This window comes from Trachypithecus francoisi, unplaced genomic scaffold, assembly GCF_009764315.1.
Source record: "Trachypithecus francoisi isolate TF-2019V2 unplaced genomic scaffold, Tfra_2.0 Lachesis_group17, whole genome shotgun sequence".
NCBI classification, from domain to species: Eukaryota; Metazoa; Chordata; class Mammalia; order Primates; family Cercopithecidae; genus Trachypithecus; species Trachypithecus francoisi.
Window position 1 is genome coordinate 43,694,386 of NW_022681462.1, and position 60,948 is coordinate 43,755,333.

The 60,948-nt window shown below is 45.9% G+C and overlaps 1 long non-coding RNA gene across 1 annotated transcript; it reads left to right on the plus strand.

Moving 5' to 3' along the window:
- The first annotated feature begins 24,359 nt into the window (after positions 1-24,359).
- On the plus strand, positions 24,360-39,003 carry LOC117062230. The gene is made up of 3 exons (XR_004428266.1): positions 24,360-24,508; positions 34,430-34,595; positions 38,802-39,003. It is a non-coding gene; the product is annotated as an uncharacterized LOC117062230 (long non-coding RNA).
- The last annotated feature ends 21,945 nt before the right edge of the window (positions 39,004-60,948 follow it).

Genomic DNA, 60,948 nt, shown 5'->3' on the forward strand with positions numbered 1-60,948 from the left:
TGATTTTGTTAGAGAATTCTACCAAAACCAAAGTAAAGATGAATTAACACTAATTTTATACAACCTCTTGCAGAAAATAGAAGAGGAGGGAATACTTCTCGACTAGTAATTTTCTGTCACCTAAGCTAGAGTGCAGTCACACAATCTTGGCTCACTGTAGTCTCTGCCTCCTACGCTCAAGTGATCCTCCCTCCTCAGCCTCTCAAGTAGTCAGGACCACAAGCACATACTACCACACCCACCTATTTTTTTAATTTTTTGTAGAGATGGGGTCTCATTATGTATGTAGCCCAGGCTGGTCTCAGACTTGGGGCTCAAATGATCCTCCTACCCTGGCCTCCCAAAGTGCTGGGATTACAGGTGTGAGCCACTGCACCTGGCCCAGCTAATTTTTTGAGACAGGCATTAACCCAATACTCAGCACAATAAAGACAGGACAAAAACAGAAAACAATACACCTCTCTCTCATGAATTAGATGCAAAAATGATCAATAAAATATTAACAAAAAGAATACAGCAATGTATCAAATGCATTATATACCACAAGCAAGTGGTATTTATCCCAGGTATGGAAGGCTGGTTCAATGTTCAAACATTATTGTAATCTACCACATCAACATATTAAAGACAAATAATTACATATTTACATTAATTGACATACAAAAAGCATTTGACAAAATCCAACAAATTTTCAGTATAAACTCTCAGCCAATTAAGAATAGAGAGCAATTTATTCAACTTGATAAAGAGCATCTACAAAAATCCTACAGCTTACATCACAGTTAATGGTGAAATATTTCCCACAAACAGAATGCTTTCCCCCTAAGACTGGGAAAAAGCCATGCATGTCTGTTCTCCCCACTTGTATCTATTATAGTTCTGAGAGTTCTAGCCAGAGCAGTAAGGCACGAAAAAGAAATAAAAGGCAGAAGCCTAGAAAGGAAGAAATAAAACTGTCCTACCTGCAAATGACAGGATTGACTACATCGAAAATCCCAAGGAATACACAAAAAATAATTTTTAAAAAATGCTACATAACTGTTTTGTTAGATATGTAATTCTGTACCCTGAAAATTACAAAATCCTGATTTAAAAAATCAAAAAATGACCTAAGGAGAGACATGCTGTATTCAAGGATCAGAAGGCAAAACATAGCAAAGATGTCAATTCTCTTCTAATCCATGTAGCAGTGCAATGCAATTCCTACAGAAATCCCAGCAAAGGTTTTTACAAATACAGAAAAATGGATTCTAAATTTTATTTTTTATTTTATTTATTTTTTAGAGATGGGGTCTCTCTCTGTCACCCAGGCTGGAGTGCAGGACATGATCACAGCTCACTGTAGCCTTAAAGTCCCAGGTTCAAGTGATCCTCCCACCTCAACCTGCAGAGTAGCTGGGACTACAGGCATGCACCACCATGTCCAGCTAATTTTTTTTAAATTTTTTATAGAGACAGGATCTTGCTATGTTGCCCAGGCTGGTCTCAAGCTCCTGAGCTCAAGCGGTCCTCCTGCCTCTGCCTTCCAAAGTGCCATGATGACATGAGTGAGCCACTGTGCCCAGTCTATTCCAAAATTTAGAAGGAAACATGCAGGATGTAGAATAGCTAAAACAATTTTGAAAAAGAAAATAAAGTAGAAGGAATGAACCTGTCTGACATTAAGGCTTAATCTGTAGCTATGATAATGAAGACAATCTGACATTAATGTAGTGATAAATATATAGATCAATACAACAGAATAGAGAAGCCAGAAGTAGATGGGCACCCAAATATGCCCAAATAATTTTTTACAAAGGTAGAAATGCAATTCAAAGGGGGAAACAACTTTTTCGAATGCTGCTGGAGCAACTGGGCATCCATAGGCTACCCCCCCAAAAAAACTCATTCTAAAATTAACTCAAATGAATCACATACTTAAATGTAAAAGTGTAAAACTTCAAACAGTTTTGAGAAAAAGCATGGGAGAAAATCTTCAGAACCTAGGGTTAGGTGAAGTGTTCTTAAACCTGAACCCAAAATACGATTCATAAATGGAAAAATTGATAAATTAGATCTCATAAAAATTAAAAGTTTTACTCCATGTGATACTGTTATTTTGTTGTTGTTGTTCGTTTTTTTCTTTTTTGAGATGGAGTCTCACTCTGTCACCCAGGCTGGAGTGCAGTGGCTGGATCTCAGTTCACTGCAAGCTCCGCCTCCTGGGTTCACACCATTCTCCTGCCTCAGCCTCCCAAATAGCTGGGACTACAGGTGCCCGTCACCCCGCCAGGCTAATTTTTTTGTATTTTTAGTAGAGATGGGGTTTCACCGTGTTAGCCAGGATAGTCTCGATCTGCTGACGTCGTGATCTGCCCGCCTCAGCCTCCCAAAGTGCTGGGATTACCGGCGTGAGCCATGGTGCCCGGCCTCTCTGTTAAGAGGATAAAAAGACAAGCTGAGGAGAAAATATTTGCAAGCCACATATCCAACAAAGGAGTTGTATGTAGAATTATAGAATATATACATAACTCTAAAAACTCAACAATTTAAAAAATCCAACTAAAAAATGCCAAAGGACATGAAAGACACATCACCGTCAAGAATACACAGACACATGACATGAAAAGATGTTCAACATCATTAACCATGAGGGAAATCCAAACTCACAGCACAACCAGATACTGCTACACACCTATCAGAATGACTAATTTAATATATTAAATTTAAAAAATTATAATACTAAATGCTGGTGAGGATGTGGAGGACACTGGGTCACTCCTTGCTGGTGGTAATATAAATGGTACAGTCACTCTGGTTTAAAAAAGTATGGCAATTTCTTTAAAGCTAAGCATGTGTTTACCATATGACCCAGCAATCGCACACTTGGGCACTATCCCAGAGAAATGAAAACTTATGCTCACACAAACACTTGTACACAAATGTTCACAGCAGTTTTATGTGTAATAGTCAAAGACTGCAAACAGCTCAATGTCCTACAGTTGGTGAGTGGTTAAATAAACCATGGTACACCCATCCCATGGAACACTACTCAGCAAGAAGGAGAAAACAATGAACACACACAACCTGGACAGATAGATCTCAGGTACCACACTGGATGAGTGAGAGCCAGCCTCATAAGGTCACACACTGCATCATTCCACTTACTAAACATTCCTGAAATGACAAAATTATACAGGCAGAGAAGTGATTTATGGTTGCCAAGGGTTGAGGATGAGTGGGAGAGGAGCAGCAGTGAGTGTGTCTGTAAAGGAGTAGCACAAGAGATCTTGGCCAGGAAAATGTTCCATGTCCTGACTGTGTGGTGTCACAGGAATCTATATGTGTGATAAAATTGCAGAGAACTAAGCATACACAGACAAATGAATGCACGTAAAATTGGTGAAACTCGGCTGGGCGCAGTGACCCATGCCTGTAATCCCAGCACTTTGGGAGGCCAAGTAGAGTGGATCACCTGAGGTCAGGAGTTTGAGACCAGCCTGGCCAACATGGTGAAAACCTTCTACTAAACATACAAAAATTAGCTGGGTGTGGTGGTGCACACCTGTAATCCCAGCTACTTGGGAGGCTGAGGCAGGAGAATTGCTTGAACCTAGGAGGCAGAGGTTCCAGTGAGCCGAGATCATGCCGCTGCACTCCTGCCTGGGCAACAGAGTAAGGCTCCATCTCAAAAAAAAAAAGACAAAAACAAAAAGCAAAAAACTGGTAAAACTCTAATAAAGTCAATAGATTTTATCAATGTCAATGCCATGGTTGTGAAGATATTACCACTGGGGGAAACTGGGTGAGGGGCATATGAACTCTGTAGTATTTCTTACAACTACATGTAAATCCACAAATTATTCAAGGTAAAAAGTTAAAAAGAAAACAATTCATCATTGAAGTGTATTTGACTCTATAAAAATGAACTTTTTAAGCATAACTATAATTAAAAGTGGAGAGAAATAAATATTTGTAATCAAAGGTTAATAGCCTTAGTAATTACAGTTCTTGTATACTCTTAATTTATACATAAAAATCTAAAAATATGTGTAAAAGATATGATTAGAAAATAAAAATACGAGTCATTAATAAACACATCACCTGTTTTAATACATAGTCAACTTAACTACCAGATTGGCAAAAATATTTACAAATGCCAGAACTCACCATTGGCACAGGTGTAAGGAAAGTAGCCTCTTGGTGAAGGCTTTTTGGAAAGTAGACTGTGTGTGTGTGCACGCATATATAATTATATAGAGTTATATAATTACATCTGTTAATATTTAATGTATGTATCCATTTGATCCAATAATGCCACTGTTAGAAATTTCTCCTCTGGAAATATCCAAACAAGTGTCAAGGCCTGACGCTCAAGGCAGCACCGTTAATCCAGTAGTAAATGGGACCCAGCCTACATGTCCCCCAGTTGGGGTTAATTAGTTTGTCCATTCAATGAATTATCATGTGATCATTAAAAATGTCTTTGTCAGCATGGTGGCGCATGCCTGTAATCCCAGCTACTTGGGAGGCTGAGGCAGGAGAATCACTTGAACTCAGGAGATGGAGGTTGCAGTGAGCCAAGTTGCGCCACTGCACTCCAGCCTGGGTGACAGAGCAAGACTCTGTCTCGAAAAATAAAATAAAATAAAATAAAATAAAATAAAATAAAATAAAATAAAAATTGTCTATGTCGAACTGTATATACTGACATGAATAGAAAGAAGGTTATGTTGTTAAATATTATTTTATTTTATTTTATTTTTTTGAGAGGGAGTCTCACTCTGTCATCCAGGCTGGATTGCAGTGGTATGATCTCAGCTTACTACAACCTCCACCTCCCAGCAATTCTCCTGTCTCAGCCTCCTGAGTAGCTGGAACAACAGGTGCACACCACCACACCCAGCTAATTTCTTTATTTTTAGTAGAAATGGGGTTTCACCATGTTGACCAGGCTGGTCTTGAACTCCTGACCTCAGGTGATCCACCCACCTCAGCCTCCCAAAGTGCTGGGATTACAGGTGTGAGCCACCTGTAATTGTTAAATTTTAACAATTTAAAATTGTATTTTACAATTTTTTTACAAAAATTGTTTGCAAAACAGTATTGTTTACAAAAATTGTTTGCAAAACAGTATTGTTTACAAAAATTGTTTTTGTAACAAAAAATTTTTTTTTACAAAAATTGTTTACAAAACTGTAAAAAAAAAAAAATTGTGGAACATGACCCTGTCTCTGGATTTTTTTAAAAAAAATCTGTGTACATATGCAGAGAAAAAGCCTGGAAATCAGGACAACCAAACACCAGTAGCATTTTTGAGTGGCTGGGGAATAAGTGATTTTTTTATTTCTGTATTTTCTGAAATGTTTGCAGTGAACATAGATTATCTTTATTAAAATAAAGCCATAAAAGAAATAAATGATATTACAGTAAGTATTTGATTAAGGATACTTCCTTTTAAATATATGAGATGTATGTTTCCTAGAACTAATTATTTTTGTGATATATTATATACAATATTAATCAGTACCTTGATGAGGAGTATAGAAGTTACTTTGACTAAATTTAGTGTTACTGACTGAAATTTGGACGTAATCCACTGGCAGAAGGGGACATTCACAGAAATGCCTGATGAGTTTAGAGTGAATTTATTGGGAATACATTAAATCATATTTCTAACTATATCTTTTTTTCAATAGCACCCACATCCATGAATCTTAAAGCCCTTCACTGCCATAATAAATAAATCTCCACATTATTCCTTCAGAGAGAAGAAAAAGTAATGCTGTCACGATTTGGGGGGTGTTCAGTCTGAGAGGCAGGATGGCTAGACCTGGCTGGTTGGAGGGTCCTGGCCCATCTCCTCCATCATTGACACATCCAGGGTCTGCGGGCAAGATCCCTGAGCTTGGATTTTAATTCTTTGTTCATAAAATAATGGAAATAATCCTTCCCATTCCTTTCCTCACAAAAGTGTTGAAGGGGTCTTAGTGGCTTGAATGAAGGTGCCATTTCAACATATTCAATGCTGGGCTTTGTCATTAGAAGTACATCAAGGTTAGTACTGGCGATTGGCTCCAACTGTGGAACTCACAAAGTGGACCTTCTCCTTCACATCACTTCACCATTTTTGTCCCTGAATCCAATCATAATTCTACCTGAAACCTCAGCGCTGGATGAGGGGCTTTCCAAAATACACAGTGAACAACTCGAATCTCTGTATTCTTGCCTGCTTCTTGGAGACAGCCCTGATAATTACCTGATCTCTGTCTGAGGTGCTAAAAGACTTGAGCCTGAAACACACTTTTTTGTTTGTTTGTTTGTTTGTTTTTGAAACGGAGTCTTGCTCTGTCACCCAGGCTGGAGTGCAGTGGCGCCATCTCGGCTCACTGCAACCTCTGCTTCCCAGGTTCAAGTGATTATCCTGACTCAGCCTCCCAAGTAGCTGGGATTACAGGCACCCACTACCAAGCCCGGCTAATTTTTTGTATTTTTAGTAGAGATGGGGTTTCATCATGTTGGCCAGGCTGGTCTTGAACTCCTAACCTCAGGTGATCCACCCGCCTCCACCTCCCAAAGTGCAGGGATTACAGGCATGAGCCACCATGCCTGGCCACCTGAAACACACTTGGAACTTCTTGCTGAGAAATAACAATTTTTAATTTTGAATTATGACCAGAACATCCACAGTGAAAATACATGTTTCTTGGCAGTGAGCATATTGGAAGTGTAGATTAAGGAGAGAAGGGAGACACAGTAGCCAAGAGCAGGCCAATGGGAGGAGGAGGGGAGAAAGAAGGGTGAGGGGACAGAAGACAGGGAAAGGAGGGCTGTGTCACACTGAGCTGGGCTCCTTCTGCCAGAGCCTGCCACACTTTGTGCACACCTACTGCAGCCTGTGTCCTCCCTGCATTCTGTACAGGGCTTTGGTATCCATTTTGGTACCTAAAATGAAATAACAAAGAATTTTTTTTTTTTTTTTAGATGGGGTTTCCCTCTTGTTGCCCAGGCTGGAGTGCAATGGTGCGATCTCAGCTCACCGCAACCTCCGCCTCCCAGGTTCAAGTGATTCTCCTACATCAGCCTCCCGAGTAGCTGGGATTACAGGTGTCTGCCACCACGCCCAGCTGATTGTTTTGTATTTTTAATAGACACGGTATTTCTCCATGTTGGTCAGGCTGGTCTTGAACTCCCAACCTCAGATAATCCACCCGCCTCGGCCTCCCAAAGTGCTGGGATTACAGGCGTGAGCCACCGCACCCAGCCTCAAAAAGAATATTTTTAAAGAGTCGGCCCAATATATGTGCTGAAAGATAATTCAGAGAGTCTTTCTGTAACCAGGTTGGGGAACACTTCTCTCCCTCCTTTTCTGGGCTTCACCAGCAATGGGCCAAATAGCCCAAGAACAGAGAGGCTGCCCTGAATTTCTTTTTTTGAGATGGAGTCTTGCTCTGTCACCCAGGCTGGAGGGCAGTGACGTGATCTCGGCTCACCACAACCTCCATCTCCCAGGTTCAAGTGATTCTCCTGCCTCAGCCTCCCCAGTAGCTTGGACTACAGGCTGACTTTTGTATTTTTAATGGAGATAGGGTTGCACCATGTTGGCCAGGCTGGTCTTGAATTCCTGACCTCAGGTTATCCGGCCTCCTCAGCCTCCCAAAGTGTTGGGATTACAAGCGTTGAACCATCACACCTGGCCTGAATTTCCCTGAGTCTTTGTCTGCCTCAAGCGAACACTTCATCTGTTTCTGTGTTCTGGGATCTTGGTATTGCCCTTCCTCTTGGGGTTTTCTGGGTGTAACTAATTATCCTGTTTTTAACTACAACAATCACAAACCAGGGAAGCATTTCCTAAATGAAACACTGTCAGAATATTCACTCTCTGGCCTCAGTCTATTACCACCTGATCCATCTACATCCACCCATTTTCCTCTGGAAAAAGTAAATATCAAAGGCAGAACAATGCTTCCCCAGCAGGATGGGTCATGTTCCTGGATTATAAGACCTGGGCAGGGCAGGACACGGGTATCCAATATCCCAGGCATCCTCTTCTTGCTAACGCTCTGTCTAATCTTTGCAATGTCTGCTCGGAGAAAGCCCCAGTCCCAAGTCCAGCCCAGCTGTCCTCAGCAGAGGGACACAGCTCCACCTCCACCCCAGCCTTCTGCCTCTGCAAGGCCTCCCTGGCATGAAGTGACAGGAATAGGACAGGATGTGCTCGAACTTGAGAAAATTCCCCACGTGTGTAAAGACTAGTGATACTGAGTGCTGCAGGCCAGGAGGTCAGAGGATAAGACCCATGGGAGCCCAGATGAACAGCACTTTCTCCCCACCAGGCATGTATGTGGGAGTCCTCGAGGAAATGACGAGCCTGGGCTGGGTCCCGAAGGACTGAAGGCCGTGGGCTGAACTGGGAGGGAGGGGCGGAGTGTTCTAGGCAGCAGTGGGAGCTAAGAAGTGTGGACACTAATTGAGAGGTTATAACCAATGCAGACCAGTGGGTACTTGGCACAGGAAAGGGAGCAAGCAAGGCTGGGTCAGGAGGGCTTAAATACCATGTCAGGGACCCAGACTGCCCGTACTGGGGAGCCATCAGGAGTTTTTAAGTCAGGGAGGGTCTGATTGTTCGTTCTTTCGTTTCTTTTCTTTCCTTTTTCTTTCTTTCTTTCCTTCTTTTCTTTCTCTTTCTTTTATTTCCTCCTTCCTTCCTTCCTTCCTTCCTTCCTTCTTTCTTTCTTCTTTCTTTCTTTCTTTCTTCTTTCTTTCTTTCTTTCTTTCTTTCTTTCTTTCTTTCTTTCTTTCTTTCTTCTCTCCCTTCCTCCCTTCCTCACTTCCTCTTTCTCTCTTTCTCAGACTCTCACTCTGTCGCCTAGGCTGCAGGGCATTGCCATGATCTCAGCTCACTGAGACATCTACCTCCCAGTTCAAGCAATTCTCCTGCCTCAGCCTACCAAGTAACTGGGATTACAGGTGCCCACCACCATGTTCGGCTAATTTTTTGTATTTTTAATAGAGACAAGGTTTTGTCATGTTTGGCCAGGCTAGTCTCGAATCCCTGACCTCAGGTGATCCACCCATCTTGGCCTCCCAGAGTGCTGGGGTTACAGGTGTGAGCCACTGCGCTGGGCCAATAAAAGACTTTCATAACCAACTCGAATTTGGCTTCCTCCATTAAGCTTTCCCAACCCACTGCAAAATGAGGGCCGCCCTACACTATGGATGGACCCACTTTGACTGCTGTGACACCACAGCACCCGCACACCCAGAGTGCGGTAGATTTTTGGGCCCATGGGTTCCCGCCTGTGGGAGTTGAATCATCCAATGACGGATGGCCCTGGCTGGCATCACCCACTAGGCACTTGGGAGGCAGATGACAAAAGGAATTTTTCCCAAAGTCTGTAGCCTAGACCTAGAGGTGTTTCCAGTCTTCTCATAACCTCATCCTAGATGCCAATTATCATCCAAGTATGAATTCCTTTCATCTGATTTGGTTTTCTTCCTAATCTGTCTATGGAGATAGACATACCAAAAAGAGTCAGCAAACTAGGTTTCTTTTTCCTTTTTTTTTTTTCTTTTTTTCTTTTTGAGACGCAGTCTTGTTCTATCACCCAGGCTGGAGTGCAGGGGCACGATCTTGGCTCACTGCAAGCTCTGCCTTCAAGCGATTCTCCCACCTCAGCCTCCTGAGTAGCTGAGATTTCAGGCGCCTGCCACCACACCCGGCTAATTTTTTTGTGTTTTTAGTAAAGACGGGGTTTCCCCATCTTGGCCAGGTTGGTCTTGAACTCCTAACCTCATGATCCACCCGCCTCGGCCTCCCAAAGTGCTGGGATTACAGGCGTGAGCCACTGCAGCCCGCCTCAAACTAGGTTTCTTAGAAACAGCCCTCAGCCTGTCTTCCAGGAAGGGACGTATGGATCACCACTTGGGGTGTTCTCAGCTGCAAGCAACAAAGAGCTGCTCTTACAGTGGCTCTGACCACAAGAAAATGGACTGGCTCACAACTGAGGAGGCCCAGCAGAGCAGCTCCAGGCATGGCATGATGGAGCCTCCTCTTGGTATCTCTGTCCCTCTCCCACTCTGGCTTTGTCTTCGGGCCTCCTTGCTTCTGCCACACCCACCCTAACCTACAAGCCCTCATGCTCCCCACCAATTCTCACACCAACAATAGCAGCTGGAGGAATGCCACACCCTGACTGGCTGAAGCCCAGATCCCTGCACCCCTCACAGGCAAGGGGCAGTGGGATTAGCAAAATGGTCAGATCCTCTGGATGGATCAGAATGAGCTCCTGGAGCTCGGAGCTCCTGTGGTCGCGTCTCAGTCACTGCAAAATCCAGATTCTAACTGGAAAGAGGAAGAACACAAAGGATACTTGGCAGATACTGAGAGCTTCCAGTACCTTCAGAAGAGCAGTAATCATTATCTGTCAATCCCCTTCATTCTTAATTTCTGTGGTTGCCCTTTGTGGGGGATCTTCCTGAGACTTTCCAATAGTACCCCATGGAGGTTCCTCTCCTCAGTGCTGCTCACCAAGTCCTTGTCTGAACAGAATCTTGCTTCTGCTGTTATTTCACATGTTGTCTCTCAACTCAAATGTTCACTGTCTGAAGACAGGGCTGGGTCTCATAAAAACAAATGGCTTGGCAAAGAGCATGCTTTCCAAAGACAGTGCATAGTAACTAACACAAAACCTCAGCCAAGAGGTGGAGAGATATGAAGCATGGGGTTGCAGTCTAGAACAAAAAGCCCATCGCCAAAATAGCTTTAGAAATCAGGAGTTGCAGGCCGGGCGTGGTGGCTCATGCCTGTAATCCCAGCACTTTGGGAGGCCTAGGCAGGTGGATCACAAGGTGAGGAGATCGAGACCATCCTGGCTAACATGGTGAAACCCCGTCTCTACTAAAAATACAAAAAATTAGCCAGGCGTGGTGGCAGGTGCCTGTAGTCCCAGCTACTCGGGAGGCTGAGGCAGGAGAATGGCGTGAACTCGGGAGGCGGAGCTTGCAGTGAGCCGAGATCACGCCACTGCACTCCAGCCTGGGCGACAGAGCGAAACTCCACCTCAAAAAAAAAAAAAAAAAAAAAGAAAGAAAAGAAAAAGAAAGAAATCAGGAGTTGCAATTCTTTAACTCTCTTTATGCTAGATTGACTATCAGATGCTTAGCTCCCATCATGCCACCCTCCTGCTCAAAATCCTTCCCTTGCTTGGGCACCTCTGAGCCTGTCCTCAAAGACTTTGTCCTCACTGATCTTTCCAGCCACTTATGCAGGATAATTGATGCATCGATAATTGACTTTCAGTAAATAAATCTTGGAGGTAAGTTCCCAAGAGAGCAGAAATAAAAAGCTCCTCCTATTTTATGTTGTTTCAAACTAAGTTAGTTTGCGGTTTTTTCTCACAAAGGACAACATTTTATTCTGTTTTTTGTTTGTTTGTTTGTTTGTTTGTTTTGAGACGTGCCCAGGCTGGAGTGCGGTGGCGGAATCTCAGTTCACGGCAAGCTCCGCCTCCTGGGTTCACGCCATTCTCCTGCCTCAGCCTCCCGAGTAGCTGAACATTTCATTCTTTACCAAAAAGTGTATACCATCTTGAGTCTTCTCTACATCAGTTGTACTAGGGAAGAAAAAACACTTTCATTGTTACATATGTCAGCAAGGATAGGAACAGCTCTTCAGACGGAAGATTCTGCAGTTTAGATCGGGTCCTCCACTGATCTCCTTGGAAGCAAGGATGAATCACTTAGCATCAGGGCTCTCTGGCTCTGCCTTTGGATTGTCGACAAAAAGAATCTAACGCTGTAAAATATTTGAAGAGGTTTATTCTGACCCAAATATGAGTGACCAATGGCCCTTGACATAGCCCCAGGAGATCCTGAGAATGTGTCCCCACGTTTTCTTTTTTTGAAACGGAGCCTTGCTCTGTCACCCAGGCTGGAGTGCAGTAGTGCTATCTTGGCTCACTGCAACCTCTGCCTCCCAGGGTTTAAGCCATTCTCATGCCTTAGCCTCCCAAGTAACTGGGATTACAGGCATATACAACCATGCCCAGCTAATGTTTTTTTTTTTTTTTTCTGAGATGGGATCTCCTTCTGTCACCTGGGCTGGAGTGCAGTAGCGCGATCTCAGCTCACTGCAAGCTCCGCCTCCCCAGTTCACACCATTCTCCTGCCTCAGCCTCCCGAGTAGCTGGGACTACAGGTGCCCACCACCACGTCTGGCAAATTTTTTTTTTTTGTATATTTTTTAGTAGAGATGGGGTTTCACCATGTTAGCCAGGATGATCTCGATCTCCTGACCTCGTGATCTGTCCGCCTAGGCCTCCCAAAGTGCTGGGATTACAGGTGTAAGCCACCGCACCAGACCTAATTTTTGTATTTTTAATAAAGATAGGGTTTCGCCATGTTGCCCAGGCTGGTTTCAAACTCCTGGCCTCAAGTGATCTCCCCATCTCAGGCTCCCAAAGTGCTGGGATTACAGGTGTGAGCCACTGCACCCAGCCGGTTGTATACACTTTATGGAGACATGAGACATCATCAATCAACACATATAAGGTGTACATGATTCTGTCCAGAAAAGTGGAACAACTAGAAGTAGGGGGCTTCCAGGTCATAGGCAGATCCAAAGATGTTCTGACTGGCAATTGGTTGAAAAAGCTATTATCTAAAGACCTGGAATCAATAGAAAGGAATGTCTGGGTTAAGATAAGGGATTGTAGGCTGGGTATGGTGGCTCACACCTGTAATACCAGAACTTTGGGAGGCCGAAGCACGTGGATCACTTGAGGCCAGCCTGGCCAACACAGTGAAACCCTGTCTATACTAAAAACTGAAAAAACCAACTGGGCATGGTGGCACACACTTGCAATCCCAGCTTACTCGGGAGTGTGAGGCATAAGAATCACTTGAACCCAGGAGGTGGAGGTTGCAGTGAACTGAGATCGTGTCACTGCACTCCAGCCTGGGCGATAGAGTGAGAGTCCCTCTCAAAAAATAAAAAATAAAAATAAGGGGTTGTGGAGACCAAGGTTTTGTCAAGCAGATGAAGCCTTCAGGTAGCAGGCTTCAGAGAGAATAGACTGCAAATGTTTCTTACCAGACTTAAAGAGTCTGCTGTATCAGTCTTAAGGTCTCTATGTTGATGTTAATGCTGGTAAGCTGTGCCTGAATTCCAAAAGGGCAGACAGTACAATGAGATATGTCTGACCCCCTGGCGGGCGCCTGTAATCCCAGCTACTCGAGGGGCTGAGGCAGGAGAATCGCTTGAACCCGGGAGGTGGAGGTTGCAGGGAGCCGAAATCCTGTCATTGCACTCCAGCCTGCGGGACAAGAGTGAGACTTCATCTCAAAAAAAAAAAGAAATACGAGTTGAATGAGTGACAGTTAAAAGATGAGGAACGAGACACATGTGGGCCCTTCACTCTGCCATTTCAGAGGTGAATTTATGCAGGCAGCCACTTAGCTGCTTCTTGGAAACCCGAATGATTGACTTAGGGAAAGGAGAAATGGCACCGGGCCACAGTGGGGAGAGTGGGCCTCCCTCCCACAGTCTTCCTCGCTTTCTCCCACATGGCCTCAGCCTCCAGCTGAGCCAAAACCGAACAATAACCTAAGGACCTTCCTAACAAGGAGAGAAGTGGACGGCCTCTCAGCTTGGATTTTGTTCCTCTCAGGTCTGCTCTCACATTTGATTTTTATTGAGATATAATTCGCACACTATAAAAACCACCCCCTAAGGTAAACAACTCAGTGGTTTAGAGTCTGTTCTCAGAGTTGTGCATCTGCAGCCACCATACCACTTTAGAACACTTTACCCCAAGGAGATCTGCCACCCCTCTGCTGTAACCCCAGCACCCTCCCCACCGCCCCCAACCTGAGGCAACCCGCTCTCTGCCTTCTGTTTTGTGTGTTTGCCTGTCATGGACAGTTCCCCTAAATAGAACCAGGTGCCATGTGGCCTTTTGTGTCTGACTTCTTTCTGCTGCCACATTTTTCTTCTCCTGATTCAGAACACAAAAACCTAAAATGTGCAAGGGATGGATTTGGGTTTGATAGGCAGAAATTGAAAACTGATCACAGGCCGGGTGCGGTGGCTCACACCTGTAATCTCAGCACTTTGGGAGGCTGAGGCGGGTGGATCATGAAGTCAGGAGTTCAAGACTAGCCTGGCCAAGATGGTGAAACCCCGTCTCTACTAAAAAATACAAAAATTAGCTGGGCGTGGTGGCGGGCACCTGTAATCCCAGCTACTAGGGAGGCTGAGGCAGGAGAATTGCTTGAACCCGGGAAGCGGGGTTTGCAGTAAGCTGAGATCGTGCCACTGCACTCTAGCCTGGGTGACAGAGCAAGACTCTGCCTCAATTTAAAAAAAAAAAAAAAAAAAAAAAACTGATCATGAACTTTCCAGTGGGCCTACAGTTGGAGGCGGAAACAGGGCTGCATGTGTCCAGGGCCCCCACAGCGGCTCTGCTTTACTCTACAGATTTGTATTCTAGTTGCTTGTCCCTCCCTGTCCCCTCCTTATCCCTTCTGGGGGCAGGTGGGGGCAGAAAGAACCAGAGCTTGCAGCCCAGGAGACCACCTGAGGTACCCCCAAGTCCCGTTTCTGGAGGTCTGGCGGAACTCTTGGAAATACATTCTAGACCTGGCCTGGCCTCTGAAGCTAAGTTGCCCGAGCCAAGTGCAGGGTAGTCCTGGACGTTCCTGCTTGGATCCAGCTCAGAGCAGAGCTCTGGAAACAGGCCTGGGTGAGCTCAGAGACCAGCCCCACCAGGCCCCGGTCCACCCAGCCTTATGCCTGGCAGCACTGATTGATCGCCGACCTGTGGCTCTGGGTGGCTCTGTCCGCATGTCCCTGCGTTCAGACCAAGACAACTATTGCTAATGTGGTATCCATTAAAAGCCTGTCATCTAAGGGAAATTTATCTCCCGATAATCCACGGCTCATGAGGCCTGGTTGTGTTGCTTGAGCATCAGTGCAGTTTTTCATTTTTCTTTAAACACACTTGCTAGGCTTCTGGCAAGGGCTATAGTAAACACTTCCCATCATGCCTATGTATTTTTAGCCCCAAGTTCTGCAGTGCCAGGAGAGACCCAAGGTCTTTGCTCTGTCATTTGTAAAGAACTTGCCTTGCAGCAGGACAGAGCTGATTGCTCTGGTGTTTATGGTTGAACATTGTCAAACCTGCAGAACTGGCTGTCCCTGACCAGGTGGTGCCCCGTCAATGACACGAGAAACAGAAAACAAAGCCAGGACTAGGCTGAGAAGAGATAATCACAAGGTCAATGTCCAGAACTCCCTGGTTACTGAGTGTACAAGAAGGAAGAAGGTGGGGCAAAGGGAAAAAACAAAATCAGGAAGGGGTAGGCCTAGGCTTAGCAGAATTCTATGCCCACCCCCACCACCCCAACCCCAGCCCAGCCCGGCACTCTTCTTCGATATCCAAGGTGGCTCTCCTGAGCTTACTGATGGTGAATGCCTGGAAGGCAGGCCTGGCTCAGTCCCTCACTCGCTGTGCAGCCTTAAGCAACTTGCTCATTCTCAAGGGACCCTGGGATTCCTCTGCTCCTGGGTGGCCTTCTTTGTCACATGTGCCAGGAGCATCGTAAGAACTTAATTAATAATTGTATTATGAAAGGAAAATAAATCGTGAGGTCCCCAAATTACTAAGCTAAATGGGAAAGTCAAGCTAGGAACTGCTTAGGGCAAACCTGCCTTCCATTCTATTCAAAGTCATCCCTCTGCTCACTGAGATAAAAGCATATCTGATTGCCTCCTTTGGAAAGGCTAATCAGAAACTCAAAGAACACAACCATTTCTTTCTCAATCTACCTATGACCTGGAAGTGCTCCCCCTACTTCCAGTTGTCCTGCCTTTGCTTCGAGTTGTCCCGCCTTTCCAGACCGAACCAATGTTCATCTTGCATATGTTGATTGATGTCTCCTGTCTTCCTACAATGTGTAAAATCAAGCTGTGCTCTGACCACCTTGGGCACATAGCAGGACCTTGTGAGGCTGTGTCACTGGCATGCATCCTTAACTTTGGCAAAATAAACTTCCTAACTTGGCTGAGACCTGTCTCAGATACATTCCGGGTTCACAGTACCATGGTGGTTACCTGTTTCCCTCATTGGACCAACAACTCCTGGAGAACAGGCACCAAAGAGCCTTGATTTTTGTGCCCTGTGTGCATACCCCCAATAGGTACATAATCCAGCTCAGGAAATTTCATAAATGCTGGTTAAATCAAATACAATTTAGGTAAGGAGAGAGAATGAACACAGATATTACTTTTTGGAGTTCAGTTATCACTGTTTTTTGGAAAAACATTTTGTTGTTCAGAGACACTTGGCAATGGAATAACTCTTACAAAAGAGCAGCGTTAATGAGTTAAGTGTAGATAATCCAACCCATATGGATGAAATTTCCCTTTAAGTGCTTGACTATGCTTTCAGGAATTGAGCAGAGATGAGGGGGGAAGGGAGGAAGAGAGTGTTTGGCAGAAGGAATTTTAGAGTTTGCTGAACCAAAATGTAGCAGGCAAAAAAAATCCCAGTCGAAGGCCTTGCTGGATTCTGTCACTGCTAATGAGAAGCAGATATTGAAAATATGCTACAGCTCCTTGCAAATCTCGCCAGGAATTGTTGCCTGCTGACCTCTCTGCTCTTCTATGCCTGCTGACCCCAGATGCTAGCACAAGATAAAGATGCCCAGTTTAAATGTAAATTCTACCCTGTTATTTGTCCTCAACGGATTTGAAAAAAAGATGTTAGAATTCAGGCTGCAAAGGTCTGTCTAGGAGGCCTATGGAATGTCACATGTCCCCCAACCCATGGGCACCTACTTGGCAAGCTCTCTTTGCTGCCCAGGCATGCTGTTCTGGGTCTTTCCAAAAGCCTCTCTGTAGCTCCCAGGGCTGTTCCTAACTGCCTACCAGATTTTCAGGCAGAGGTAACAGGTTCCTAGAAAATGTCATCCAGGCTGGGCGTGGTGGCTCATGCCTGTAATCTCAGTACTTTGGGGGGCCGAAGCGGGTGGATCACCTGAGGTCAGGAGTTCAAGATGAGCCTGGCCAACATCGTGAAACCCCGCCTCTACTAAAAATACAAAAATTAGCTGGGCATGGTTTTGGGCGCCTGTAATCCCATCTACTTGGGAGGCTGAGGCAGGAGAGTCACTTAAACCCAGAAGGCAGAGGTTGCAGTGAGCCGAGATCACGCCATTGCACTCCAGCCTGGGTGACAAGAGTGAAACTCCGTCTCAAAAAAGGAAGGAAGAAGGAAGGAAGGAAGAAGGCAGGAAGGAAGGAAGGGAGATAAATAAATGTAGGCCAGAAAAGGAAGCTATAGACAGCGTTGAGGAAGAGGAAACAATTTTTCATTGATTGTTTTATTTATTTATTTATTTTGAGATGGAGTCTTGCTCTGTTACCCAGGCTGCAGTGCAGTGGCACAATCTCAGCTCACTGCAACCTCTGTCTGCTGGGTTCAAGCAACTCTCCTGCCTCAGCCTCCCGAGTAGCTAGGACTACAGGCCTGCGCCACTATGCCCAGCTAATTTTTGTGTTTTTAGTAAAGACGAGGTTTCACCATGTTGGTTGGCCAGGATGGTCTTGATCTCTTGACCTTGTGATCCGCCCACCTCGGCCTCCCAAAGTGCTGGGATTACAGGCGTGAGCCACCATGCCCGGCAATTTTACACTGATTCTAAAGGAAAAGAAGGGCTCCAATAGGATCTCTTTTCAGCTCACAGGAGGCTGCCCCTGTCAGGGGACTGCAGGGGTCGTGCTCCTGAGAGTGTTCCCAGGAAGGACAAGTGTTCTCTGGAGAGCCTTCACAGAGCCAAAGCCATCAGAGGGTGTCCTCTGAGGAACGAGGCCCAGTCTACACACCAGCTTGTCCCAGGAAGGGGTTGCCAAGGCCTGGACCCCAAGATCTCATCCACAGGGCACCATGGGCCTCAGCAGGGTCTTTCCTGTTGTTTCCCCGAGAAATTTGCAAATTCTGTGACTCCTTGGGACTGAAAACCAAACAGAACATACACTCCAACAAGACAGATCACAGTCACACATGAGGAGCATTCCCAGCCAGGCATTGCTGGTCCCAAGACCCTGTGGCGTCATTTTCCTTCTATCTTACCACCCTCCCCCAGCCAGGCTCTCCTTTCCTATTACTATTTTTCTGTTTTCTGGTTTGTTCGTGTCATCATTAAAATCTCCTGACCCAGACTTGGCAACATGGTGAAAACCACGTCTCTGTTAAAAATACAGAAAAAGTAACTGAACATAGTGGTGCATGTCTGTAGGAGGCTGAGGTGGAAGGATCACCTGAGCCCGGGAGGTCTGAGGCTGCAGTGAGCCATGATGGCACCACTGCACTCCATCCTGAGCAACAGAGTCAGACCCTGTTTCAAAAAAAAAAAATCCCATGACTAAGGAACTTTGGAAGGCAGTTCTGTGACTAGATCCCATCAGGCTGGGACTGTAAGAATGGCACACAGATGCTACAGAACAGGTGTGGATTTTCTCCTCACAGGGGCAGGTGTACACTCAGGTTGAGGACAGTAAATGTACTGTGGTCGAGGAGAGCCAGGTTTCCCATAGCTGGAGAAACAAGTTACAAATGAAGGTAGGTTGAACTTGTGGTGTGAGATCGGCCTCACAGGTGTGGATATGAGTTCATGGAGTTTTAAATAGATAGACACAGGCCAGGTTCAGTGACTCACATCTGTAATCTCAGCACTTTGGGAGGCCAAGGTGGGAGGATTGCTTGAGGCCAAGAGTTCAAAACCAGCCTGGGCAATATAGCAAGACCCCGTCTCTGTATTAATCTTAAGAAACAGACATATATAGATAGAAATGACAGATGTGCATACAGATGTGTGAGCATGAGTCACTGTAGATACAGGCATTGCTAGGTCTGTTGACTGAGAAAATCTAGCAGTGACACGTTAGTAACACGAGCACGCCCTGCTCCCAGATATTGTTTCTAGAGCCCATTCTCCAAGAAGAGAAACCAGGGCTCCTCAGAGAGGAGCTGGTTCTAGGGATGGGGCAGGGAAAATACAAGATGGGCCTGAACGTCTTATGGAGCCAAAATATAAGAAGTGCTCAAAAATCAAATGGGGACTCTCAAAAGGATACAGGGCTCAGCCCGCAGGAGCTCATGACGTGCTGAATTATAACCCCCCAAATAAAAGTCTTTGTTGATACAAATAAATATCTGAATGAGCCACTTAATTGAGTGCATTGAGCCCTATAAGTGCCCGGCAAGGCACACAGATCCAGATGTGTCAGTTCATGGCAGCTACACACACACAAAAATCCTCCTGAGTGAAAAAAAAATCAAACGTTCTCTATGTGGGAGAAGAGGATGCATTTAAAGGACAAATATCTTTTATAAAACATTTATGGGACTATGAGTATTATTTTATTTACATAGGCATATTTAAGATGTAAGCTCTTTCCTGTTCAAACTAGCAACTTTAGGATTAAAAATGAAACAACTTTATGTACATTATCACACCTACAATGGGTTTAAATTAAAGTACTGAAACTGACCAGGCACAGTGGCTCATGCCTGTAATCCCAGCACTTTGGGAGGCAGATCGCTTGAGCTCAGGATTTCAAGACCAGCCTGGGCAACATGGTGAAACCCCGTCTCTACAAAAAATACAGTGAGTTTTCTGGGCATGGGCACACGCATCTGGTCCCATCTACTCAGGAGGCTGAGACAGGAAGATTGCTTGAGCCCGGAAGGTGGAGGTTACTTTGAGCCGAGATCATGTCACTGCACTCCAGCCTGGATAATAGAGTGAGACTCTGTCTTAAAAAAAAAAAAAATAGCAACAAGCCGGTCGCAGTGGCTTACACCTGTAATCCCAGCACATTGGGAGGCCGAGGCGGGCAAATCATGAGGTCAGGAGTTCAAGACCAGCCTGACCAACATGGTAAAATCCCGTCTCTACTAAAAATACAAAAAATAGCTGGGTGTGGTGGCGGGTGCCAGTAATCCCAGCTACTCGAGAGGCTGAGGCAGGAGAATCACTTGAACCCGGGAGGTGGAGGTTGTAGTAACTAAGATCGCGCCACTGCTCTCCAGCCTGGGCGACACAGCAAGGCTCCATCTCAAAAAAAAAAAAAAGGAAGAAGAAAAAAGTACTGAAACCGGTTGACTTAAACATGATTTGAGCTTGATGCTCCAGTTTCACCTAAGAAGTGTCCAGCCTCCCGTAGAACTTCCAGTGGCCACTGGCTCAGGGCTTAACTTGCTTTGACACAAACCCAGGGCCCTCCCCGACGTCCTTCCAGCTCCCCACACACTGCCAGTGGTCCCCAAGATGCCAATGTTCGATCACCAAGTGACTGAGCAAAAACGGCAAAACCACCTAAAACCTAAAAATAAAAAGATATTGAGATATGAAAGCCAGAGGCTGGAAGACAAGGAAATTCTAAAATTTATGAAATTAACTACAAACTCCTTTAAAATAACTGTTCTGTGAAATTTTCCAGGAATTTTTAAACACTCATGTATCTTCCCTCATGGTTTAGATTTTATTTGGGGGGATTTTTACCCAAAACTCTCTCTTCTCCTTGTGTTCCATGCTCTTCCCCACTCTCCAGCAGCTGATGACTCCAGAAACCATTCATCCTCACTCTGTCCCTGTCCCTCCCTTGCCCTCTGAATCTGAACCATTTCCTCCTTTGTTTTGTGACCTTCATATAACCCTTCCCACAAACTGACAGCCATTTAAAATAAACCAGAACCACAGCAAACCAACATCCCCAATCCACACGCCCTCTGTGAACCTCACTGACTTGAACATTGCTGCTGGTCTCGTGGGACTGCTCTGCCCAGCAGGGGAGGTCCACCAGGCCGCCCGGGAGGCAAGGGCTGCTCCCTGTCACAGCCTTCCACATGCTCCCAGCACCCAGCAGAATGCCGTGCACAGGATGGTGTTCAGCAAGCAGCTTTTGCCTCAAGATCAAAACACACACTAGGTTTCTGAGGGTGTGAGAAGCATGACACTTCATATGTTGCTTGTCACTATGTAAACTGGTACAACCTCTACAAAGGCAATTTGACAATATTGGCCAAAATTTGAAATATACATATGTACCCTTAGATCCAGGGATTCTATTCTTCAGTAATTATCCTAGATATACTGGTGTAAATGTAAACCTATGTACTCATGAGCATATTCACTGTGACACTGTTTGTCCCACATGTTCATCAGTGGTGGCCTGGCTAAATGATTATATGCACATCCGCACAATGGAACAGTATGCAGCTATTAAAAAAGAAAGAGGGCTGGGTGCGGTGGCTCATGCCTGTAATCCCAGCACTTTAGGAGGCCGAGTCAGGAGGATCATCTGAGGTCAGGAGTTCAAGACCAGCCTGGCCAACATGGTGAAACCATATCTCTACAAAAATACGAAAATGATGGTGGGTGCCTATAGTCCCAGCTACTCAGGATGCTGAGGCAGGAGAATCGCTGGAACCCGGGAGGCGAAGACTGCAGCGAGCCGAGATTGCGCCACTGCACTCCAGCCTGGGTGACAGAGTGAGACTCCATCTAAAAAAATAAATAAAATAAAATATTAAAAATATGTAAGGCCAGCTGGGCATGGTGGCTCTGCCTGTAATCCCAGCACTTAGGGAGGCCGAGGCGGGCAGATCACCTGAGGTCGGGCGTTCAAGTCCAAGTCCAGCCTGGCCAACATGGTGAAACCCTGTCTCTACTAAAAAACACAAAAATTAGCCAGGTGTGGTTGTGTGCGCCTGTAATCCCAGCTACTCAGGAGGCTGAGGCAGGAGAATCGCTGGAACCCGGAAGACAGAGGCTGCCGTGAGCCATGATTGTTCCACTGCACTCCACCTGGATGACAGAGCAAGATTCCATCTCAAAAAAAAAGAAAAAAAGGCCGGGTGCAGTGGCTCACGCCTATAGTCCCAGCACTTTGGGAGACTGAGGCAGGTGGATTACTAGCTCAGGAGTTCAAGACCAGCCTGGACAAGATGGTGAAACCTCATCTCTACTAAAAATACAAAAATTAGCCAGGTGTGGTGGCACATGCCCTTAATCCCAGCTACTCAGGAGGCTGAGGCAGAAAATGGCTTAAACCTGGGAGGCGGAGGTTGCAGTGAGCTAAGATCTTGCCACTGCACTCCAGCCTGGGCGACAGAGGGAGATGCCACCTCAAAAAAAAAAAAAAAAGTAAGGCTGGGCATGGTGGCTCACACCTGTAATCTCACCACTTTGGGAGGCCAAGACAGGTGGATCATTTGTGGTCAGGAGTTGGCAACCAGCCTGGCCAACATGGTAAAACCCCATCTCTACTAAAAATACAAAAATTAGCCAGGCATAATGGTGTGTGGCTGTAATCTCAGCTACTGTGGAGGCTGAGGCAGGAGAATCACTTGAGCCTGGTAGGTGGAGGTTGCAGTGAGCCCAGATGGTGCCAGTGTACTCCAGCCTGGGCAAGAGAGTGAGACTCTGTCAAAAAATATATATATATATATATTTGCTTCTAATAACATTTGGGGGAAACTAAAGGCATTATTAAACTTTAAACCACATGAAAGAGAAATATGAAATGTCTCCACTCAGAGTGAAAATGATGGATAACAGTTGGCACACAATATCAGTAAAGACACAGTGAATTGTCAGACAGGGAGCCCCAAGCGACAGTGCCCCGAGGAGTCACAAAAGGTTGGGTGGAGAGTGCCGGGCCTGGGCAGGAGGTTCCTGGAAGTGATTTGGGCAAAGGGTCCTGCAAGGTCAGCCAGACGGGGAGCGCCCTTAGTGGAGACCACTAGTTCAGCGCTTGGTGGAGCAGCACAGCCGGCCAGGTGCGTGGTCACTGGCCAGAGGAGCCCAGGCCCGCAGCCAACAGGAACAGGAACTGGCGCATGTACTGGAAGTCGTATTTACTCTGTGTCTGGCCTCCTGAGAGTCTACCTCAGACCCCCTGCCCATGGCCATTGCAGCCGGGAAGCTTCCCCTTCACCCCCAGGAGGTTCACTGAAAAATCAACTCACAAAAAGGCAGGTTAATAAGAGAAAAGGCATGCAAATATATCAACCACCGTGCACACCAGAGAATCACAGTGACAGCCTGACATCCTAGTGCGTACAGATGCTTATGCACCCTACTTCTAGGCTGGGCGCAGTGGCTCACGCTTGTAATACCAGCACTTTGGGAGGCCGAGGCAGGTGGACTACCTGAGGTCAGGAGTTTGAGACCAGCCTGGCCAGTATGGTGAAACCCTGTCTCTACTAAAAATACAAAAATTATCTGGGCCTGGTGGCAGGCACCTCTAATCCTAGCTACTTGGGAGGGTAAGGCAGGAGAATCGCTTGAACTCAGGAGGTGGAGGTTGCAGTGAGCCGACATCGCGCTGCTGCACTCCAGCCTGGGCGACAGAGCAAGACTCCGTCTCCAAAAAAAAAGAAAAGGAAAGTATACACCCTACTTCTTAGGGAAAAGGGAGATGGGGAAGTGTGGATGATCTGGGGGGATGGTAAATGATTTTTAAGGGAATTCAGTGGGATTGAAGAACATACAATGGTCTGTGACAAAGTCAGGCCCAGGAAGCGGACAGTGCATTGTGACAAAATGTCCAGGCTTGTTGACAGTCTTCAGTCTTCCTTCCTGTGATATGAGTTGGGTTTTTTGATACATGTACGTAAATAATAGAGATGGGACCTGCCATGTTGCCCAGGTTGGTCTGGAAATCCTGACCTCAAGCAGTCTTCCTGCCTCGACCTCCCAAACAGGATTATAGATGTGAGCCATCACGCCTTACTGTGTTCAGTTAATGAAAACAAAGGGATGGGGCCAGAGGTACCTGGGGAGCAATTTTTCTCCTTGGCAGGTCTGTCCAGTCTTCATGGAGGTAGGGAAAAAGTGTCTTCTACCATCTGCTGATCCCCAAGGGCCTTTAATGCAACATACCAGGGAGCCATATTTTGGGTGAAGCTCCCTGTGGCCCTTCACCACTCACACAGACGGCTGGAACAAGTTTCCAAAGCCTTTTCAGCCTTTCCTGGACATGCAGCCTCCATCTAGCAAATACAAATACAGAGTATCCAGCTACGTCTGAATTTCAGATAAACAAGAAATATAGTATAAGTACATCTGGTGCAATCATTAGGAAATACTTATACTAAAACATTATTCATTGTGCATCTGGGATTCACATTTAACTGGGCATCCTGTGTTTCTATCCAGCAACTTTACTGCCAGGCTCACTGTCAGGGTCCCTCCCCCTTTTCCTTTTTCGCAACAGGAAATTATATTTTGACAATATCTTGGATTATTTTCAAAACATTATCTCACTATTTATAGTAATGTGTTTATTCTTTTTAAAAGAATATCCCCTTGCATGAGAGCACTGTTTCCTCAACTAGTCTGGTTGGAAGAAGAGCCTGGGGTCCTGGACTCCAACTCAGACCAACCAGATCAGAACCTCCAGGTAACAGGCTCGGGAACTTGTGTTTATGGCAAGTGCCTCAGTGATGCCATCACACAGGTAAGTCTGGGAAATGCTGGAAGAGAGGCCACCTCTCTGCTCCAGAGAACACAGTAGATCAGTCCCACGGGGAGGTTTGGTCTCCACTGGGTGGGAGGAATCTCTTGGCCCATGGTAGGTGTTCCATGAACCTCTATGGGCTGAATGCCAGGCAAGAGCACACATATAGCCCAGGCTGTGGGGACATGTTGGGGCCAGTTGCCCCCCAAGGGGATGACAGGACCCCACAAATGACCTCTAGGGGTCTCACTGCTGTCTTCTGAGACCACCCAGGGCCCTGCCTTCCACTTATGCTTCTCCAGTCTTGGCGCTGTGGGACTCGTTGCCACTTTTCTTTGAATTCTTGGGTTTCTATGCTTAGCCTTTTAAAATCATTAAAGGTAAAATGTTCTTTTAAATTCCTCTAAAACTTTCCTCCTCTGTTTTTCAATGCTACTTCATTATTCTCCATTTTAAACATCTATCCCCACCTCCAATCAAAGACATCTTCATAATCCTGCCTTTTTTAATGTGAACTTTTACTGAAATATAATGTAAATTTAGCAAAGTGCTTGAATAAGTGTACAAATAAAAAGAATTTTCAAAAGGTACAGACATGTTTATAAGTAGCACATTGCTGAGCACAACGTGGAAACCCTCAGTATCCCCTTTCTAGTCTCAAGTGCCCCTTCTGAGAAACCCTCCTCTGGAGTCCTAACTTCATACATTAGTAGTTTTACCTCTTTTTGAACTTCATGTAAATTGAACCACTCAGCATGCATTCTTTAGTGTCTGTCTCCTCCCACCTAACCATGTGTTCATGGGATTCCTCTGCATCCAGAAGACTGCAGTTACTCCACGTTAGCTGCTTACCGTCCCCCATTGCAGGGATACAAGTTCTGCTGTTGATGGACATTTAGTTTGCTTCTAGTTTTTTATTCTTACAAATCATATTTTTGTACGTCTTTCAGTGAATGTATCTATGTATTTAGGAGAACTGCTGGGTCACAGTGTGTGTGAATGTTTAACTTTCGTAGATAATGTCAAAAAGTTTGACAAAGTGAAATTTATATTTCCAGCAGCAAAGCCCCGAAATCCCACTTGCTCTGCATCCTTGCCAACACCGGGTGCTGTCATTTTTATAGGAGCCATCCAGGTGGGTGCACAGTCCTACTTTTCTATTAAATACAATTTTTTTGCAAAGTAATCACTTGAAAAAGAAACATCCAGACTAAAACAGGAAAGGTCTGGAAAAAGGTGAGATTCCGGTGGCTGAGAAAGTGAGCATGAGGAAAGAGTGTGCCTCTGGGGTCAGCTCAGGTCCAGGGGAAAACAGGCGATGGTGATAATAATAAGTGGTTGTTAACTGTTCCCACGTGGGAAGTGCTGCTCAACACACATTTTTAACATTTCTGACAACCTTAAGAGATAACTACTATTACTTTCACTTTACACATGAGACACAGGGATGTTACATAACCTTCCCTGGGTTCCCAGCTTAATTGTTCTTCTCCTCTCATTAAGCACACACAATTCTTTTCTTCTCTTTTCTTTTTTCTTTTCTTTATTTATTTTTTTAGACGGAGTTTCGCTCTGTCGCCCAGGCTGGAGTACAGTGGCATGATCTCGGCTCACTGCAAGCTCCACCTCCTGGGTTCACGCCATTCTCCTGCCTCAGCCTCCCGAGTAGCTGGGACTATAGGCGCCCGCCACCTCGCCCTGCTAAATTTTTTTTTTTTTTTGGGTTTTTTGGATTTTTTTTTCGTATTTTTAGTAGAGACCAGTTTTCACCGTGTTAGCTAGGATGGTCTCAATCTCCTGACCTCGTGAATCCACCCGCCTCAGCCTCCCAAAGTGCTGGGATTACAGGCATGAGCCACCATGCCCAGCCCTATTTTATTTTATTTTATTTTCCTCTCTAGGTTACCCAGCTTTAAACGAAACTGCCCACGGTCTTTCACAAAGCATACAACACTTTTGACTGATTTCATCTGCTCACAAGAGGGGCAGGGTGGTCCACACTGGTGATTTGCCTCTTGTCCCAGGTTCAAACAGTGTCAGCTGCTGATTTCTCCAGCTGGCTGGGAACTTATTCACAGTGATTCTCAAACTTGAACTGTGAGCTTTGTAAACTGTGTTAAGTACACATTCACATTCCAAGGCTCCAGCCTCTCCTCCCTTGGATTCTGTTTGAGTAGGTCAGGAATGGAGTTAGGACCCATTTGTAACAAGGTCCCCTGGGAATTGCTATCCAAGCAAGGATGGTCTGATTGAGGCAGTGTGGGGTTTGGAAATTTCTACTCCAAGAAGTCTTGAAGCCAAGTAACCAGAGATTGCTGCAGGCAGCTGGAAAAGGGAGCATTGAGGGGAGCCTTAGGGTCACGCCTCCTCATCCATCCTGGAGCAGGTGGGTGTAAATGCATTTAAGTTTTACTTTTTAAATATATACATATGCACACAAATGTATGTGTGTACATGTTCAACTTTCAAAGACAATGTTGTATATGTACACACATACATATATACATATATATATTCTATCCACATTAGTCATGGATTCCACATTTGCAAAGTCACCTACTCTCTAAAACGCATTTGTAACCTCAAAGCTGAGTACTCGTGGTGCTTCTGTGGTCATTTGCAGACATGTGCAAAGCCGTGAAAAATGTGAGTTGTCTGACACGCAGTTCCCTGCCGAGGTCAAACAAGGCAAGGCTCTGCCTCTTGTTCTTTCCTTGGTCCATTTAGTGCCACGTCTTTTGCATGTTGTGCTTTCGGGTGGTGATTGTGCTGTTTAACGTGGTCCCCAGGCATAGTGCTGAAGCGTTGTCTAATTGTTCCTAAGTGCAGGAAGGCTGTGATGTGCCTTCCGGAGGAAGCACACTTGTTAGAGAACCCTCATTCAAGCACAAGCTACAGTGTTATTCAGTGTTCAAGGTGCATTTATAGGACACAGCTACTGCCGGCTTCCCAGCCAGACTGAGAGCTCAGGGTGTGGGCAGCGCCTCCTTCCTGCATTCCTAGCTCCAGTGCTGTTCAGCTTCAGTGGAACCTGGTGAGCACCGCCCTCGGCGGGCTGAGCTTCCAAAGGCTCTACGGCCACACGGGGCCTTCCCTGTACCCACAGAGACTAGCAAGGAGCTCTTCTTCAGCCACTCGTGCAGCCTGGACACCCCACCCTCTGCGAACCCCCTCCCGTGTAGAAGTTAGTAGGAACCAGAAGGGAAGGGAAAACAGTCACGGAGTATATGACTCTTAAATTCATGTGTGCCTTTTTCAGTGCAAATATTTCAAGGAACTTATGTTCATACGAAGGTTTTCTGTGTTATAGATGGGCAATGAATCCAAATGTTCTTTCTAGGCTAAGCTGGTTAGAGAAACATCAGCCACATCGAGAGAGCACCTCTGTTCTTGGTGACCAGCTGGGCTTTGCGATTCCCCGTAGGGCCAAGCCCGCACGCAGGAGGGATGCAGGGAGCACCCCAGGCCCAGTGGATAGCCAGCTACGGCTAAGTGAAGGGTCCCTGCAGGGAGCAGAAGGCAGGCTGTGAACTCTTGGCAATTCTCCCAGTGTCCCGCTGATACACAGTTAACCTGCTAACAACAAAGTAGGTCTGGAGTGTGAATACTGAGGATCCTCCATATTTTTTTCCCTTGTGATCCTTTAAAAAATTATGTAATTTGAGCTGAGACAGAAAGAGCTTTCCTGCTTTTAGCTGAAATAGGTCAAAAGACTCTTGCTGTAAGAATTGTTTGGTGCTGTCCATTCTGAGTGATGGAACAGTGGGGAGGTGTTGCTAAGCAACACTGCACATCCTTCTGAAGCCCATCATCTCCTAGCAACAGGCGGCAGGGTACGACCCCCCTGCTGTGGGAGCCACCGCGGGTGCACTGCCTGATGCCCGTTTCACTCCCCTCTGATCACAGGCATTCACTCTTGCAGCAGCTGGACCTCTTGAGCACCTACATATCCCCTTACCAGGAACCAGGGATACAGAAATTCCAAGTTGAGGTCTCTGCCTTCAGCGGGAGTTCAGCCTGGTTTAGAGCGAGATACAGAAACAAACAAAAAACTGTATCATCTCAACAGTTGACCTCAGAATTCTTCATCAGGAGGGTACTGGCTTTATTTAGGAAAGATCTTGATCAACTTCTGCAGCACGGCAATTTGGTTCATGAGGGCACGGATGTTGTCAGAGACAGGGATTAGTGGTTGGAGTTCCTGAAAGAGAGGGGAAGAGAAGGCAGGACGTGCACAGGTGGCCCAGCTGTGAGAAAGCCTGGCTGGAGGGCTGCTTTGAAGAGTGATACGGATTTTTAAGTGCTTTGCTTTTAAAAGTACCTCTGGTGAGCCATAAAGCTTCAGTAAACATTCTGTGGCTCCCAGCAGAATTCTGCTCACTGTTACCACGGAAGCAGTGATCAAAGAGAAGGGGCTCTGTTGAGTGCGTGCCGCGGCAGAGGTCAAGGAAAAGCCACCAATAGAGACAAAGAACAGCTTGACCAAGGCTGAAAATTGGCACAAAGGCGACCTTGAGAACACAAGCCTCCTACCCCCAAAATTCAGAGAAACGTCGGGCAGGACACTGACTCCAGTCTGAGAAGCTAGGTGGTGGGATCTGAATTGGTCCAATCCAGGTCTGAAGGGTGGGGAGCCCCCACCGACTCCTGGCTGTCTGGTGACAAAAATGGGGGAGGAGCCTCCAGTTCTGCCTGGGAGGCAGGGAAAGGTGCTCAGAGCAGGTGATGCCAAGCAAACTTCCACAGGAGGAGACAGGAGGAGGTGCTGATGAGAGGGCTCCAGCCAAGCAAAGGGAGCAAAGGCCCATCTGCCCATTGGGTGTTAAACCTCTGAACATGGAGAAGTTGTCATTTAGTGAGGTGTGGGGCAAACGTGGAAAACCTCAGACATGATACCCCAGCTTCGGGAAAAGATTATATTTTTTTCTCAAATTCAAATCTCACACCAGGATGGCCCTGTCTACCTTCAAAAGTGGTGCCGTATCCAGAAATAGATGATAGCTGGATGGATAGACAGACACCAAAGAGAAACCCATTACCCTCTCTCAAGAAGATTGCCTAAGAGCGTATTCCAGAGCAGCCTCTGATGCTGGGCGTGGCAGAGCTCACAAAGGACTCAACTTTTCAAAATTTGCACTGTGCTATCTGGCCTGCTGAGTCAGTTTGCAAGGCACTTGCGTTGTTAGTATCTATCTGGCTTGCCTCCTATTTCAGGGTGACAAAAACCTACTTCTTGTCCCTGGCAGTGCACAACCCCTCCTTCAGTAAGTTTCCCGTCCTGTGGTGGTTGCCCTGTGGTGGTCTGCCAGCTTCCCTGTGTCTGCTCTGCCTCAGTCATCTCAGGGTACAGGCAAAGCCGACCCTTCTACCTGGCCGTGCTGAACTAGGACAAAGTTTGTTCAACAACACTGAGCAGCCCGCCCCGTGGATGGGTGCGTTCAATGTGTCTGCACTTGCCAGGTACATCCGGCTTCTGCTTCAGGACAATTACGGGGCACTCTGCAAAATTACTTACTGAGTTGGAGTGCCTGAGAGCACTTCCATTGTGACAGTGGAAGAGGGCGCTGGGAAAGCGCCTTTAAAGGGCGATGGAGGTGCTAACGGAGAGCCTGGCTCCCAGGCTCACCCACACCCTCCAGGGCATGTGGGTGGACATGGAAGTCAGCAAAAAGCAAGAACTTCTCCCAGGGCATGGGTATGGCGCTGGAAGAGGGAAGGGCATGGGGGCCGTCTGGCTCTAATCCCACCAGCTGGTTGGGAAAGGCTTCTCATGAACACTTCACACACAAAGTAAGACTGATGGGTGTTATGAGGAGCCACCTTGCGTACCGGTGTCTGTTGAAGGAATGGACAGCGCGGGTGCATAGATCCAGTCTCCCTCACTGGCTATGGTGTTCTTGCTGATCCATATGCTCCCTCTGTTCTTACAGGAACCAAACAGTACATGTCGAGGTGGAACCTCACAACAGCTCTCTGGGCCCTCCCAGACACACCCCGGGTGGGGACGGGAGTGTGCTCTGGGGCCGGGACCGTCTGGGGTTGTTCTGTTCCACAGTTGTCAAACAGACCCACCCTCAGCAGAGAGGCAGGGCGAGGAAGGCAAAGGAAGGAAGGAGGCCTGGGCTACCACTGAGGTTGCCACGGTTTCTTTTTTTCTTTTTCTTTTTTCTTTTTTTTTTTTTGAGACAGAGTTTCGCTCTTATTGCCCAGGCTGGAGTGCAATGGTGCGATCTCAGCTCACTGCAACCTCTGCCTCCTGGGTTCAAGCAATTATCCTGCCTCAGCCTCCCAAGTAGCTGGGATTACAGGTGCCTGCCACCACACCCAGCTAATTTTTGTACTTTTAGTAGAGACGGGGTTTCACTCTGTTGGCCAGGCTGGTCTCCAACTCCTGACTTCAGACAATCCATTTGCCTCAGCCTCCCAAAGTGCTGGGATTACAGGCATGAGCCACTGTGCCCGGCCAGTTGCCACAGTTCCCATCTCTGCTAAGGGTTTGGCCTCTGCCTCTGCGGATTTGATTCAGAAAGTGGTGCTGTTAGTATACCAGGAAGGAAGGTGTCTGTGGGAAATTAATTCGCACTCACAGGACTTGTAAGCCAGAAGGCTGGTTTCCTTGTTGATGGTGGGAGGCATAAAGATGACCTCGCCTGTGAGCCCGGTCCGAGAACTTTGCACTTTGCCAAGCTGTCCTTCGAGTATAACGGTGACAGACAAACATTCTCCAAGATCAGAGGGAGACAGCACCCAGGGCCCTTTCGAAATGTAGTTGAACATAGTGAGATCCCGTCTCTACAAAAAGTAAAAATACAAAATTAGCTGGGCATGGTGGCACATACCTGTGGTCCCAGCTTACTGCGAGGCTGAGGTGGGAGGATCCTGTGAGTCCAGGAGTTTAAAGCTACAGTGAGCTATGATTGCACCATTACACTCCAGCCTTGGCGATAGAGAGAGACTCCGTCTCTAAAAGAAAAAAAGTAGCTGAAAATGAAGTCTGGCCAACTAAGAGATGAAGCAAAATAAGAAATGAAGTGAGGGAAAGGCCATGGGGAAAAGACTGGTAAGAGAGATGACTCCATGTAAGCAAATAGTTAAAGCTAGACTATGGAAGAAATTGTGGTTTCAGAATAAAATGTAAATCTTGACAGTAGAAAGCTAGCAAACTCAGGGGGCTGAGGAGAGGAGGGAAGAGGACATGTAAGAATGCCAATTTCCTTATTCATAACAAGGAGTTAGTAGCTACTGCCTATAATTAAAACACATAAAATAATTGCTACTTATTAATATGTTTCATAAACCCTTTCCTTAATTTTAGCAAGTTATTTTAGAAACTAGTTTTTTTTTCTTTTTTCTTATTTTTGTTGTTTTGACACGGGGTCTCATTCTGTCGCCAAGGCTGGAGTGCAGCAGTGCAATCACAGCTTACTGCAGCCTCACAACCTTCTGGGCTCAAGCAATCCTGCCTCAGCCTCCCAAGTAGCTGAGACTACAGGTACATGCCATCATGCTCGGTTAATTTTTTTTTCTTTTTTTTGTAGAGACAAGGTCTTGCCATGTTGCCCAGGCCAATCTTGAACTACTGAGCTCAAGCAATCCTCATGCCTCACCCTCCCAAGTACCTGGGACCACTAGTATATTTTGTGATGAGGAAATAATTTCTCTGAAATTCAGCAATTTCTACCATTTTACTTCATTTTGCGGGGGGAGGGATTGTTAAATTCAAGTACAATTACCCTCAACATTTTTTGTTTAAAGTAGGACGTAGGCACTAATCATAAAATAAGAAGCTGTCATCAAGAAACAGTTGTCATCAAGAAACAACATTAAAGGAGTTCAAGGGGAGGCCAATAGGATGTGAAAGATATTTGCAACATAATACTAACAAAGCAATGAGAAAAAGGTAAACCTACCCAGTAGAAACAAATTGGGTAAAAGACTTGAACAGGCACTTCACAAAATAGATAGTATCTTAATTGGCCAATAAATACACAGAAAGGTGCTCAACCTCATTAGTCTTCAGAAAAATGCAAATGAAAACCACAAGAAACTATGGTAGCACACTCAGAATAGCCAAAATGAAGGGGGGAGAAAATCTGACAGTATCAAGTGTAGACAATGGAGATCCCTGGAGCTCTCATGCATTGTTGATAACAGGGTAAATGGGTATAGCTAGCTGGGAACACTGTTTGTTCCCCTCCCCACCTCCCCTCCTTCTCTCTTTCTCCTTCTTCCACCCACCACCATGCCCAGCTAATTTTTGTATTCTTAGTAGAGACGGGGTTTCACCATGTTGGCCAGGCTGGTATCAAACTCCTGACCTCAGGTGATCCACCTGCTTCAGCCTCCCAAAGTGCTGGCACTACAGGCCTGAGCCACCACACACAGCCCACATCCACAACTTTCTTTAGCTCTGTCTCCCCTACTAATTTCTGATGCTGCCCAAATCAAAAAGGTCAGGTAAAGCAATGCAAAACAGAGCAGAGCCTTAGATTTTGAGAGGGACCTGTTTATTTACAGCTCTTGGGGTTCCATGAGGAAAACAGAGGTTTCTCCCAAAATGGGGTCTGTGGCACCTTCTGTTTTTCCCAAAGTACCCCAGGTTGTCAGAAATTACCTTAGGTCCTCTCATGTAGGCAATAAGAGTGGCAACAAGACACACTATGGAAATAATTCAGTCTACCGGGAAGAAAAAGAAACACTTAGTACTGTGCCCATTGTAAAGATGGATAAACTGAGACACCATGCAGTTTAAAAATTCATGTTCACATAGAGTTAGGCTCCACAGCTCACTCTTCACCATCCTGTAATTCTGCTGACTCTATACCTGGTCACCGAGGCACCTGTATGGTAGCTAATGGCCCCCTTAGAGCTTAGAACCTGGGTTTCATTCCTGCTCTACAGCTATGTAATTTAACAATTTTCCTCTGAATTTGTTGGATTCTAAATCTATATATCTCAAATTTTATTATTTCTGAATCTCAAGAGGGGCTGTGATGTCTTTAGTAATATCAAACAACCTATAAACAAAGGACTAAATGAGGTTTAACAGTATTCAAATTTCTATATGCTTTAAAACATTGAGGCAATGTATTGAGAAACACACCTAAGAAACTGCAACCAATCTACCCTGGACAAAAATTTAGACACTATGTCTTCAAAATAAGCTAGCTATTGATACTTATGCATATTTGTATATATATCAACAGTATGTTACGTATCATAACCTTAAAATAATTTAAAAGTGTCAAAATTACAGGCCGTATACATTTCTGTGGTCTTGAAAGAAATGATACAATATACTTGTTTCTTTAAAGTAGTCAATAAAATACATAAACTTCTAGAGTAATCACTTAAAAAAAGAGTTCATACCGAAGGTAGTAATACGTAACACTAGGAATAAAAGAAAGCCCAACGCTGCAGGTTCTTAAAGACAAAAGTTACTAAAGCCTTGTTTTTGGTTATTGACCTTGGTCTTAAAACAATTACATACATAATCCTCCCCTTCCTTTTCTTGTTGCAAAGATGTGGTGATGAAACAAGGTTTGCTCATGCAGATGACAATACTCTTGAAAATGGTGGCAGAGAAATAAAATGAAGGGGATATGGTTCACTTAATGATCTCATAAAGTGGAACTTATTACCCACTCTGCCTCTTGTGTATCTCCAGACTAATATGTGAGAGAGATGAACTGGCTGTTTGCTACCAATATTTTATTTGATGTGTCATTTTTTGATTCCTTGAATAACAACTTGCAATGCATTAACAGATCAGGAAAGCATAGCTATTCAAGGAACTAAATAATTATGCAACTAATATTTTTCCTCATCTCTAAAACATTGTAATGGACCGATTATTTTTAAAATGCAACACACTGACAAGCAGTTTATTTTTAACTCAGTTTTGGTTTGTTGTTTGTTAAGGCCATTGCTTGGGAAAAAGAAAACAAAAGAGGAGGAGAAGGAGGAGGAGGAGAAGGAGAAAGTATAGAAACAAGAAATAGAAGCACCAGCATAAGCAAATGAAGAGGAACTAGATGATGGTGATGAGAAAAAGAAAAAACAGACTGGAAGAAAGGAGAAAAAACAGGTAAGGAAATCAGATGGCCTATAAGATTCCTTTTTTCCCCTTCCCAATTCATGAAATTTGAAAAAGTCCAAAACCACCAACAAAAAAACAAGCAAAAAAATACACCCCCTAAAGAGTCATCCCTTAAATTTTGTTAAGAGTGAGATAATGCTCCACTCATGCCTAGTTCAGGTGCCAGCAGGAAGAGGGCACCCTCCAGATTCTCTAGGAGAAGGGGGAGGACTCCTCCTTGTCCTGGCTGCACCTCCACCAAGGCCCATGGTACAACACCCACAGCTTCCTACCTACCCCAGGCAAGCCAGACCCTGAAGTTCCCACTCCCCCTTCCCAGCCCCCAGACTTGCTGCTGCTGCCACCACTGGCAGCGATGCCAATACAACCACCACTGCTGTCACCCTCAATGCACTGGCCCTCCCTACAAGGCTGCTGCCACAGCCCTGCCCCTGCCCTGGCCACAGCGGGCCACCTCCTACTGCAGTCTTTGTCACCACCACCAACCCATAGTAAGGCAAGCCACAGGGCCATAGGCTCCAGCCTCCAGCCTCCAACATCTGGCAGGTGGATCCTCCTTCTCCTGGCAGGAAGCAGCAGGGCAGGCAAAGCCAGAAAAACCTGGAACAGGATGCAGGAAGTGGTAGCATTAGAGCATCACCTTGTCATGCTGTCCACTGGGTGGCAGAGGCTGGTTTCAGTGAAGGCACTCACACCCACCCTCCAAAGTCCGACCTCTCCTTTTGGCCCAAGCTGGCCAGGCACTGGGGCCTGGGGTGGGGACTAGAGACACTATAGTGCCCAGCTCCCCACTCCATAGGAACCACTGGGCCCACTGGGGCTGCACTCCTTGGGGAGCAGGAGCAGAAGAAACTCGGACCCAGCCACCCCCCAACTGAAGTACGGTTGCCATTCCTGATGCCTCCACCCACAGGGCCCTGTCCCCCTGGAATCCCCCTGACTCCATGCCCAGAGCTCCCAGGTGGTCTCTGCAAAACAGAGGAAGAGGGCACAAGCCCTGGGCCCACAGCAGGTGTGGGGACCCTGCCATGCTCAGGATTCCTGTGGAAACACTGTGCACCCCACTGGCTTCCAGCAGCAGCAGCAGCAGGAGGAGGTCAGCCTCTAGAGTTTGGAGACCAGGGAGAGGACAACAGCTACTGTCTTGGAGGCCACTGCTGTCACTGCTGCCTCTGCCACCCGCTGCCAGCAGCGTAGTCCCCGATAGCACCCTTAATCCTCATATCCTCCGATAGCACCCCCAGCCCAACCTCTGCCTCAGGCAGTTATGCCCCAGTTAACACACCCAACCCACTCCCCCACGAGCTGCCGTGGGTACTGCAACACTAGATAGTACTCCCAACCAGCCCCCCGCCAGGGGCAGTCCGGTCCCCAATAGCACCCCCAACCAACCTCCACCCCCACCCCGCTACAGGTAGTGTAGCCCCCAATAGTGCCCCTAACCTGTCCCCCACGATGGAGCATAGGCCTAGAGGTTTTTGTCTCATCCAATCATAACATGTAGTCCAGGACGCTCATTTGCACATTTTCAGAATGTGAAGGATGCTAAGGGGATGTTGTCCCCTTCCAGGCTCTTCTGTGGCTGTAGACCAGCTACTCTGTGCCTGGCTTACAGGAGGAAGAGAAGGAACCATCTGCCGCACCCTGGAGGCTGGAGCCTGTGGCATGGAAGCTCGCCTCCCTGCTGTTGCTCTCTGCGACAGAGACTGGAGTGTGACCAGAGTGGTAGAAAGGTGGTGGGGTAGGTGCACTATCAGAGGCTGCACTGCCTGTGGTAGGGGGTGGCTTGGGGTCGCCTGATGCCTGCAGCATGGAGCGGGTTGGGGGTGCTATCCAGGGCATGGGGGGTGGAGCGACTGGTTGGGGGTGCTATCTGTGGATGTACCGCCCATGGCAGGGAGCAGGTTAGGTACACTATCCAGGGTCTCACCTCCCATGGCCCTGAGGGAGGGGTCCAGGCCTAGGCCACTGGCCAGGGAGCCAGTCAGAGAGCCAGAGGTGGTGAGGGATGTCAGAACCTTAGAGGTTATCTTGAGGCCTTCTCTGGTTTAGACGTATTTTCTCATTCATGAATGTAGGAACATGGCCTAACAGGCGTTCATAGTGGCCGTTCGGAATTCTAGTTGTAGCAGGGGATAAGAGAGTTCTAGTAGTTCCCTGTGTCTTCTTTCAAAAAATGTTTATTCAGATCTTCTGTTCATGTTTAAATCAGATTATTTTTGGTTTTCTGGAGGTTTTTTGGTATTGAGTTGTTTGAGCTTATTATATATTCGAGTTTTGAATCCCTTCAGGGGTGGAGAGTTTGCAAATATTGTTTCTCATTCTGTTTGTCGTCTCCTTTCTTTGTTGTTTCTTTTGCTGTGCTAAAAGATTTTTGGGATGACAGAATTCCATTTGTTTATTTTTGCTTTGGTCTCCTGTGCTTTTGAAAACCAAAAACTTTTGCCTAGACCAGCATCCTGGAGTGTTCCCACAATGTTTTTATTCTAGTAGTTTCATGGTTTCTGGTCTTCAGCATAACTGTTTAATCCATTTGATTTTATTTTCATGTATGATGAGAGATAGGGGTCTAGTCTCATTCTTGTGCATGACGTTTCCCCATTGTATGTATTTTCTTGGTGTCTTTGTCAAAGATGAGTTAGCTGTAAGTCTGTGCATGTATATCTGGGTCCTCTATTCCCTTCCACTGATCTGTTTGTCTGTTTTCAGGACATGGCCATGCAGATTTGGTTACTACAGTACATTTGAAGTCAGGTAGTGTGATAACTCCAGCTTTATCCTTCCCATTCATGAATGCAAGAACATTGGCTAAGAAGTGTTTATAATGGCCCTTTCTGATTTCTAGTCCTAGCAATGGGCTAGGAGGGTTCCAGTGGTTCCATGTGCCTGCTCTCATTTTGTATCTCCCAGTATCAAATATCTATTTGGTTTCATTTGCTTTGACATTTATTTTCGATATTGTTTGTAATATTGATAAGCAAAACTGGCCTATAGTCATCAAATTATCTTTAAATTGGATCATTGCCTTCATTTTGCTTTCTGTATGTAAATGGTTGCTTTCTTCTCTTTTCTTAGATTGCATTAGAACGTGACACATCTATTCCATCTTCATTTCTCATATGTGCACACTGAATGCACAGCCTAGCATCCCACTTTCTCTGGTAGCCCCTCAGCAGCACTGTATAAGTGTTGCCTGTGGGATTTTCATTGCTGTTTCTTTATACAGGTATCATGCCTTCTGTGATGTATTGACTTGAGAATACTTTGTAGTTTTCAATTTCCAAAACATATGCTTTGAGGTGATGATTTTACTGCATTTTTCTAGGATAAACAATTATCCACAATCCACTGTCAGGCATTCATCCCAAATGAAACCCACTAAGCCAAAACTAACAGGAAAGTGTTTTAATTATATTTTCATAGTACAAAATAATTAAACTGAGGCAGGCAGAAGAAAGTAAGAGAATCCACATAACCATAATTTACATCACTTTAAATGTTGGCAGCTCCAGATGCTGAAAATGAACCCGGGTCCTGCAACTGCAGGCTTCATTTCTCCTCCCAAAGACACAGTGTGTATGATGTGTCCAACAAGAACATCTCTTGGGCTCTCGCCCCCTGACTTGTTAGTCACAAACACCGTGATGTTTGAAATCGCCCATTTCTGTAGATCTATGGCCAGCCCTCCCATTCCAAAGGCTCACTGCAATTGCTCCTCAGCCCACTTCAGACTGGATTTCTGGCTTCTTCTTTCCCTCTGACCCTGAATTCAGAAGAGCTTCTTCTGAGGTCCTCTTGCTGCATCAGCTTCTCCTCCTTCTGCTTGAGGAGTACTTTAACGTGCTCTTTTTTTTTTTTTTTTTTTTTTTTTTTTTTTTTTTTTTTTTTTTTTTGAGACGGAGTCTTGCTCTGCCACCCAGGCTGGAGTGCAGTGGCCGGATCTCAGCTCACTGCAAGCTCCGCCTCCCGGGTTTATGCCATTCTCCTGCCTCAGCCTCCCGAGTAGCTGGGACTACAGGCGCCCGCCTCGTCGCCCGGCTAGTTTTTTGTATTTTTAAGTAGAGACGGGGTTTCACGGTATTAGCCAGGATGGTCTCGATCTCCTGACCTCGTGATCCGCCCGTCTCGGCCTCCCAAAGTGCTGGGATTACAGGCTTGAGCCACCGCGCCCGTCCAATGCTCTTTATTTTTTAGGTGCCACTGCTTCTTGGCCTTCTTCACCCTCTGACTGTGAACTGTACTCAGAGCGTCCAGCAGTGCAAGGACCTGACAGGGACAAAACCTGGTGAACATCAGAATACTCTCACAGACATTGCACACTCCCATCCAGGCACCTCAGCTGACAGAATCCAAGATAGAGGCAACCCAGGATCCAAATGAATGTTAACGACTTGAAAATGCATCCTGGGCCGGGCGCGGTGGCTCAAGCCTGTAATCCCAGCACTTTGGGAGGCCGAGATGGGCGGATCACGAGGTCAGGAGATCCAGACCATCCTGGCTAATATGGTGAAACCCCGTCTCTACTAAAAAAATACAAAAAACTAGCCAGGCGCAGTGGCGGGCGCCTGTAGTCCCAGCTACTCCGGAGGCTGAGGCAGGAGAATGGCGGGAACCCGGGAGGCGGAGCTTGCAGTGAGCTGAGATCGGGCCACTGCACTCCAGCCTGGGCGACAGAGCGAGACTCCGTCTCAAAAAAAAAAAAAAGAAAGAAAGAAAATGCATCCTGAACTATGAAATCATTGTTGGCATGGAAATACAGGTGTGAGCACATTTACCTTTACCACAAAACCACCTCTGTTCATCATCACTCTATGGGCTCTGTGTGCCACTAACCAGGACAGAAGGGTTCCCCAGCTGTGCCTATGACTCCACATTAAAATGCACAGGGCAGAACAGGGCCAAGCAAAGGACTGGAAATAGATTGCAGCTCTGCCTCTAACCTATAGTTCTAGTGCCGTGAATAACTCTGGCCTTATCCCCTCCTGATCAAAACTGACTTACAGTAGAAACACAAAGTGTACTGCCAAGAGTGTTATTTTCCTATCCAGCAGTCAATCAGCCACAGGACCTTCCTTTCACAAGGCTTGGGTGTGAATGGTTGGTCTCTGCCTGGCCTTCAGCACCTTGCCTGCCTTTGCTTGGATCTTGGGCTTGTTCTTAAATGGTAGGGCTTTCTGCAAGGCTTTTGGAATGTGCAGTGAATTAAAATGTTTCTTATGCCTCAGGATTGGCTGAAAAGTAAAACAAAGCAAAAACTGGGACCTATTTAGATTATGATCTATGTGTATTTGAAACCCACAAAATCTTCTCACTGAATTGACTTTTCCATAAGATCATTAACACTCGAGTCAGCTGACTCTCAGAAATCAGGACTCAATCATCCATCAAATATGGACTGCCTCAGTGGACACCCACAATTCTAGGCAGACAGAGGAACAAATACAAATAGCTTATACTTACAACTCTTCCAGAAAACCAACTGTGCCCATTTCTATAGTATAAAACTATGAGGTCTCTACACAGCAGATGCACAGATCCAGTTTCCTCTAATGGAAAATTCAGACCTTGTCTTTGGGTCACTGAGGTGATTATTTTTTTTCAGCCTAATGAGTATAATAATCTGGCTTTTCATCTTGACTGTCAACCTCTCTGGATTTAAGGACATAGTTTTTCCTCCAATTAGCAGCCAACATGTCTTCATCCCTGGTTCTAATTAAGAGCTTTAACTTTATTGTTTCTGATGGGAACCTGGCTTTAAAAAGTGAGATTTGAACAACAGACAAAGGCAAACACTGTACATTGAATTTTCAGATTAATTTAAGTTTTATGTTTCATTAATTAAGATGGTCAAAATTCTTGACTGCCTCAGAAACATTATTAATAAGTTTAAAGTTGTGCCCTAGTCATTTCACCAAGGTCAACTATACAGATAATATTTATCCTATGCCCTTAAATTTATCATTAAGGACATCATCCACAATAATATTCCATATTAACTGTTAGGAACACATATTGCTTTAGAATTAAAGAATTCAGATAAATCTCCTCCTCACAAAAAAAAAGTGGCACCACAAGCTGGACAATGGGCACCACATCCTAAGTATGTTTTAATAAAAATTCATGTAAGGTGCTCCAAACTTTCAGTAACTATTTTATGGAAAGAGTGATGTCTGTGAGACTTCTGTTTCTAGCAGGAACAGATGTATTTATCTTTCAGTAATTTTTTTTTTAGTTTTTTTTTTTTATTTTCTTTTGTTTTGTTTTTTGTGACAGAGTCTGTCTCTTTCACCAGGCCGGAGTACAATGGCATGATCTTGCCTCACTGCAACTTCCGTTTCCCAGGTTCAAGCAATTCTCCTGCCTCAGCTACCTGAGTAGCTGGGATTACAGACACCCACCACCATGCCAGGCCAGTTTTTTTATTTTTAGTAGAGACAGGGTTTCACCATGTTGGCCAGGCTGGTTTCGAACTCCTGACTTCAGGTGATCCAACCGCCTCGGCCTTCCAAAGTGCTGGGATTACAGGCATGAGCCACCGCACCTGGCCTTTCTTAGGTTTTTACTATTTATTTATGACAAATATTTGACATCCGTGATTCTTTCCAGTCAAAAGTTCTTTAATAAAATCTGTTGGCCTTGGCCAATTGAAAAATAGAGTCATGTGACTCATCCTGCGAATGGCCCCACAGGTAGCATACATTTTAAACTGGCTGTTAAACCTGTCTGCGATCAGGCCAGGCACGGTGGCTCACGCCTGCTATCCCAGCACTTTGGGAGGCTGAGGTGGGAGGATCACCTGAGGTCAGGAGTTCGAGACAAGCCTGACCAACATGGAGAAACCCTGTCTCTACTAAAAATACAAAATTAGCTGGTCATAGTGGTATGTGCCTGTAATCCCAGCTACTTGGGAGGCTGAGGCAGGAGAATCATTTGAACCCGGAAGCAGAGGTTGCGGTGAGCCAAGATTCCACCATTGCCCTCCAGCCTCGGCAACAAGAGTGAAACTCTGTTCAAAAAAAAAAAAACTTGCTTGTGACGTTGTCAACCTTGGTCCAGTTCTTCTGGATGGATTTGTGGTCCTTGGCATCAATGATGCAGCTGCTATCGGACCATCTCCATGGCACATACAGGCCCACGAACTCACCACTGTCATTCTGCATCTCAAAGCCACACCTGCTGCCATCACATCGCACAGGAGCAGAGAAAGCCATTTTCTGATAATTATTGCATTTGCAATTTCAATTTGTTCCCAAGCTGGTAGTATGTACATATGCTGTACTTACGTAAAGGTTTTTTGATAATAAGGTTAAAATTAAAATTTAAAAGTAGAATTGTGATATCTCATTTTGGTATAATTATTTTTTTCTGTGTGCAGTTATGCATTGAGTTTTTTTGTTATTGTTGTTTTGTTTTTGTTTTTGTTTGTTTGTTTGTTTAAGACGGAATTTCGCTCTTGTTGCCCAGTCTGGAGTGGAATAGTGTGATCTTGGCTCACTGAAACCTCTACCTCCCAGGTTCAAGCAGTTCTCCTGCCTCAGCCTCCCAAGTACCTGAGATTACAGGTGTCTGCCACCACACCCAGCTAATTTTTGTGTTTTTAGTAGAGGTGGGGTTTCACCATGTTAGCCAGGCTGGTCCTGAACTCCTGACCTAAGGTGATCTGCCTGCCTTGGCCTTTCAAAGTGCTGGGATTAAAGGTATGAGCCACTGCGCCCGGCCTACATTGAGAGATTTATTTATTTATTTACTTATTTTAGTAATAATTAAAATTCTGTCACCCAGGGTGGAGTGCGATGGTACAGTCTGTGTTCACTGCAAACTAACTCCTCCTCCCTGGTTCAAGTGATTCTCCCACCTCAGCCTCCTGAGTAGCTGGGATTACAGGCGCCCACCACCATGCCAGGCTAATTTTTTTATTTTTAGTAGAGATGGGAGTTTCACTATGTTGGTCAGGCTGGTCTCAAACTCCTGACCTCATGATCCGCCTGCCTTGGCCTCCCAAAATGCTGGGTTTACAGGTATGAGTCACCTTTCCTGGCCGAGAAATTTTTATAAGAATCTTTGCTAAATATTCGTAAAAGTTCTTTCTGGATGGTAACATTTAAGGTGAGTTTAAATTCATATTGTTGTTTGATTTTCTATAATGTATGCATCTTTTCTACGGAAATCAGTAGAAATTTTGCTGCAAAGTAAAAAGACCTTTTTCAATGGGAAGGATGGGTGAAAACCAAGAGATATTAGAAGAGGAGTAAAAGTAATTGGGGCCTGCCCAGCAACAGAACAGAGCAGCCTGCTTCACAGAAGAGTGATCCACTAGCTTTGGAAGTACCCCGGCAGAAGAGGATGAAGGGCTGTCTGCAGAGATTTCACCCCATGCCTCCAGCCCTGAGTCCATGCGTCTGAAGCCATGACTATGCTGCAGTTGGCTACCGTCCAGCAACATTTGGGAGGCACTGGTCTCATTACAGCTTTTCACTCAAAGCCAACTGGAGGAGGGGTTATTTCAGGCAATGATTCCTAGACACGTCTGTTCTCTTTGCTGACGTGTGGATTCTTGTTAGCTTCAAACACAGAGGCTGTTCCCTTTAATTTGGTTGTTCTATGAACCTTCCCACCTTTTGCCTCAAGTGTTCCTGGCCTTAATTTAGGCTAAATTCACTTCTGTTTATATGGTTCTTCTGCAGTTTCTGCCAACATTCCAACTATAATTCCATTTTATCTTCCTAATATAGTTGTGAGTTTCAGCATTGCCATGAACTCTGTATATGATCAGTAGGGGCATTTAAAATGATGATCTCCTTTTTAGTTTTTTAGCAAACTGTGAGACACTTGCTCTATGCAAGAGCACAATTCAACATTGGGTATACACTAGAAAGAAGCCAATAGGAGTAGGAATGTTTATCTGTTTTATTGATCTACTTCCAGCACCCAGGACAAGAAGCAGGGCACAGTAGGTGCTCAACAATGGATTGCTGAAATGAATGCACAAATGAATGGAACACCTTCCTTGCCTTCAAATATCCCCAGCTAATGGAGGAGATAGACATGCTCTTAAATAGAGATATACAAGGTACAGAGTATGTGCAAAGTGCTGTAAGAGCCCACAAGAGGGAGGAAAAAGGTCTTTGAGGATTAAGGAGGGTTTTGAGCTGAGCTCTAATGAATGAATATGAATAGGATTTTGATAGAATGAGAAATCACTGGAAGCATTTCAGGTAGAGGGAGTAGCCCAAAGTACCTTCAGGCAAAAGCTAGTTGTCCAAGTGTGGGAGAGGTAAGGATGCTGGGTGGAGGCAAAGCCAAGGAGAGATTTTGGAGGTTAAATTGAATGATGTTTCAAGCAACTTAGGTGGGGTCCATAGATGGCAGGTAGGAGCAATGGAAGTCTTTTGATCAGCTGAGTGTTCATATCTACTTTGGAAGTGGAGCACTGTGGCAGTACAGATGCTCTGCTTGAGAAGAACCAGATTGGAGGCCAGGGAATCATTAGGGAGCCACGGCAATCACCAAGGGAGAAGGCGGTGGGAATAGAAAAGAGGACAACTTTGAAAACTGCTTTAGTTCACATCCTCTGAGAAGCAGATATCAATGAGGAGTTAGGCTTATTTGCAAGAGATTTATTGAGGGAAACACCTATGAAATATAGAGGGTGAGGCTGGGCATGGTGGCTCTCGCCTATAATCCCAGCACTTCAGGGAGCTGAGGTAGGCGGATCACCTGAGGTCAGGAGTTCAAGACCAGCCTAGCCAACATGATGAAACCCTGTCTCTACTAAAAATACAAAAATTAGCCAGGCATGGTGGCAGGTGCCTATAGTCCCAGCTACTCGGGAGGCTGAGGCAGGAGAATCCCTTGAACCTGGGAGGTGGAGATTGCAGTGAGCCAGGATCGCGCCATTGCACTCCAGCCTCAGTGACAAGAAAGAAACTCCGTTTAAAAAAAAAGAGAGAGAAAGAAAGAAATATATAGGGTGAACCAGAGAAGGTGGGAAGATCTTTCAGACTGCAATGCAGGTCTGACCTTGGTGAAGAGAGGAAAGGAAGGAGGAGGCCAAAGCAAAGGCTCAGACTCAACACAGACCTAAGAAAGTTCTGCCAGGCGATGGGGAGTTCTGGAGCTAAAGTCTCCCTCGGAGAGAGTCCTGCCTGTGGCAGAAATGGGTGTTTGTGCTCAGTCATGGTCCGGAAAGGGTGGTCTGCAAGCAGATACAGAGACGGACCCTGAAGGGCAGTAGCTGGGGCCTTCAACCAATTACGATCCCTGCAGCAGGAGACATGAACTGTGCATCTTTATAGCCACCACCAAGAGCTTACTGGAAGATGGATCTAGGAAAGTGGGAGAAGTAAAGCTTACTCACAGGTTTGTAGCTGGGCATCTGGGTGGGTGATAATACTATTACCAGAGGAAGAAATTGAGTTGGAGGAGCAGGCTTTACTGAGGACATTAATGAGTTAGACTTTGAACAGGTTTAGTTTGAGGTACCTGCAGGGCATCCAAGGCATGTATCCTGCAGACAGCTGAAAGTCAAGGATAAATGCAGCAGACTTCCAGCTACTCACTGTGTCCCATGTCTTGCACTTTGTAGGCTCACCCCTGTCTACCTTTTCCAGTATTCCTTGCAGGTAGGTGTGGCCATATGACGGATTCCCCACAGAGGAATATAAGCAAAAGCATGTGACACTCCCATTCCTGGCCCATAAAACCTTCCACTTGGCCAGGCACAGTGGCTCATGCCTGTATTCCCAGCACTTTGGGAGGCCAAGGCAAGCAGATCATGAGGTCAAGAGTTCGAGACCAGCCTGGCCAACATAGTGAAACCCTGTCTCTACTAAAGACACAAAAAATTAGTCAGGCGTGGTGGCATGTGCCTGTAATCCCAGCTATTCAGGAGGCTGAGGCAGGAGAATCACTTGAACCCAGGAGGTGGAGGTTGCCGTGAGCCGAGACTGTACCATTGCACTCCAGCCTGGGCAACAGGGTGAAACTCTGTCTCAGAAAAAAAGAAAAAAAGCCCTTCTACTCATGCTCCCTCATGCCCCTTCACCTTCCATTAGTCTGCATTGACAGGGCAAACAGGAAGCTTCATGTTGAAGGTGGCAGAGCTTCCATAAACCTGGGTCCCTGAGTGACTTCATAGAAGAGAGTCCCTCTGCCTATAGCCTTGGGTTTTTCAGCTGAAAAGCCTTGGGTTTTTCAGAGGCTGAAGTGTTGCCTTTGTGTTCAGGCCATATCTATTTTATCATATATCTGTTTTAGCAGATAAGCCAACCCTGACTAACCTAAGGATGCCTAATTAGTACATTGAGGTCTGAAACAGAGGCCAAGGCTAGAGCTGTAATGTAACTATAGGAGTAAAGATAATTCAGGAGAAAGCACAAAATGAGAGAAGAGTGCTTAAGACAGACACTCAGCTAGCACCTTCTCTACACCCAAGGGCCAGATGGATCACCAGGAGCTGGGGAAGGAAACCGACACCTTAACTCAGACTGCTAGGAGGAGTTGAAGTTATTATCACTGTTTTTCAGAAAAGGAAAATGAGGTTCCAAGAGATTTAGCTAAGGTCTTGTGATGGCATAACCAGCACTCTGCGGCTCAGGCTCCTGGCAGCCATCAGCCCCTCCCTGGGCCACGCCAGGCCAACTGGCTACTACTCATCCAGCAGTCCCCCATCTGCCTGGGGCATGGGACTATTTGACCCCTCCCTGTAGGCTCAGCTTTTCCTCCCTTTGGTTTTCTGGTGTTACTAGTGGAGGGTCTTGACTATGAGTCATCCAGGTTCTTGGTGTTTTGAGCAAATTGGACAAAACACACAAAGCAATGAAAGAATGAAGCAATAAAAGCAGAGATTTATTGAAAGGAAAGTACACTCCACAGAGTGGGATCAGGATGCAGCAAGTGGCTCAAGAGAGCTGGTTACAGTGTTTTCTGGTGTTTAAACACCCTCTAGACGTGTCCCATTGGTTACTTGGTTATACTCTATGTAAATGAAGACTTGGCCTGCAATCAGCCTGATTGGTTGCAGGAGGTGGCCAATCAGAGGCTGAAGTGAAGTTACAAAGTTACACACGAACACTTGACCCAACTAGTCTGATTGGTTGCAGAAAGGGAACAATCAGAGGTACGTTCCATTTTTCATCTGTGACACAGTACAAAGGGAGTAGCTTCTGATCCTTTCCTTACTTGATGTGGAGAAGTGGTGTTTTCCTTTTGACTCAGTTCTAGGAAATCAGCACAAATTGGCCTTAGTTCTCTGCCTCCAGGCCCTCTTCTTCTGCCTCACCAGGACCAATCCCAGCCTGAGACAACAGCTTAGCACCTGCTGCTCAGCGTGGGCCCCTATCTTATGCCCCAACTATGCTATCTGGGCATCTGCTTGTGCCTGAGACTGAGCCATAGTTGGTGCCCAACTCTCATATCTGGCCGGGGCCTGGCTGCCTGGACCATCAGCCCTCCCAGATTGGAGATTTGCTTTACTGCTGTTCCCCTTCTAGGAATCGTAGACTGGGGGCTTAGAGACAGCACACTCATTCAGGGCTCCTGGCCCCACGGCCCCCTCAGTTAGAGTCCATACCTCATCCGGAGCCCCCTACTGATTTATGTTTATTTGTTTTATTTTCTGACGTAGGAATTGTTTTTGCTCTGGCCCTGGGCTTTCAGATTTGTCTGCCAGACAAAACCTTCCTTCTGCTCAGCAGCTGCTGCAGGGTCTGTCCAGCCCCCAGCCTAGCCCACCATCTGTCCCACCCACAGCTGCTCTCACCAGCCTTGCGAACCGCTGACCACCTGCACTGCAGCCCTGGATAAATCACAGTACATCCCCCCTCCAGGAAGACAGGGCTACAATTGAGATGGAAAGGAGCCTGGGGCCACAGGGGTGCTGTTATTTGAGTTAATTTGACATTTTTTTTTTTTTTTTTTTAGATGAAGTCTCTGTCGCCCAGGCTGGAGTGCAACGGCATGATCTTGGCTCATTGCAACCTCCGCCTCCCAGGTTCAAGCAATTCTCCTGCCTCAGCCTCCCGAGTAACTGGGACTACAGGCACGCACCACCATGCCCAGCTAGTTTTTGTACTTTTAGTAGAGATGGGGTTTCGCCATGTTCGCCATGCTGGTCTCAAACTCCTGACCTCATGTAATTCAACCACCTTGGCCTCCCAAAGTGCTGGTATTACAGACGTGAGCCACCACGCCTGGCTGTGAGTTTATTTGATTTTTTTATTTTTTTTGGGGGGGGACAGAGTCTTGCCCTGTCACCCAGGTTGGAGTGCAATGGCTTGATCTTGGCTTACTACAATCTCCGCTTCCCAAGTTAAAGCAATTCTCATGCCTCAGACTCCCAAGCAGCTGGAATTATAGGTACACAACACCACGCCCAGCGAGTTTTTGTATTTTTAGCAGAGACAGGGTTTCACCACGTTGACCAGGCTGGTCTCGAACTCCTGACCTCGTGATCCACCCATCTCAGTCTCCCAAAGTTCTGGGATTACAGGTGTGAGCCACCACGCCCGGCCAATTTTTTGTTTCTTTAGTAGAGATGGGGTTTCCCAGTGTTGGCCAGGCTGTTCTGTTCTCAAACTGATTGGTTGCAAGAGGTGACGAATCAGAGGCTGGTGATCTGCCCCTCTCAGCCTCCCAAAGTGCTGGGATTACAGACATGAGCTACTGTGCCCCGCCAGAGTTTATTTCATTTTCTTAACTAATTTCCTTCTTGGAATATCACCAATGTCATTTGCCAGTCTCTGAATGGTTTTAATAAGATCCTTTCCCACGAGTCAACCTCGTTCTGAAAGGATCTTATCTCTAGATATTGTGGTGTCTGTCTGTTTAAATAAAAAGAGAATATTGTGGTTCTGATTTATATCTTTTTTTTTTCTTTTTTTTTCTTTTTTGAGATGGAGTCTTGCTCTGTCGCCCAGGCTAGAGTGCAGTGGTATGATCTCAGCTCACTACAACCTCTGCCGCCCAAGTTCGAGCAATTTTCTGCCTCAGCCTCTTGAGTAGCTGGGATTACAGGCACCTGCCACCATGCCTGACTAATTTTTTGTATTTTCAGTAGAGACGGGGTTTCACCATCTTGGCCAGGCTGGTCTTGAACTCCTGACCTCGTGATCTGCTTGCCTTAGCCTCCCAAAGTGCTGGGATTACAGGCGTGAACCACCGTGCCTGGCCTATTTATGCCTATTAAGAATGAAATCATTATATCAAGGAAAAAAGTGAGAATCAGTTTCTCTACATGAACTCTGATGTAGGCTAATTTCAAAGTTATGAACTTGGGGTGAGACCTCCACATCAAATAACTATTATAATAACAAACTCAGGCCGGGCACAGTGGCTCATGCCTGTAATCCCAGCACTTTGGGATGCTGAGGCAGGCGGATCACTTGAAGTCAGAAGTTCAAGACCAGCCTGGCCAATATCGTTAAACCCCTTCTCTACTAAAAATACAAAAGTTAGCCAGGCGCAGTGGTGCGTGCCTGTAATACCAGACTGAGAAGGCTGAGGCACAAGAATCACTTGAGCCCGGGAGGAGGTTGCAGTGAGCCGAGGTTGTGCCATCGCACTCCAGCCTGGGCAACAAAGTGAGACTTCATCTAAAAATATAAAAAATAAAAAACCTCAGCGAATTCATGCCTTTGGAGCTTTCCATCAATTCAGTTCCCTCTGAAAATGTATTGTCTCCTCTCCCTTGAAAGATACCAATCTTATTCCTAGTTAAATGCAACTGAGGAATTTATAGCCAATTTAAGCTTCACTCCAACTTAAAATAAATATTACACTTTTATAATTTTCTCTCTGTGAGAATATAGAAAACATGGTTGGGAGCATCCTAATTCTGCTTCACAAACAGCTGTCTGCCATGTTTTTGCTTTTGTTTGTTTTTTGAGACAGGGTGTCACTCCGTTGCCCAGGCTGGAGTTTAGTGGCACAATTATGGTTCACTGCAGCCTCCACCTCCTGGGCTCAGGTGATCCTCCCACCTCAGCCTCCTGGGTACCTGGGACTACAGGCACGCACCACCACACCTGGCTAGTTTTTTTACCTTTTTTTGTAGGAGAAACCAGGTTTCTCCACATTGCCTGGGCTGGTCTCAAACTCCTGAGTTCAAGCAATCTGCCTGCCTTAGCCTCCCAAAGTGTGTCTGGCATGTTGAAATGCTAGGATGTTGGCCTGTCCCCCACAGAGCAGAGTCACAAACTGCTGAGCACTCAGGTGATACCTAGGGCTGGGCCATTCGTGAAATTAGGGAATCCAGAGATTGTTTCTAATTGACTGAAATGACTTCATATTTCCAATCATATCATGGATTTTCTTGGCCCAATTGTTGAAATAATGGGCCAGAATATTGTCCCCATTCAATAGTTCATTTTTACCATCTGCATTTTTCCCTTCTCCACTGGGGGTTGTTGATTTCTTCTATGAACAGCCCTACTTTTTCTAAGTTATTTTCGTCATCTTAGCAGAATCACAGTAGACCATGCTTCATCTACTCTCCGTTTATCTCTTTCCATTCTTGAGGCCTTATTCTGCATTCACTGATGTTTTAGTTGAAGAAAACTCAGAATACTCACATGACATTCATTAACGCCAAAGGGCAAATTAATTTAATAATTGTTAACTATCATGTGGGATGCATTTCAGAAATAATCATATATGATAAGCACCTGAGCAAATCAGTCTGCGCTTCCTTTAGAATTTTTAAGAAAAAGGCCAGGTGTGGTGGCTCACGCCTATAATCCCAGCACTCTGGGAGGCCGTGGAGGGTGGATCACCTGAAGTCGGAAGTGCAAGACCAGCCTGGCCAACGTGGTGAAACCGTCTCTACTAAAAATACAAAAAAAGAAATTTAAAAATTAGCTGGACGTGGTGGCACCTGCCTGTGATCCCAGCTACTCTGGAGGCTGAAGCAGGAGAATTGCTTGAACCTGGGAGGCAGAGGCTGCAGTGAACCAAGATAGTGCCACCTCATTCTAGCCTGGGTGACAAAGCAAGACCTGGGCTCCAAAAACAAAACAAAACAAAACAAAAAACCAGAATTTTAAGAAAAGGAGTTGCAAATTAAAAAGAAAGAGAGAATGTGGTTCCAATGGATAGTATACACTTGACTCATTCAAGAAATGTTTATCCAGCACCTCATCTCAGGGAGGCTCTCTGCTGTGCCTGATTGGGATAAGGGGGATTGGCATGGCCCCTGCTGTGGGTCATGGTGCAGTAGCAAAGATACGGCAGATGTGTCAATTTGTGTTCTGTGGGCAGAATAGGATCATCCTGCTGAGGCAGGGAAGAGAGGGGACTCCCCTTAGGGACTTAGGATTTGTGGCGATGTCACTTGAATTAGATTTAGAAGAATGGTTAGCAGTTTACAAATCAAAGCTGACAGGTCTAGAAGGGCATTCCAAATAGATTTATCTTCATTTTACGGAAACTGAGGCAAAGGGAGGTGAAGCTGCCCAAGGCCAGGTTGATAATAAGTGGTAGACCAAGAATTTGAACCCTAACCTGTCTGACTCTGAAAACGAGTTGCTTATTTCGTTTCAGTCCACTTGGGCTTTCCCACAAGCTTCTTCATTTAATACAATGATGTAGGAGACGTGATCTTTTTGTTCCCAGGCCAGAATCTTTTGGCTTTAAGGAAGAGAGACCACACAAACAGTTCAAGTGGAAGAGAGCATTTTTTGTTGTTACTGTTTCTGCTTTAAAATAAAGATACAGGGGACTCTCAGGAACCCAAATGAAGGAACAGGGCAGAACCGAATGCACACTGGGTGGGTGCTGACCCTCGATGGAGGTCTCACTGTCTCTGCAGTCACCCCAGTTTCTGCCCCTCCAAGTTTTCTCCCCTCCCATCCTCTTCCTGTGCATGAGTCACCTCTGTTTCTTCATCAGCTCATCCATGGCCCCAATACTTTCCCAAACCCAAGGAGCTTTCAGGCCTTGCCCATTTTATTTCTTGAGTGAGAGACTTGATTGGACCAGGTTTTCTATCTGGACACAGCCCTTCAAGGCCAGTCACCTATCAACTGTGTTCTGACATCCTCCCAGTTCCAAAGAACTGTGGTTGAAAGCAGTGGGAATGGAGACACATGATTCATGGCCACCTGGCAGGACATATCTGGTAAGACAGAGAAATAAGATCACCAGCCGGGTGCAGTGGCTCATGCCTGTAATCCCAGCACTTTGGGAGGCTGAGGTGGGTGGATCACGAGGTCAGGGGTTCAGTATCAGTCTGGCCAAGATGGTGAAACTCCGTCTCTACTAAAAATATAAAAATTAGCTGGGCATGGTGGTGGGTGCCTGTAATCCCAGCTACTCAGGAGGCTGAGGCAGGAGAATAGCTTGAAACCAGGAGGCAGAGGTTGCAATGAGCCGAGATCACACCACTGTGCTCTAGCCTGGGTGACTGAGCAAGACTCATCTCAAAAAAAAAGAAAGAAAAAAAAGAAAAGAAAAGAAAAGAAAAATCAGATCACCTCCCTTTACAAATTAGAGCACTCTAAGAGGTCCCACCACATTCCAAGGATTACCCAGCTGGTAAGTCATCAAGTGCAAACTGTGTGCGCCATTACTATGCCAGATGTGTCTGTTCAGCCTCAGGTGTATTCCACGCCCTGATTGATTCCTAACTGGCATAACTCATGATCCCAGAAGCAGTCTGAGGAATTCTGGGATTGCTTACCTATTTGAGCTCTATCAATTCCATGATATCACAATGACTTAAATTGTCATCTTTGCTTTCAGTGAAGGGCTAGTAAAAAGCAAGGCTTTGGGACATAAGCAGCTGCTGCACTAGGTGGGTGTGGTAGTAATGAGGTGTGTGGTAGTCATGACGGATATGGTAGTAATGAAGAAGGGCTGGCTTCTTCATGTACTAGAGAGCTCATAATGAAAAGGGAAAAAAATGCTAAGCTCAGGGTCTTGAACTCTTAGCTCAAGTGAAGGCATGACCAAAGAAACTGAGAATTTCCATGGTGACCCTGACAACATTTTTTATTTCCATAGCACAAGCAGAGGACTAGACCCCAAACCTAGTTTTGTAGACTTCCAAATTACAAGATGAGTTCAGCCTTCGGCCTTGTTATGTCTCTTATTTAAGGTTAGGTAGGGAGAGTAGAACCTTGTTAGTGGGGGTAGTGGGACTTGGAGATTGAGATGGGAGCATTTGGATGGATTTGTATGAATCTGAGAGCCTTGAACTTCAAATCCATCCAGGCTTCCCAACCAGCAGAAATAACCCCTCCCACACTGTCTGAGGACACCATTCGTTGCTCAGGGACCTCACCTGGAGTAATTGCCTTGCAAGGGAACTCCTGTTTTCCTAAAGACTTATTCATCACCTCTGCTTATTACTTCCAGACCCATAGAATCAGATCCATGCTTCCCGGGTGTGTTCCCAGAGAACACAGCTTACTACCAAGCAACTGCAAGACTTTACTATTGGACTGGACTACATTTATCAATAAGATTCTGGAGATGAGTGCTATCTGAAGAGCTGGAAAAGGCCCTAGCAGTCTGTTTGTTTGACTGAAACCTAGGCCTAACAGTGTACAGCATTACACAAAATAGGGAGGCCAGGACTTCCCTGGCATATTGTCAAGGAGGGATTCAAAGATTTAGGAATATGAGAAAATTGAAAGTATTTTGTGTGACCACTTACCCACCACCTATGTCACCCATGAGGACTCAGAGACACCCTTTACAAAGGCTTTGAGAAATGCTTTGTTGAGGGGAGGGCCAGCAGCTTTGGCCAGCCCTGCGAGAATGACAGTGGGAGATTCCCATAAAATGAGCTTTCTGATCCAGTGGGAAAGATGAGAAACTACAGCAGTGGCTAGCAGCCAACAGCACTGCCAGCAGACAAGGGCTGCAGTGCCTGTCATACATGACAAGGGTGAATGACAGGGATCACAGTCACCTTTGGGTTTTTTTTAGACAAAATCTAGTTCTGTCACCCAGGCTGGAGTGCAGTGCCGTGATCTCAGCTCACTCCAACCTCCACCTCCCAGGTTCAAGTGATTCTTCTGCCTCAGCCTCTCTGAGGGCAACTGGGATTACAGGTGCCCACCACCACAGCTAGCTAATTTTTGTATTTTTAGTAGAGACAGGATTTCACTGTGCTGGCCAGGCTGATCTCAAACTCCAGACCTCATGATCTGCCCACCTTGGCCTCCCAAAGTCTTGGGATTATAAGCATGAGCCACCACATCCAGCCACAGTCATCTTTGAAATGGAACAAATTGGCAGCTTCCTAAAGCATGACTTCATTTATAGAAGCAGAGAAATTCTAGGCTGATCAGTAGAAGCTGCCTTGAGTAACCACAAAAGGCAATTATTTCTCTTTCAATGCCCAGACCTTTGCTGGCTCACAGGGGCACTGATCCCATGTTGAAGAGGAGCCCAGGAGCCTTAGGAAGGAAACTTGAGTTCTATCTGAAATAACATCATCTAGAAATCTTCCTCCAGGTCCTCCCCTAAAGGAGGAGGAGCCTCCTTACCAGGTTGACTGTGCATCTAGGAAAGGGAAGCACTAAGACACTGGGGACTTATTGAACACTAAATATACATCTCTAGAATGAGAAACATCTCAATGTTCTGCCAGTGAGAGCAAATCCATAGCTTCTACGGGGAACTATAATTTATGCTTTTGAGAAACCTCTCTGGCTTCCTCCTGGCCTCTGGTAGAGACTGAAGGGTTGGCCATGGGACACTGGATTGGTAGGTAACTCAAGTTGCCATCATGAACTGGGTGCTGTCTGACCCACCCAGTCACATGGCTGTGCGCGTGCAGGAGGAATCCATCATCGCGTGAAATGTGCCTTCCTCCTTTTGTTGTGTAGGGGTCCCTTGGTTATCGGGGGAACCCACCCCCAATACTTCAGCATAGGTTCTTTTTATTTTCCATAAGTGTTGGCCGGCTGAGAAATAAAGAGAAAGGGTACAAAGAAAGGAATTTTACAGCTGGGACTCCAGGGGTGACATCACATATCGGTAGGACCGTGATGCCCACCTGAGCCTTAAAACCAGAAAGTTTTATTAAGGATTTCAAAAGGGGAGAGGGTGCAAGAACAGGGAATAGGTCACAAGATCACATGCTTCAAAGGGCAAAAAGGGGAACAAAGATCACATGCTTCTGAGGAAACAGGACGAGGGCAAAACAGAACTACTGATAAAGGTCTGTGTCCAGTTGTGCACATATTGTCTTGATAAACATCTTAAACAAAAGAAAACAGGGTTTGAGAGCAGAGAACTGGTCTGATCTCGAATTTACCAGGGTGGGGTTTCCCAATCCTAGTAAGCCTGAGGGTACTGCAGGAGACCAGGGCATATTTCAGTCCTTATCTCAACCGCATCAGACAGACCCTCCCAGAGCGGCCGTTTATAGACCTCCCCCCAGGAATGCATTCCTTTCTCAGGGTCTTAATTATTAATATTCCTTGCTAGGAAAAGAATGTAATGATATCTTCCCTACTTGCACGTCTGTTTATAGGCTCTCTGAAAGAAGAAAAATATGGCTCTATTCTGCCTGACCCTGCAGGCAGTCATACGTTACGGTTGTCTTCCCTTGTTCCTTAAAATTGCTGTTATTCTGTTTTTTTCAAGGTGCACTGATTTCATATTGTTCAAACACACATGTTTTACAATCAGTTTGTTCAGTTAACACAATAGTGGTCCTGAGCTGATGTACATCCTCAGCTTATGAAGATAACAGGATTAAGAGATTAAAGTAAAACAGGTATAAGAAATTATAAAAGTATTAATTTGGGGAACTGATAAATGTCTATATTAAAATGAAATCTTCACAATTTATGTTCAGAGATTGCAGTAGTAAAGACAGGCATAAGAAATTATAAAAGTATTAATTTTGGGAACTGATATATGTCCATATTAAAATGAAATCTTCACAATTTATGTTCCTCTGCCGCAGTTCCAGCCGGTCCCTCTGTTTGGGGTCCCTGACTTCCCACAACACTTGGTCAGCATGAGGTTTCTCAGGATATGGTGATGAGAGACAGAACCTTTTTTAAGTCCATGGATAGTGGGGTTAGCAGAAGCACAGCAGGCAGGAGAAGCAAACCCACAGACAGCATAGTTGTCTAATGTAGTAAGGACAAACGCTACCAATGATGGAAAGGTCTCACGTAAGCAACCCACTACCATGGAGCCACCACACACCACCTGCTCTCAGGAATGGTACTGTGCTGGGGAGGAAGCACTGGCCCCTGTCACTGCAGGTTGAGCTGTCAGCAGGGGTAATAGCTGGGTCAGACCTGGTGAGAGTGGTGCTGCACTGCTGACACGTGTGCAACATTCATCTCATTGCTAGGGTCATTTTGTACGTGGACCACGAAGCAAGCTGGGGTGTGGAGCTAGTAGAATCATCATCGCCATCATCTTGTTTACCCGACTTCTGAAAGCCTCTGCGGTGGATGCAATTGGGAAACAATCATGCAGGACACAAACATTATCATGCTCTACCCATTCTGAAAGTTCTGGCTTCTTCCCAGGCCTCCTTGTCATAAATCTTCCAATTTTGTTCTAAGTCCCCAGCCAACGACTCAAATCATTAGCCAAGGTGTATGAGTCAGCGCAGATCCTCACCTCTGGTGACTGCTCCTTTTAGGGAAAGGGCTCAAAGTTTTTCCATTGGGAATATTTTTCTTCACCACTGTCCTTCAGGGCCACCCTTGAGAAATGCTTGGTGCAACAGCAGTCTCTTTCTTGTTGATGCCAATATATCATGTAGACCCAATTGTAAACCAGACCCAAGCTTTCATTCTCCTCTTGTATGGTCATAAAGAGCTTCCATTTGTTTGGGAGAGCAATGCAGCAGGAGTATGTGTCATGGAACACTGGGTCACCTGCTCAATACTTATACCTTCTGAACTTGCTTGAGCCCAGTCTTATATATATATTCAGTTATGGAACCATCTGGGAGCCAAGCCCTACAGAATGCCATGAGCCAGAGAGTAAGATGTGGTACTGTTTCTTCCACAGAAGACATTTATAGGCCCAGGAATCAAGGGGTGGAAATGGTAGTGAACTCTCTCATTATTACCTTGCAACTCATTTTGAGATGAGTACAGGGGTTGCTGGGACTTTGCCTCTCCCTTTGTGGGGAGAGGATGTATGAAGAAGAAGTTGGTGTATGAAGGAGAAGTTGGTCCTGGCAGGAGTTAAATATGGGTAGAACCATGAAAATCGAAACTGGGCAGCAAGGGCATGCTTGTGACAGCCATTTACCTCCACTCTCTGCCCTGCACCAGTGGGGACTGTCCCTCAAAACCGCATTTCCCAGACTCCCCCACCGGCTTTTTGCCAGGTTGTTGTATTTGTCCGTTTTCACACTGCTGATAAAGACATACTCGAGACTGGGTAATTTATAAAGAAAAAGAGGTTTAATGGACTCACAGGTCCACATGGCTGGGCAGCCTCACAATCACGGCAGAAGGCAAAAGGCACATCTAACATGGTGGCAGACAAGAGAGAATGAGAGCCAAGAGAAAGGGGAAAGCCCTTATAAAATCATCAGATTTCGGCCGGGCGCGGTGGCTCAAGCCTGTAATCCCAGCACTTGGGGAGGCCGAGACGGGTGGATCACGAGGTCAGGAGATCGAGACCATCCTGGCTAACGTGGTGAAACCCCGTCTCTACTAAAAAATACAAAAAACTAGCCGGGCGAGGTGGCGGGCACCTGTAGTCCCAGCTACTCGGGAGGCTGAGGCAGGAAAATGGCATAAACCCGGGAGGCAGACCTTGCAGTGAGCTGAGATCCGTCCACTGCACTCCAGCCCGGGCAATCGAGCAAGACTCCGTCTCAAAAAAAAAAAAAACATCAGATTTCATGTGACTTCTTCACTACCATGAGAACAACAGGGGGAAGCTCCGCCCATGATTCAATGATCTCCCACTGGGTCCCTCCCACAACACATGGGGATTATGGGAGCTACAATTCAAGATGAGATTTGGGTGGGGACACAGCCAAACCACATCAGTGGTCCTGTGGGAGGGACTGGTGAAAGATTGGCAAGGAGGGAAGTGGAACCCCTGCCTGGTCTCCCCACCCAAGTAGCATCTCCAGCTGTCTCTCCTCAGTGCTAGAGCTCTGCCCGGGAAGGCCCTCCCCCAGAGTCCTGGCTCACATAGGTGGTCCTGGCTTTTGGACACCTGGCTTCACCTCCGCTTTTTGTCTTTCTGTCTTGGGAGACTAGTGGCTTCTTGCAATGACTAACCTCTGGGATGCCTTACCTTCCATTGTTTGCTCTGTCAGCTGCCAATTTTGTTCCTAATTCCCCAGATTAAATTACTATCTGTGTGGCATAGGCTCCATTCTCCAAATCCAATTCATGCTGTGTGTGCTATAGCCTCACCAGAATATATGATGATGAGCCTTATGAATTTCCATCATCTCAGCGACTTTTGCTTCCCACAAAATACAAAGGAGCACAAATATCTGTGAGTCAATTGAGAAAACAAAGTCACCCATATTACTGTCCCACGAGGAATATCCAAAACTGAGACTGTTCTGAGAAACTTTAGGATCATTGCAGCCTTGCCCTCAGACAAGGTCACAATTGTTTTGCAACAAGTGGTTGCAGTCTAGAATTATCATTTCATTATGTCTAGTAAAACGTGCCAGTAAGGGTGGGGCCGTGGCCTCCAAGGGGCTAACATATTGTTGCAATGGCTTTCCAAGATTCATTTTTGCAGAAGTAGCCAACGTTTTTCTTTAAACACATCAGAGGAAATTTTTCTTAAAGAAAATTTGTGTTCTAGAAATCAGGTCTTAAGAAAATGAGATACTAAAAACTTGAAACTTTCTCAATAGATCATCAAGGAAGTAATCACATGCTTTACACAAAAATCTTCACTTTAGGAAGGTATGAAGTTCATAATACTGGCTGGGCATGGGGGCACATGCCTGTAATCCCAGCACTTTGGGAGGCCGAGGCAGACAGATCACCTGAAGTCAGGAGTTTGAGACCCATCTGGCCAACATGGTGAAACCCCATCTCTACTAAAAATACAAAAATTAGCCAGGCATGGTGGTGGGCACCTGTAATCCCAGCTACTTGGGAGGCTGAGGCAGGAGAATCGCTTGAAGCTGGGAGGCGGAGGTTGCAGTGACCTGAGATCACACCACTGCACTCCAGCCTGGGCGACAGAGTGAGACTCTGTCTCAAAAAAAAAACCCCAAAAAACAAAAACAAAATTCATAATGTCTTTAAATATTAAATCCCTACAATAGATTTAAAGTACCGTTTTCAGGAACACATACCTCACATTAGAAAGCTTCAACTTAAGTAAGCTTCATTCATTTAGTCTCCCGGACTTCAGTCATGGAGCCAATCAAACTACTGTAGTTTTGCAAGCAATTTTTCAGTTTTGCTGTTACCAGCTTTGATGAATCTTGCTTTTTCTCATTCTTTAAATGGTTTGGTAATCAGGTGTTTATTTCCTAGTTCTCAATAAATACTGTAAAATTATGGTTTTTAGTGAGCATTATTTATTACCTTTTTGTCTTTTGGGGGTGAAAATAGTTAGGGAGCACCAGGCCATCAACTGGTGCAGGTGGCCGTGGTTATGCCTATAGCCACCTACCTCGCTGTCCTACCTTTACATCCAGCCCTCTCACCCGCAACCAGTCCATTCTCCACACAGCAGACACTCCCAGCACTCCACACTCCCAGCACGTTGGGAGGCCGAGACGGGTGGATCACAAGGTCAGGAGTTCAAGACCAGTCTGGCCAAGATGCTGAAACCCCATCTCTACTAAAAATACAAAAATTAGCCAGGTGTGGTGGCACGTGCCTGTAATCCCAGCTACTCAGGAGACTGAGGCAAGAGAATTACTTGAACCCAGGCGGCAGAGGTTGAAGTGAGCTGAGATCATGCTACCACACTCTAGCCTGGGCAACAGAGCAAGACTCCATCTCAAAAAAAAAAAAAAAAGATGTAAATCAGCCGGACATGGTGGTTCACACCTGTAATCCCAGCACTTTGGGAGGCCAAGGCGAGTGGATCACCTGAGGTCAGGAATTCAAGACCAGCCTGGCCAACATAGTAAAATCCCGTCTCTACTGGAAATACAAAATTAGCTGGGCATCATGATATATGCCTATAATTCCAGCTACTTGGGAGGCTGAGGCAGGATAACTACTTGAACCTGGGAGGCAGAAGTTGCAGTAAGCCGAGATTGTGCCATGCATTCCAGCCTGGAAACAAGAGTGAAACTCTGTCTCAAAAAAAAAAGAAAAAGAAAAAGAAAAAGATGTAAATCAGATGGTGTCTTTCTGCTGCTTAAAATCTTCCAAGGACTCCCACTGCACAGAGAATGTTGTCCACAGATCCCTGCCAGGCTGCGGCCAGCCAAGTCCTTCCTGCTTTTGAGTCCTCTGCTGTTGGTTCAGTGGTTCAGTGTTCACATTCTTCTCCCTTCAGCTCCCAGCCCACGCCAAGCATTGCCACCCCAGGACCCAAACGGTCACCGTCCCTTCTGTGGGGCTGTGCCTCTCATGTTCTCAGTGAGGCCAGCCTTGGCCACTTGGTTCTTGCACCCTCTCTGTTTCCATCCTATAACTCCTCCTAATGTGTGATTACTGCTAATTTGCCCACTTGTTTATTTTCTGCCTCCTCCAACATACTTAAGCAGCTCAAGGAAGGGTTAGGGTATGTGATGCATCACCCCAGGGCCAGGCCTCAGTGGGCGCTGAGTGAGGCAGCTAATGAGCATTTGTGGAATGATGCTTGTTCTCAAATTCTTGGTAGACCAGATTGCCAAAGGCTTTCAAGAAGGAAGGACATACAAGCAAGCCTAATTTTGCTTCTCTGGCTCTAATTTGTGGATCTGGGGAGTAGCAAATGTCCTTTTCTGTATGCAAGTGGCTTCAATCATGACTACACCCACTGCACAGGCCAGCGCGTGGGAAGCCTCTTCTGGTCTCCCTATTGGAATTTCTCAGGAGCTCCATTCACAATAAGGTGTAAATGATGATTGACACAGGACCTTAAAGATTTCTGTTTCAGCATTCATGCATTCAATTCATCCAGTTAGAGACGTGATGTAAGCCAGGTATGGTGGCTCATGCCTGTAATCCCAGCACTTTCGGAGGCTGAGGTGGATGGATCATTTGAGGTCAGGAGTTTGAGACCAGCCTGGCCAACATGGTGAAACCCCACCTCTACTAAAAATATAAAAATTAGCCTGGCATGGTCGTGAGCACCTGTAGTCCCAGCTACTCAGGAGGCTGAGGCAGGAGAATCACTTGAACCCGGGAGGCGGAGGTTGCGGTGTGCCGAGATTGCACCACTGCACTCTATTCTGGGCAACAGAGTGAGACTCCGTCTC